Here is a 72,089-nt window from a genome sequence, read left to right as displayed (position 1 = left end):
GTAAGAATTTCTAAACGTTCTCTAAACGTGGGCTATTTTTGTTTACTTACAATATTTGTTAATTTAATTTAAATAAAGTTTGGGCTCGGGATTTTGATTTGATATCTGTAACGGGTTCGAGCCTATTTGCACGGGCGGCACCATGAAGCACGGACACGAGGCGAGGTCTTACGGGAAAAGGATCATTTATTTAGGTAAAATAGGGAAAGAAAGGGTTAAAAGAGGGAGGACGGAAAGAAAGGGGAAGGGATGAAGTGCACATGCAGATCCTGGGGCTGTGCCATGCTGGCATGTGGACACAGCTGGCGAAAGGTGGCGGTGGGCAGAGTGGCAGAACGAAGCACGCGGAGGCAGTGCGCCTGCACAGGGATCGAAGGGCGGAATTCCAGTGTCCTGTTTAAAGTCCCTGGGACGCGTCACATCGCGCCACTCTTTCCTGCTCCACCGTATCATGTACTTCCTGGACTCAACTTTAATTGAAGTTTGCTTTAATTATTTTACAAAATCATAAAGCTTTTTTTTCATTGTGACGCCTAAAATAGATGCAGGATTATTTCATATAGTCTAAATAAAACTGCTTTTCTAAACGTGAGCTATTGTTGTTTATCTCCTCTTCTTTAATTTCCTACAAATTAAAAATTTCCTTCTTTAATTTCCTTCTAATCAGCGCTCAACCGCACGCATAAAGTTTTCCAGAGCACGGAGGAATTTTGTTGTAATATTAAATAATATTTATGCAGTATAATCAGGGGCTCTTATTCCTATTTGTCCTGGGACGTTGTTCTAGTGTTACTGTGTGTGCTTTACAATGGCAGGCAACATTCAAATACTAATTTTTCACCTTCTCCAGGTGTGAATCAGCTGTTCTCACCTATACATTCAGATAAACTGAAATGCGCCTCTCCACACTTTAAGACCTGGATTCTAGATTCTAAAATTCACATTATTACTATTTTACCCGACAAAAGAAATGGAGATTTTCCTCATTATAAAATAAATTGTATTGGTTGTAATCACTCTATACACAATCATTTTCTTTGGTATTTTTATAAAATATTGAAGGTTAATAAACGAAAATGTTAAAAATGAAAATAAAAAAAAACAAAAAAAGTTTCCATTCGTATTTCCAATCTCTAAAAGAGCATAAAAATCACGGGTGGTGTATAGAGTGGTTAAAAACAATACAAGGCATGTTATGATGAGGAAACTTTCTATCTCTTCCATTCTATCGATTAAAAAACGATAACAATGTAAATTTTAGAATCTGCAGGAACTCAGTGGTCCGAGCACAACCTCTCGCGGGTGCGCTTTTCTCTGACTATGCTGTGTTCACGGGGCCGGGGCTAAGAAACACGCATCTCGGTTTATTCATTTTACCCCCTTTTATTTGGGGTAAAGTGACTGATGTGCCTAACTTTTTTCAGGAGTGTTTCTGTTCCACTGAATAATCCACGTCTCAACACACACACACACCAAAACATAAAGAAAGCAGACCAAACATCAGCACGTTCCTCCCCCCTAACAGCGCAGCAATGAGCATTTACCTACATCCAAACTAAGTCGTTTAAATAAATCACTGAATAATAGCTCATGATACATACATTTAAATATTCATACAGATGTACCTGATTCACAGGTTGTTACAGGCTTGTTACTGAATGATTTACCCCGATAAAGAGCCGTATAAGAACAGTGGCAGCTGGCACACCTAAAAATAAATGCAGGATTATTTTTTATGGTCTAAATAAAAATGCTTTTAATTGCTATCTACTTCGAATATTTTTTAATTTAAATTTGGTTTGGGCTCGAGGCGTTGAGCATCGTGATCATGCTCTTTAATTTCCTTTATAGTCTAACCAGCGCTCAACCACACGCATAAAGTTTGAGAGCGCAGCCGCAGAACTAGACTAATGATTATAAATGTGTGCGGGAAAACAGTAGGGAGACTGACTGATCATTTTAATAATTAATTGATAAATTAGTGATTTCTTTGGTTTCAGCTGTGCTGAAGGTGATACCGTCATTTCCACACCAGTGGACAGGCCTATAATTCACTTTTCATACGAATTATATAATCTAAAAATTAGTTTTTCATTTGTTTATATAAAAGCAGACATTTCACTTTTTTATAAGTACATATTTTTTTACGTCTGTGAGGCGAGTACAGTGGTTACTCAATCGGAATGTAGGTCCTACCGTCGCCGCGCTCGGCGGTACCGTTTGGCTTTGTGCGTTTGCTGGCTTTTACCGCTGAGTGGCGCTATATAACTACAGGCTGATGCCTCATGCCTTAGTTCATTCTCTGCTGGATTAATGAGACACGGAGTTTTAGAACTGCACGTAGTAGCGGATAAAATCAAGTAAAACATTGTAGTTAAACAAATTTATAATCACAGAACTAAAAGGACAGTACAAATGTAAAATTCAAATTAAATTAAATCTTATTAGGATCAAATTTAAACAAAATAAATGTTAACACAGTGAGCCTTTAGATTTTATCACGTGTAATTAGAAAAGACGCGTGTAGGGTTTTGTGTCGTCTTATATCTTGTGTTCTTTAAATTTATAGTAGATTTATTAACTAAAATAAATGACCATAAAATTATAACATTGTCTGGACGTTCTACTGCGTCAGCTGATGTTGGTCATTCAGCCCCGCTTGTGTTTGTGCGTTATTATAAGAATGAAATGTAGTAGACTGTTATGATCTGTAACGGATTCGACCCATGTTGCACGGGCCGCACCATAAAGCACGGACACGAGGCGAGGTCTTACGGGGAAAAGGCTAATTTATTTAGGTAAAATGGGGAAGGAAAGTGTTGAAGGAGGAAGATGGAAAGAATGGGATAAAGGTTGTGCATGTGCAGTTCCGGGGGCTGTGCCACACTGGCATGCGGGCACACAGCTGACGGACGATAAGTGTTGGTGCGCGGAGTGGCAGAACTGAGCACGCGGAGGCAGCGCTTCTCCCGCTGTCAATGGCCGGCGCGAGTCCTAGCTTTTCCTCTTCGGCAGTGGAGCTGCGAGGGCGGGCTCGGTGCGGGAGTGAAGATGCCGCGGGAGCTCTCGGCATGTGGATGTTTTTAACAGCAAGACGAAGGAGTTTGTTTCAAAAGAGGCTGATGGCAGCCAAAGAAAACACAGCTAAAAAAGACAAGAGAGTTTGGGAACTTTTACAACGACACAAAGACACCGACAACTTGTTAGCTCGACGACCCACAAGGGTAAGCATCTAAAAAAGCACATCACTAGCTAACTTTTATCACTGTTGCTAAGCATATAATAAACTTAACTGCCAGTTTTACATTAAAATGCAGATTCTGTATATTACAGATCGTGCTCCAGAGTGATGGGATGTGATTGTTCCCGGTTTTACAAACACTCAGTGGCTGGAGAACTTTAGAATGTCTGAAGAAACATTCATCCACTTATGCAACAAACTGCGTCCAGCGATGGAGCGACGGGACACAAACTTCCGTCTGTGTGTACCTTTAAAGAAAGGTGTAAGCATAACAACTGTGTGTCGGTGTGTTCAGGAGTTCTGTGCAGCAGCAGAAACCCTGTTGGCAGTGCCACAGGCTGTAGAGGAGGAGGGCAGGGATGTCTGTGCAGGTCTGATACATTACTTGAGTAACTATTCACGTAGCATGTTCTGTAAAGTGTATTATCAATAAATTTTTAAACACCATTTCAAACTTTACAGTGTATTCCTTTTTTTTTTGGTTTGTATTGTGGCGGCATTAACCATTTTTCTTTATCAGGAGGTACTTTACCTGCTCATACAATAATAAATCTTTAATATAGTCTTGGGCTACACGTATTTGATCAGATTGTTTTTATTGAAGCACAACACAATTTTACAGGTAAAAATATGACCAGAAACACAAAATCTACAAGATGCAAAAAGTAAAAATATAAGTAGTGAAAATATAAACTGTAAACTTTAAACAGTGTGCACATGCACGTAGTGCACAACGGACATACAACAGACAAGTAGAACAAAATAAAATTTAACGTTAACAGAAGAAACTGTTAACAGTGTGCAAACATTATCAAAAAACAAACACCTACACTATGGCATTAGTCAGCAAGAGAGTTCTATTCCCGTCGGCCACACATTGCCTGGACAAGCATCCCCATAACATTGAGGAATGCTTGATTGAAAGCTGAGAGCGTTCCTCTGCCCTCAAGGCCGCTTCCTGCTCCCTCGCTTGTTTGGCCTCTTCCAGTGCCATCTGCAAGTGGCGCTCCCTCTGGGCACGGTTCAGCTCCTGCTGCTCAATGTCTGCCACCTGCATCTCTCTTAATGCAGCAAGATGTTCCTGATGGTGCAGGCTCCGTTTCCTCTTGCCTGGACCAAAGCGTAGAAAATTAGAGTGAAAATGAGAGAAATTATTTTTGAAATTCATTTGATTTTACTCAATTACATTTCAGTATCAATGGTATTGTATAGTACTATTATTTATGGTATTAAACTATTTATGGTAAGCAACAGTAATTCATGAGACACGGTATATAAGGATATATATCCTAAATTGTGATATCCTATTTGTACATATTATGATGTATGAAGTATCAAATGTGTATTATGCCCGTTAACACACGCTGCGGTGTCGTCGTGCAGCTGGAGGGTGATGGTGTTGGCGGGCGTGGTGGAGACCCTGCTAGCACCGCTTGGGAAGAGGAGTCGTCGTCGTTGCATGTAGAAAATGCTAGTGAATCGATCGTGGACAATGAGTCTAAAACGCAAAGTTTGTCTAATCAGTTGGGAATGCACAAATTACTGCAACACACCAAAAAAAAAACATGAACATCATGAACAATAGCACTACCACTGATACATGTTAGCTACTAGGGCTTCGTGCTTCATTAGGCCATGATTTTACAGTCAAATTGCGATATAAAATAAGAATCGACGGTCAATAAAACCAGAAAAGTTAGGATTTCAAGCGTTATAAAAACACAACGTACCATCCTCGATCGTGTTCTCTTGCTCGTTGGTCTGCCTCCGTAGATTGCGTCCATTTGAGCGAACCACTTCCACGACCGCCTGTTTGAACCACTCCGGCTGTTGTGGTCCTTTATACTTCTGTAGTCGCTCTTCATTTTTTTTTAAAAGCTTTTTTACCTTGTCCCTACACTTTTTGTAAGTCCGATGGTAGCCGTGTGCAGCCAAGAGCTTAGCGACCTCCTGAAAAACTTTTTCATTCCGCGTCGCCCCATCAAGCTCTCGCTGGATCCGCTCCTCGGCTACCAACGAGAGGAACGTCTGTACTTCCTCAATAGACCATCAAACAGGCATTTTCTTAAGTTAATATATATAAAAAGGTGCGTCCGATCCTTCGCTGGCTCTGCTAATAATACTAGGGGGTCTGTTGTGTCCGTGTCGCAAGTTCAGTGACGCAGTAATGACGATTTTTTCGGCCAATCAGTGACCAGCAGAGTTTACACGTCACGTTTTGGTAACGGTTCGGCGCGCTTGGAACCTCGGCTGAGGTGGTACTAAAAAAAGGACCAGGTACTAGGTACTGTTCCCAGTGGAAAACCCCCCAAAAGTGAGCTGAACTGAACCGTGCCGTGCCGTACTATGCAGTGGAAAAGCGCCATTAGGCACATCAGTCACTTAACCCCCAATAAAAGGTATTTAGTTGTAATATAACAGATGCGCACTAAATACCAAACCTAAACCAGGCACAAGGATTAATAAAACAAGATAGCCCCCATACCCGTTTTTTTAAATAAAAATACCAAAGAAGATTATTGTGTATAGACTGATTAAAAACAATGCAATTTACGCTATTATAAGGAAAATCTCAAGTTCTTCCATTCCAAGGATTAAAAAGGCAACAATGTTAACTTTAGAATCTAGAATCCAGAAGATTAAAATTACACAAATTTAAATCACTGAAAGTCAGCCTCAGATTCAAGAGGTTTTTAAAGTGGGGAGAAGTGCATTTCAGTTCCCCTGAATGTATAGGTGAAAACAGCCGATTCAAACCTGGGGAGGGTGAATAATTTGTATTTGAATGTTGTCTGGCATTGTAAAGCACTATAGTGACACTAAAAGAACAACCCAGGATTAATAGGAATTATTATACTGCATAAACATTACTTAGCACAAAAAAAATTCCTCGCGCTCTGGAAAACTATGCATGCGGTTGAGCGCCGATTAGACTTTAGTAAATAAAGCGGACAGTTTTTATTTAGACTATAAAAAAAAAATAACCTGCGTCTATTTTTAGGCGTGCCAGCTGCCACTTTTTAGTTAGAAGTTTTCAATACAAATCTTATAATGCCCACATGACATGACGGAATAAAGGCACGGCTTATTATAATCCCGGGCTTGCACCCCGCGCTATAAAATACTTAGGGTTTGTTGGGTTACAGTGGATTTTACTACGCGATGTGAGTGCAATGGCCATTCGTCCGCTCGCGCTGACTCTGCTCTCCGCGGATGGCCGGACCGGCCCCTCCCACCTCTCGCTCCTTTGAAGTCCCTGGGGCGCGTTCCATTTGCCCTGCTTGCATGCCGCACTTCCGCGTTGTTGCACGCGCGTTGCATACACAGAGCGTAGTAAAATCCACTTTAACCCAACAAACCCCGAGCAACGATAGCTCACCAGTCATGTGTAATTCTGCGGTCCCGCTGATTCGCATGTCTGAAGGGAAGGCCGCCTAACTAGTGAGCGAGGAGCGATATTGATTTGGGCGCACGCCGTGACAGGCTGAAAAAACTGTTGTCAGATTAATGTGCAAAAACTATATAATAAAACTATATAAGACTACATGCCTTTATAAGACTTAACTTTTATTTAGGCGCACTCACAATAACGAAAAAACTTAATGATTTTGTAAATGTTTGAAAGCAAATAACGTGCGCTGTTCTGTATTGTTTTTGGTGAACTTAAGCGCGTCAGAAAATGAACTCAAACGTTTTTTTAAATAGTCAGAGTCAGTCTGCTTGCTGTTTTCCCGACGCATCCATAATCAAACTTCATGGAAAACTTCATGAGTGCTGATTTAGACTATGGAGTAAATTAAAGAGGAGAATCACGATGCCGAATCGAAGTCCTGAGCCCAAACCTCATTTAAATTAAATTAAATTAACAAATATTATAAATAAAAAAACAATAGTCCACGTTTAGAAACCGTTTATAAATTCTTTCCGACATGAGTTGGCCCGGTGTTATGCGCAGAGCGCCGGGAGAATTCCTGAAGCTCCGAAATCACTGGGGCATTTTTTTCTAAATAGATTCAAGATTCAAGATTCAAATAACTTTATTACTCCCAGAGGGAAATTGCTTATGCTCGGTTACAGGTGCTCACAGTTGTTAACTAAGAAAGGTAATAAAGAATAAAGGTAATAAATAATAATAATAATAATCTTAAAAAAAAAAAAAAAAAGTTTTAAAACAGTAAGTACCATAAGAATATGACTCAGGGCCACTTGTAAGTATTGCACAGTAATCTAGTATTGTTTATGTAATATTGTATTATTGTGTGTGATCTTGTATTACATATTTTCTCGGGAAGTAGTATTGCAGTAGTTGTATTTTTAATATGGTATGTGATAATGTCCTGTTGTGTAACAGTTAGTGAAAAATCCACATACATGTGTGTATGAGTTACAGGGACTTGTTGTAAATTTTTATGGCTGTTGGGGAAAAAGGATCTTCTGTGGCGCTCTGTGGAACACTTGATAGTAATCAGTCTCTGGCTGAAACTGCTCCTCTGTTCAGCAAAGACACTGTGTAGCGGGTGAGAAGGATTGTTCAAAATGGATTGTACTTTGGATAGAATCCTCCTCTTTGCTACTACATCCACAGAGTCAAGCTCCATGCCTAGCACCGATCCGGCCTTTTTAATTGACTTCTCCAGTTTGTTCTTATCAGACACCCTAATGTTACCACCCCAACAGACCACAGCATAAAAAATGACACTCGCCACAACGGTTTCATAGAACATCTGCAGAATGGTGTTACTGACATTAAAAGACCTGAGCCTTCGAAGAAAATACAACCGACTCTTGTCCTTTCTTGTAGAGTGCCATTGTGTTGAGTGACCAGTCAAGTAGATAGACGCTATCTTTAATAACTGATGGAGGTTTTGAGCTGTATACACACGCATTCCTGCCTAAACAACTCTTAAAACTACACCTGTGACACAATAACAGTAATATTTCGAACATTCTGCAGGCTGATATTTGGAGAAAGGAAAGAATAATGAATAAACCAGTTGTTAAGTCAAAATAACCCAACCAGGTGTTCATTTGTAAACTACATCTCATAGGAGCCAACATGAGCAACCCAACAATGTGTTTAAAGTACCTAAAATAATCCAGAACTTAAATAACAATAAACCGATACAGAGATACGTTGTATAACAGTCACTATTGTATTTACTGCAACGAGCGAAAATGTCACTTTGCGCCACCTGGCGACCATTTTACAAATGACTTTAAAATGCAACTGATTAATTTTGGCCGCTGACGTTTTTACACGGCGGTGAGCGCGACGGTAATAACCATTCCAATTGATCAACTACTGTATATGTCATGAACTGCTAGGTGTTGGACTGTGGACATGAGGTGTGGCAAGGCATAGACACAGAGGGGGATTGGTTTGTTTAGAATTAAATGTCTTTTAATTATAAACAAACCAAACAAGAACAAAGGAAGTTGACTTTACATTGAAGCATACTATAAACAGAACCAATAAATCAACTAATACACAGACAAGGGATTGCACACACTAATACAATACAGACAGGGGATCCAAACCAGACGAGACAAGACAAACTAAACAGACTAGCGGACTAAACACAAGGGACTATACATGCAGGGGGGTAAACACGAAGACAGGCTTGGCTAGGCCTACTAGCTGTTATGCACATTAGCTGCTAAGCTAGCTAGTAGCTAAACAGACTAAGCGCTAAACAGGCTAGTAGCCAGAGGCCTAAGGGATGAACAGACTAGGTAAACAGCAGACTAGGTATGAAACAGACTAAGAACTCTAAAGGTTAGTGGCTAAACAGGTTAGCACCTAAACAGACTATGATCCAAGCAGAAGAGGAGACTAAACAGACTAAGATCCAAGCAGGTTAGTAGTGCACTGGTTAGTATTTATACAGAGGCTAATCCTGCTAGGAGACACAGAGACAAAGGGACATAAACTAAATCAAGACAGATATAAACTTAAAGGTCCTACACATTATATTTTTCATTAAATTTTAATATGATCTTTAGGGTCCTAATGAAAAGTTTGTATTATACGTTAATTAAAAATTCAAAAGGATTGTGTAAAAAAACCACTACTTTTCCCTGGTAAAACTAGCTCTGTTCTCAGCAATCTGTTTCAGTACATGCTAATTTAAATGCTCATGACCTGTGCTAAGCCGCCCCCCCCCCCCCCCCCGTTCTGTGGGGCGTGACACGTGGGGTATAGCGACGGAAGTGTAGTCCAGTGCGGGCAATGCTTTGGACTGCATTACCCACAAAGCATTGCCACAACGCAGTGCTTTGTGGGTAATGCAGTCCAAACTGGAAAACTATTGATTATAGAGCCCGAGCCTGTTTTCTTCAGTCGTTTTTGGTTTGATTTAAGTACGGAACCTACGCGGAAGTTTGTAATATCGCCTGACAACGCAGAAATTAAAAGAATGGACATGCATCGACCCGTTTGTCTTTCTCATCACTGCATGGGCATGAATTAACTGGCTGTTGCGCTGCCGCGAGCAACAACAACATAAAGCGGAGAAACTTAGTGAGAGAGATACGGACGCGATGTGTTTACTGATGTGTTTACATGACTTCTTAATCTTCGACAGACATCGTGATAAACCATCTAACGTAACAAAGGTAAGCATAATATAGTTTTCCGACTACGTACACAGTTTGCAACTAGACAATCACCTTAATGCATTGTTTATTATAAACGTGCGATTAGGGATTATATAGAGACGGATGTACATAGATAAGAAGCCATAACCATGTTCTATTAGAGTGTAAGTTAACTTACACTCCGCATTCATCGTGATTATTAGTAAAGGCGATCTGCAAAGAGTCATAGTAAAATAAATTACACTCACCGAGCCTGGTGAAGATGAAGCAGGAACACGAAGCGTTAGTACAGATCCGATTTTTAGGAGCAGCTTCCTAGTAAAACCTGCTTTATATTGACCCGCGTTTATAAAGCAGTCTGGTGAAAAATGATTATCGCAAACATGAACGCATTTAGGTAAATCGTTAGGACGTTAGCTTTAAAAACTAAATTCAGCCACTGCCTCCTCAGTGGCTCAGATAACTAACCCTAGGTAGGTACCCTAGGTCACTAACCCTAGGTAGTGAATGACAACTGCTGTGTTTGCTATTACACCCAACAACTGTACACAACACTCGCTTAGGCAACATTTTGCTCCAGCGGCGAAAAAACAATGGCCGACAGCTTCTTCTCACTCGGGGCGGGTCTTTGCTAAAACACCAGTGTCAATCAACTTGTGTAGGAACGCCCTCTTGTGGTGTGGCGTCACAAGGCAAGGCTTTTGCGATTGGCCTGATTTCAGAAGGGGGATGTTACTGTAATAAACGAAAAGAAAACCACTGGGCGGCTCTTTATCATCGTAGAGTGGTTGTGTACGCACTCTCCTAACACACAGTTTAGTCCAAACAGCTTAAAATAGTGCATGTAGTGCTGTATGACCCCTTTAACCTAAAGAGCTCCAGAAACCAAATGCCAACTCTACTTAAACAAACTTAAACAGAACATAAGACAAAACAAAACTCACTTAACAGTACTGAAAGTAAAGTTCGACCCAGTTTCCCAGAACAACCAGCTATTTATAATGTGACTAATGAGCTACTCACCCTGAACCCTCACAGTATACACAGAGTTTCTGTTCATTTTTTGACGTGCTTAAGTTCACCGAAAACAACACAGAACCCTGTTTACTTTCTTTATTTATCAAAATCATAATGTTTTTTTCGTCATTGTGAGTGCGCCTAAATAAATAAGAGTTTTATAAAGCCTATGTAGCTTATATACAGTAGTTTAACTATATAGTTTTTGCACAATAATTTGACAATGTTTTAATTTAATGGTAATTTGGTTTCATTTATTTCAGTTAATAAATCTACTACAAATTTAAAGAACACAAAATATAAGATGACACAAGACCCTACACACGTAGCTTTTATAATTACACATAATAAAATCTAAAGGCTCAATGTGAACGTTTAAGTTGCTTAAATTCGATCCTAAAAATATTTTATTTAATTTAGTTAATAAATTTGTACTGTAATGTTACTACTGTGATTATGAATTCATTTAATTACAATGTTTCATCAAATTGTATCTGCAACTACATGCTATGGCTCATTAATCCTGGAGGGAACAAACTAAGGCCTGAGACGTCAATCTATAGTTATACAGCGCCACTCAGTGGTAAAAGCCAACAAATGCACAAACCCAAATGCTGTCGCTGTGCGCCGCAACGGTAAAAGTTCACTACCGCTTGTCCACCTACTGTACACAATCTTTCGCACTATGCCCCTTGACCGATCAGCCACAATAACATGTGGTCATTATTATTGCACATGATTGTTCAAATGAAGTCATGTAATTATTGTTGCTGCGTCTGATTGGTAAAACAGTCATGGGGTAAATCAACTGGCTGCATGTGTAGAATAAATGGTTAGAAAAGTAACAAGTTGAGTGGAGCCGAATAGAGTCAGAGTAGTGTTTCTTCTTCACAAATCTACTCAAGTAAAAGTAAAAAGTAAGGTGCAGTAGAACTACTCATAGAAGTACATCTAAAGTAAAAACAGAGTAAATGTAACTCGTTACTACCCACCTCTGCTTTTAAACACTCTGGTGCACACATCTCTCAGCACACACTTTATCATCAATCAGTACTATTAGAGTTTAGATAGATTAGATATTTTGGCACTAATATAAAACGTTCATTGAATATGACTTGTAAAAACTAAAAAAAAAAAAAAAAGAAGACAGAATGAATTGGACAGGCTGAATACTAAATGTGTTTTTTATTTATTTATTTATTTATTTATTTATTTTTATTTTAAACAAACATATATATCAATCATATTCTTTTCTAACATCATCATTCTTACATTTAAATTTCATTACATCTGTTTGAAAAGGAGTAGGTTAAAGTATAAACTTATATAACCATACCCCTTTCATACATTATTTCACTTACGTTATTCTTACTAATTGTATAATAATACTAATCCGGACATAAAACAAAAAACAAATTGGACAAGACAAAGAACCCATCTTTCAACAAAATCAAAACCAGAAAAGCATGTTCTGTATGTATTTTGTAGTGCACTATATAGGGTGTAAGCAGTAATGATTCACTCCCCTCAGTAGTGTACATGTGTAGGAAGTTTTTTTTAAAAAACTTCCTACATACGCATACGTGAACATACGCAATAATGAAACAAACGGGACTAGAAAAGAGAATTTAAACTGAAAGGAAGATGAGGGAACTAAAGACCAGAAGGTGGCGCTAAAATAACATAGTGAACGCTAAACACGGTGTTACCCCAAATTATAAAAACTCACCTAAAGGATTATTAGGAACACCATACTAATACGGTGTTTGACCCCCTTTTGCCTTTAAAACTGCCTTAATTGTACATGGCATTGATTCAACAAGGTGCTGAAGGCATTCTTTGGAAATGTTGGCTCATATGGATAGGATAGCATCTTGCAGTTGATGGAGATTTGTGGGATGCACATCCAGGGCACGAAGCTCCCGTTCCACCACATCCCAAAGATGCTCTATTGGGTTGAGATCTGGTGACTGTGGGGGCCATTTTAGTACAGTGAACTCATTGTCATGTTCAAGAAACCAATTTGAAATGATTTAAGCTTTGTGACATGGTGCATTATCCTGCTGGAAGTAGCCATCAGAGGATGGGTACATGGTGGTCATAAAGGGATGGACATGGTCAGAAACAATACTCAGGTAGCCTGTGGCATTTAAACGATGCCCAATTTGCACTAAGGGGCCTAAAGTGTGCCAAGAAAACATCCCCCACAGCATTACACCACCACCACCAGCCTGCACAGTGGTAACAAGGCATGATGGATCCATGTTCTCATTGTGTTTACGCCAAATTCTGACTCTACCATTTAAATGTCTTAACAGAAATCGAGACTCATCAGACCAGGCAACATTTTTCCAGTCTTCAACTGTCCAATTTTGGTGAGCTCGTGCAAATTGTAGCCTCTTTTTCCTATTTGTAGTGGAGATGAGTGGTACCCGGTGACCACCGTAACGAGTGGTTATTTCAGTTAAAGTTGCTCTTCTATCAGCTTGAATCAGTTGGCCCATTCTCCTCTGACCTTTAGCATCAACAAGACATTTTCGCCCACAGGACTGAAGCATACTGGATGTTTTTACCTTTTTCACACCATTCTTTGTAAACCCTAGCAATGGTTGTGCGTGAAAATCCCAGTAACTGAGCAGATTGTGAAATACTCAGACCGGCCCATCTGGCACCAACAACCATGCCACGCTCAAAATTGCTTAAATCACCTTTCTTTCCCATTCTGAGGAGATTGTCTTGACCAGGACCACACACCTAAATGCACTGAAGCAACTGCCATGTGATTGGTTGATTAGATACTTTTACGTCTTTATTATGATCAAATATGATATTACTATTATAATGAGCCCTAGTCACGTGACAGCTGTCAACACTAATGAAATATTAGCATGTTAAACGAATCTTTAAACTAAGCATTTATTTTGATCTGATCTCTTTGAACTAAAGTAAAAACTAAAGGTGAATGATTTTTACTCAGTGTTGGTACAATTATTTTGATATGCATTTTGCTCACCTTATAATGTTTTTTTCTTTAATGTTTTTCTTCCTTTTCTTTTTTTCTATTTAAATATATATAAAAAATTATAGATATATGTTATATTTATATATTTATTTATATGTACAGTATTTACATATATTATATTTATACATATAAATATATGCGTAAGGAGTAAGACAGGATTTTAAACCACTACATATTGCTGTAGTAACAACTACAATAACAAAGGGTGACGTGTGTATACATTTTTGGGCCCCTCTGTGTATTAGCATCTTTCTAATCGTATGTTTTGACCTTCACAGCATTCTCATCCTCGTCATCTTCCTTATCATGTTTAATTCTGATCCCCTGCTGAGTTATGAAGAGGCCCTGCATCATCCTTATCCTCAGCAGCAGCAGGTGCAGCAAAACAATGCGCCTCCTCAGGAGGGCAATTATTTTCCAGTGAGGCATGGAGAAGGAGAACCAGAACCAGGTAAACCGTCTGTTACTCCTACTTACATTTCCATAGGAAAGCCTCCCTCCTACCCAGATACAGGGACATTCTCTCTCTCTCTCTCTCTCTCTCTCTCTTTCTCGCTTTCTCAAAACCACACACACACCCACACCATCATCGTGAGGATTTATCTCATGATTCAAACCATCAGGAACTCCTTCAACATCCTTATATAGATGATGTCTTATAGACCACTCCATTCTTCAGGAAATTATTCAGTACTATATATAATTTAATTTATGACAAGGGCCGCTGCTAGAAATTCTGAGCCCCCTTGAATCATCCTTACTAACCCCCTTTACGGCACCTTATGTTCTTATGTTACTATGAACCAATTATTTAGGTGAGTTACTGCTAATAAAACTGAAGATATTACTATGGGTTGATTCATTAAGAAATGATTCAGTGTGACATAAAATTGTGTGCATCAGTACGAATAGATTTTTAATGATGCAGTGAATTTAGTGAAATTTAATATATCGCCTCTTTAATAAATCGACTCTTTAGGAATGACTCAGTGCTTCATGAAACTGAACATATCACTTTCATAATAAAAAAAAATGTTGGACACACTCACATACTCACTCATCTGTACCCCTATATCCTACATACAGGGTCAAGGGGGCTGTATATAGGCTATAGCGGTACAGATAAGTGAGTAAGTGAGTGTGTGCGTAATTCTTTTAATTAACAGAGAACATACATACATACATACATACACACATACATGCACATTTATACACTTTCTGGACATTCCCATTTATTCCTACTTTTATTTCAGTTTAAATTTGATATCTTGTCTTTTGTACAGATAGGGTTTTAATGTTTCTTATATATACTTTTTTTTTTTTTACATTTTTATATTTTGTTCTATTTTCTTTTTAGCTATTTTAATATTCAGTTTCAGCTATTTATTAATTATTTCTTGTTAATTGTTTTTACATTTTTAAGGTCACAGGCGGTCGTATAAGCATTTCACTGCATAGCGTACTGTGTATGTATGTATGTGTATGTGACAAATAAATCCCAGGAGAGCCAATCCATCGCAGAGCACACACACATGCAGTACACACACTGATACACTCATTCACACACTACAGGCAATTTGGGAACGCCAGTTAGTCTAATCTGCATGTATTTAAACGGTGGGAGGAAACCGGAGTCCTCAAAAGAAACCCAGAAAGCACAGGGAGAACATGCAACCAGGGTGGTAATCGAACCTGGACCCTGGAGGATAAAGCAACAAAAAGACATTAATTAAAGGTAACAACTGCACTATTTGTTTTTGTCTTAGACGTCACAGAGCCCAGTGACCCAGAAGAATTCTGCGAAAATAAAAGTGTCAGATATGAGTTTATGGGAAAGGTGAGACATTCTGAAGTTAGGTTTGGACTATAAATACTAAAGAGGATTAAATGTTTGATGTAACAGAAGCAGTGTGTAAGTTCAAGCAAAAGGAAACACTGTGTGTGTGTGTGTGTGTGTGTGTGTCATCTTTTGTTGCAGGTTTTTTTAATTTTGTCGGCCCAGATATTATTCATGATGTCCATCGTAGCTGTGTTCATGTTCATGTAAGTATCATTAAATAACAGACTGATAACACAACACGTCATTGCTGTTACACAGACAACACATGTCTTTATTTTCCTCAGAGATCCTGTGCGTCTTTTTGTCAGCCAGAATACTGTTTTTTTTCTGCCATCCCTGTGAGTCCTGGTTATTTATCTGTATTGATCACATACACAAAGTAAAAAAAGGTCCTGATGCTGTTGATGATGAAATTTCTGTATTTTGTGACAGTGTTTTTTTTTTTTCTCTGCAGCGTGTTTTTTTTTTTCACATACATCCTGATCCTGTTTTGTGATAAAGCAAGGTGAGTTTACTCAGTGAATATAAAAAGTCTACACACCCCTGTTAAAATGGCAGGTTTTTGTAACGAAAAAATTAGACTAATATAAATCATTCCAGAAGTTTTTCCACCTTTAATGTGACCTATGATCTGTACAACTCAAAATATAAATGATATACTAAACTGATAATGACAATATAAACTGATAAAGATAAACATGAGCGTCTTATTTGGCGGGGGGGCGGGGGGGGGGGTATGAAAAACTAAAATATTGTGATTGCATAAATATGCACACCCTTAAACTAATACTTTGTTAAAGCACCTTTTGATTGTATTATAGCACTCAGCCTGTCTGGGTACACAAAAAAAATGTATTGTTGAATGAACGTAATTTAATCATAGCACCCATTATGCATCCACTTAAATCAAGTAAACTTGAACTGCTTTCAATATGTTATATAAACACAATACAGTGAAACCTTGGATTGCGAGTAACACGGTTTGCAAGTGTTCTGCAAGACAAGCAAAGATTTTTAATAATTTTTGACTTTAAAAAAATGAAGTCTTGGTTTACGAGTACTGAGTATCATGTATCTTGTATCTTCTTGTTTTGCCGCTAAGCGTCACATGATCACAACTGAGCCAACGTTTTTTCTCTCTCTTGTGCTTGGAATTGTGGGTAATCGTCTCCCCTGCTGGGTCTTAGTGCTCGTCTTGTACTGGTATAATCAACATCCGTGCACACGTACTGTTTACTATAACACTGTGACTACATGTGTGTGTAGAACATGTGTGTACTGTTTCTTATAACACGTGTGTGTGCATGTAAAGCAAAAGAAAGTCTCATTACAGAGGTTAAAAATCCATTTTCTCTCTTAGCCCGTCGTGCGTGCGCGGGCGTAATTTGACACCGTGTGGGTTCACACACACACACACACACACACACACACACACTCTCTCTCTCTCTCTCTCTCTCTCGCCTTTAGTGTGGGGAGAGGAGGGGGTGCTTTACAAACACACAAATGCGCACACACTAAAAGCGAGAAAGAGAGAGAGAGAGTGTGTGTGAACCAGCACGGTGTCACTCTGCTCTACACAGAAACTCTGCTCGTGGTTCTTTTTAAAGGTAAAGTGCAGGTTCATTTGTTTGTTTGTGTGTGTTTTACTTTACAGAAGTGATTCCGTTAGTATGCGTTCATGCGAGTGTCATTAGCGATGTTCCTTGCTAATTTTTCCGACTAAACAGTCTTTCGATTAATATCTGCGTATGTGTGTGTGTAAGGAGCCAGGTTAACTGTGTAAGATGAGAAGGGGGAGGAGACAGGAGGGGCTAAAAGTAAGAGTCTCCTCTCACGTTAGCTTCACACACATACACGAGCACACACACACACACACACACAGCGCCTGCGTGCAAACACGGAAACACTTATCTGTTGGGATTTATTTAAACTTTTTTTAAAGGGTAAAGTGCAGGTTAATTTGTTTTATTTTTACTTTATATTTTGTATTAATTATTTTTATGTATCTATTTTTTGGGGGCTGTGGATTGAATAATTTGAATTTATATTATTTCTTATGGGAAATGTTTATTTGGTTTACGAGTGTTTTGGAATACAAGCCTGCTTCCGGAATGAATTATGCTCGTAATCCAAGGTTCCACTGTATATATTTGTAGATTAAACATGGTTTAATATGTCAGTGTAACTTCTTTGCAAATAAATGAATCAAAATGATTGTATTGTGTAAGTCTAATCAAATGTATTCTTATTAACAATGTCGGTAAAGCACTTCAATTCAACAAAATTCTGACTTGTTACATCAACTAGTTTATGTCTTATTTATGTATGGTTTGGGTATTTTAATTAATATCTAACGTGGAGTTTTTATTACATTTATTTTAGATGACTAAGAAGCATGACATTACCAAAACTTTAGTAATCTACAAAAAAAAAGCACAGAAAACATACAAACAATTTAAATATTTATTTCTTCATCAGGCTTTAACATGCACCAATTAAATTAAGTTTAAACTGCTTTCTTTACTCTTTATCCTCACAAGTCTCCTACACATTTGAGGGTTTGTAACAAAAGGTATAAGAAACATTTAACATTTAACAAAATCTCGGCTTTTGAAAAAAAAACTGCTCCCGCTTGTGAGACTTTGCAATGCTTGTGGAACTTTAATGCCCTTTTGGTCTTAAAACGTCTAAACGAGTGAAACCTTGGCCTTACACAACCAAAAAAACTTAAACATAAACAGGAAGAGACATATATTTAAAACATAAAACAAACATTTTTGAGGGTAACAATTTGAGCTGTAAAACAATCAAAAGTCTGATGCAATACTACATATAAAAAAAAAAAAACTTGCAGCAGCTTGCTGTGATATCACATAAAAATTTTGATTATTCTAAATTACCAGTGTAGCTATGTTGCTTCACATCTAAAAACTCACAACCTACAGTAGGTACTCAATTGGAATGTTGGTTTCACCGCCGCGCCTCACGGCGACAGCATTTGGGTTTGTGGCTTTTACAACTGAGTGGCGCTATATAACTATAGAAGGACGCCTCAGGCATCAGTTCATTCTCTCCAGGATTATTAAGCTGCAGCTCGTTTAGAGCTGCACGTAGTAGCGGAAAAAAATATAGTAAAACATTGTAGTTAAATGAATTCATATTCACTGTACTTAAATTACCGTACACATGTAAAATTCAAATTCAAATTTTTTTTTTTACCATCAAATTTAAGCAAAATAAACGTCAACACAGTGAGCCTTTAGATTTTATCATGTTCCAATTAGAAAAGCTACGGGTGTAGGGTGTTGTGTCATCTTATATTTTGTGTTCTTTAAATTTGTAGTAGATTTATTAACTGAAATAAATAAAACTAAATTACCATAAAATTTAAACATTGTCACAACGTTCTTGTCACGAGCTAGTCTGATCAACCCAGCACATCTAAGTCATAACTCCTGCTAATACTCTGCGCCATTGGCAAGAGCACACCTGTTACCAATTTGGCAATCAGCCAGGGACTTTAAAATTAATGCAGAGAGCTCCTCACCTTGCCGATGTATCTTACTGCGTGCCTCTTGTCTTGTTCATTTGTGAAATTTCCTAGTGTCCTGGATTTGTGTTTTCGACCGTGCATGTTTTGGATTTCGCTTTCGTGCTTCGCCCTCCGGATTTGCTCGCTTCGGATTCGTCTATGTGTATGAGTTTTATCAACACGAGCGGGGATTCACTTTCTGCCAGACACAAGCTCCTAAAGCACCAAACACTGCAGTTACACACACAAATTCTCATCCTCCACCCACGCATCACAAAAGACTCCCGGTTCACCTTCGACTTCTGGACTGTGGGGTTTTCCCCCCTACGTCATCGACCCGCCTCCTTTCGCGTCACAGGAGATTCCCCATTCATCCTGTTCTCTCACAAGCACCTTATTCTCCCCATCTCCTATCTCTTCTATATGTTGAAACTCCCTTGTGCTTTTCAATAAAGCAATAAACACTATTAGTCTGCTATTGGGTTTACCCTTCTTCAGTTCCACGCCTGACAGTTCTACTGTGTCCGCAAATGTTGATGTCATTCATCCCTGCTTGTGTTTTTGCGTTATTATAAGAATGTAATGCAATAGGCTGTTATGATCATCATAATTCTTTAATAAATAATGCCCCCCATTGCGCTGTACCACTACTGACAAAACCTTATGAAATACAAGTGAAACATTAAACTAATTTACAAATCACAGTACTAAAATTACAGATTTAGAATTTAAATTAAATATAGGAGTTTCTTATTTGCAAATTTAAGCAAAGTAAATGTATACCTTTATATCTAGCCTTTAGATTATACCATGTGCATCAGAAAAAGTTATTGCCAGATTAATATTCGAAAATGGTATAGTAAAACTATATAAGCTACATAGCCTTTATAAGACTCTACTTTTATTTAAATGCACGCAACAACTTTATGATTTTGTGAAATAATCAAAGAAAACCAGGTGCACTATTCTGTATTGTTTTTGGTGAACTTGAGCGCGTCAGAAAATGAATCCAAACTCCTTGTATACTCGCCTCACAGACGTGAAAAATATACACTTATAGAAAGCGAAATGTCTGCTTTTTATATAAACTAATGGAAAACAATTTTAGACGTCTCATTTTAGACGATGTAATCCGTAATTCGAAAAGTGAATTATAGGCAGTCTATCATAAGGAAAATCTCAATTTCTTTCATTCCAGGGATTAAAAACGGTAACAATGTCAACTTTAGTATCCAGAAGATGAAATTTACACAAATTTAAGAAGAGGTCTGAATCAATGCAGGTCTTCAGAAGAGCCTCAGGTCACAAGAGGGTCTTAAAGTGGGAAGGGGTGCATTTCAATTCGATTCAATTTTATTTGTATAGCGCTTTTAACGATTTACATCATCACAAAGCAGCTTTACACAATCAAAAGAATTAAGTTTGTATGAAATGTGAATGTGTATGAATCAAAATTATATGATTGTCCCTAATGAGCAAGCCTAGGACGACGGCGACAGTGGCAAGGAAAAACTCCCTGAGATGGTGATAGGAAGAAACCTTGAGAGGAACCAGACTCAACAGGGAACCTATCCTCATCTGGGTGAAAACAGATAGCAGGGAATTGATGTGCATAATAATATGCGAGACTGGAAGTTAAAGGCTCAGGTAGACTGTGAGAAATTCCAGTCCTGAACTATTGAGCGACTGAAGTCACAGGTCCTCAGAGAACAGCTGTCTGCATCATTCGAGGACAGGACCACCTTCATGGAAAAGTGGAACCAACCCCAGTCACCACGCGCATTCCAGGCAGACCACACGGGGCATCCATGTGATGAGATCTCCAACCAGAAGCAGGACTCCAGGATGAGTTAGACAGGTCCAACGGGCAGAGGAGGTCTGGATTACTGGCAGCTCAGAAGCGACATGTATAGCTCGACAGAGAGATAGGTAGAGGAAAAAGGAGAGACGGAGAGAGAGAGAGGATAGAGCAGAAAATGAGAGAGCAAAAGAGATGGAGAAATAACAGTTAGGTATGGTCACAGTCGAACAATGTATAAGGTGAATGTATATTTGGTGCAGAGTGAAAGTAGGGACTCCGGCAGGACTAACTATGACAGCATAACTAAAAAGGGAGAGCCAGAAGGAACACAGACATGAGGGCTTCCAGAGATGTAAAGCAACCAATCACCTCACCGTCAACAAACCTGAGTGATCAATGAGAGTGGGGAAGACAGCATCTAAACATACCAGTTCACCATAATACTTTACATCCATGAGTCCCCCAGATCTGCTCATTTACCTAAGGCTGATCTATTTATAAAAATGCTTGGCTAAATAAATAGGTTTTTAGCCTGGACTTAAACACTGAGACTGTGTCTGAGTCCCGAACACTATTTGGAAGACTATTCCATAACTTTGGGGCTTTGTAAGAAAAAGCTCTGCCCCCTGCTGTAGTTTTTATAATACGCGGTACTGACCAGCAGCCTGCATCCTTTGATCGAAGTAGGCGTGGCGGATTGTAAGACACTAGCAGTTCACTCAGATACTGCGGCGCGAGACCATTTAATGCTTTATACGTCAAGAGTAGTATTTTAAAATCGATGCAAAATTTCACAGGAAGCCAATGCAATGTGGATAAGATAGGGGTGATGTGCTCATATCTTCTGGTTCGAGTGAGGACTCTTGCTGCTGCATTGTGGACTAATTAGAGTTTGTTTAAGCACCTAGTTGAACAACCAGACAGTAAGGCGCTACAATAATCCAACCTAGACGTGATAAAAGCATGAACTAGTTTTTCTGCATTATTTGGTGACAATATATTTCTTATCCTGGTAATATTATCTATATGTGCTTCAAATGAAAGGCTTGAATCTATAATCACACCGAGGTCTTTTACTGTTGCACTTGATGGAACAGAAAAGCCATTTAAAATCACAGTGTGATCAGAAAGCTTACTTCTAGCTGCTTGTGGTTCTATGAGTAGAACTTCTGTTTTATAAGGATTAAGCAAAAGGAAGTTACTTAGCATCCAATCTTTTATGTCCTGCACACATTGCTCAAATTTAGTAAGCTGGTTTTTCTCATCTGGTTAACGGAAGGACTGTTTTATCAGAAAAAAAGCAAGGAACATCGCTAATGACACCAATGACTGCAATGCTAATGAGTGCATACTAACGAAATGACGGCTGTAAAGTAAAACCAAAACAAAACAAATGAACCTGCACTTTACCTTTGAAATGAATCGCGACAGAGCAGAGTTTTTGTGTAGGGCAAAAAGTGTGCATCTGTATGTGTGTGGACAGCCGAGAGGAGGAGGGGGTAGGAGGGGGCAAGTAAAGGCGAGAAAGAAAAAAAAAATGTATCTTTAACCTGTAATGAGACCTTCTATTGCTTTATTGATGTACAGTGGAACCTTGGATTAAGAGCATAATTCATTCTGGAAGTGGGTTCGTATTCCAAAACACTTATAAACCAAATTTAATTTTCCCATAAGAAATAATGGAAACTCAAATAATTTGTTCCGAGGCCCCCAAAAATAAAAACATAAAAATAATTAATACAAAATATAAAGCAAAAATGAACTGTACCTTTAAAAAAAGTAAAAATAAATCCAGACAGATAAGTGTTTCCATTTGTGCGCGCAGGCATACACACACACATACACACACACACACAGAAATTAACGGAAAGACTGTTTCGGCGGAAAAATTAGCAAGGAACATCGCTAATGACTCGTGTGAGCACTAACTAACAAAATCACTGGTGTAAAGTAAAACAAACAAATGAACCTGCACTTTACCTTTGAAAAGAATCGTGACAGAGCAGAGTTTCTGTGCAAAGCAGTGTGTGCACGCGAGACAGAAACACCCTCTCTCTCTCTCTCTCTCGTCTTTTAATGTGTGTGTGTTTGTGCTGCTTCCCCCTCTTGGTTGGCGACAATTGACGTCAATCCCCACACAATCCGGCCCAACAGTATAGACCCGCCCCTGACGCTGGTCTCTATGTAACGTGTTGGAAATGCATTTGCAAATGGTTTAGCGATTGCGTTTGAATTTTGGCCGGCTTGACGCGCGATGCAGAGAAAATAAAGAAGCAAACGTGGTTATTGATTTTGCTATTTATATATGACAGGCTAATGACTTGTAAGACATGGGGAATACAAATGCAAATGGACTTTTCTTTTTTTATTCGAAATTTGCCAGACAGTGTGCATTCACGAAGGCGAAACAGCAAATGGTAATGCAAAGTTTGCAATTGCATTTGAATTATGTCACAGTTTGTGCGTCCACATATGGGAAACATAATTGCAAATGCAATTTGCAATTCCTTTTAAATATTGTCCAGGATATCACTCCATACAACCCAATATATGTCTTAAAATGTGGATTTTTTTAACATAATAACAATAAACAAAGCTATGCTGAATATAACAGTTAATTTTTTGTACAAATAAAACTGTTAGCTAGTAAACTTGATCGTCTGTCTAAACAACATTTAATTAAGTTTTTTTTTTAGTTTTTACTCATTATTGTACAGTAAATGTCAAAAGCTCTGGTCCTGATTTTTATGTTTATTGTACAAAGTACTAGGATGTGGAAATCACTGTAGTTTTTCTTTAATACAACATATTGTTATGACTTTTTTATTATTTAATCTCTAATTGTATTTAAACTGCAGAGAATAAAACTTTGGTTTACCCCACCTGGTGGTCATTTCACGAATGACTTTAAAATACGACTGATTTATTTTGCCCGCTGACACTAACAGAAACAGTGCTCTATCACAAAAATTCTTTAACAAGGAACATCTCTAATGACACTTGAGTGCGCGCACACATTAACAGAATCACTGCTCTAAAGTAAAAATAAAACATATTAGCCTGCACATTACCTTTAAAAATAATCGTAACTGAGCAGTGTTTCTGTTACCCATATTTTTGCAGCGCAAGAGAAATTCAATTTAATTTCAATTCAATTTTATTTATATAGCTCTTTTAACAATGGTCAGATGGGGTCTGGGTCACTGGAAGCACAGGAGCAGGATGTGTAGCTCCAGCCATCATAAAGCAGAATCCAACTGGAGCTGGTCCTTCTCTGGATGCCTCAGAAACCTCGCAGGGTTGGCCTTTGTCTACTAAAGCTGGCACAATCTCCAGATGCCTTGGGATGGGTAGAAAAATACAGAAAAGATAGAGAATTAGCGTAGTTCCCATTCAGGATAGGTGTACTGGAGTATGAGGTTATGGGATGAGTTACGCGTATGCCAGATCAAAGAGATGCGTCTTGAGTCTACTTTTGAATTGGGAAACCGTGTCTGCTCCCCGAACACTGTCTGGAAGGCTATTCCAAAGTTTTGGAGCTAAATATGAAAAAGCCCTGCCCCCTTTTGTAGATTTTAAAATTCTGGGAATTACCAGAAGTCCGGAGTTTTGTGATCTTAAGGAACGTGGTGGATTATAGCGTTTCAGAAGACTGGTTAGGTACAGTATGTGGGAGCTAAACCATTTAAAGCCTTGTATGTAAGTAGTACTATTTTGTAATTAATTCTAAACTGAACAGGTAGCCAGTGCAGGGATGATAATATTGGGGTTATATGATCATATTTTCTGGATCTAGTGAGAACCCTGGCGGCTGCATTTTGGACTAACAGAAGCTTGTTTATTGAGAATGCAGGACAACCACCTAGTAATGCATTACAATAGTCCAGTCTGGAGGTCATGAATGCATAAACTAGCTTTTCTGCATCAGATACGGATAGGATACTCCTAAGTTTGGCAATATTTCTAAGATGAAAAAGGCTGTTTTTGTGATATTGGAAATATGATTTTCAAAAGACAAGTTACTGTCTAATATCACGCCCAGGTCTTTTACTGTTGAACTGGTAGTAACAGTACATCCTTCTAAACGCAGGCTGAATTGTGAAAGCTGTTGTGTACTGGTATTTGGGTCGATGAGTAATATCTCTGTCTAATCTGAATTTATTAAAATAAAGTTATTGGTCATCCAATCTTTTATGTCCTGGACACACCAGGTTAATCTAGACAACTCGGGTATTTCTTTTTTTTTTGGTTGAGATATATAATTGGGTATCATCAGCATAACAATGGAAACTAGTCCCATGCCTTCTAATGATGTTTCCCAAGGGAAGCATGTATATTGAGAACAGCAGAGGTCCTAAAACTGACCTTTGTGGGACCCCATATTTCACTGGCATTATATCAAACAGTACTCCATTTAGATCTTAAAAAATGGTATCGATCAGACAGGTATGATCTAAACCATTTTAATGCCTGCCCCTGATTACCTATATGATTTTGTAGGCGATCTATGAGAATATTATGATCTATGGTGTCGAATGCAGCACTAAGATCAAGTAGGACTAGTATTGAGATGCAGCCTTGGTCCGAAGCTAAAAACAAGTCGTTCGCAATCTTAACTAGTGCAGTTTCTGTACTATGATGGGGCCTGAAACCTGACTGGAATTCTTCTAGGATGTTGTTTTCCTGCAAGAATGTGCATATTTGAGCTGATACTACTTTTTAAAATATTTTTGATATGAACGGAAGGTTTAAAATCGGTCTGTAATTTGTTATTTCATTCGCGTCCAAATTAGATTTTTTAAGAAGCGGCTTAATAACTGCCAACTTGTAAGGTTTAGGGACGTGACCTAGACATAATGAAGAATTATTAATGTTTAAAAGTGGCTCTCCAACCGTATGCATCACTTCTTTTAATAATCTGGCTGGTATTGGGTCTAACAGGCATGTTGTTGATTTAGCTGAGGTGATAAGTTTATACAGCTCTTCCTGTCCTATACCTGTAAAGCACTGAAAATCTAAATGTGAAGCTATAGGCTGAACTTGATCGTGAGATACTATTAGAAGTTGAACCTCCGTTATTTTCTTCCTGATACTATTGATTTTTTCATTAAAGAAGTCCATAAAGTCTTCACTTCTAAACTGTGATGGGATACTCTCTGCGGGCATCTTAGGTTTTGTTAGGCGAGCCACTGTACTAAATAAGAACCTGGGATTGTTTTGGTTTCTTGCTATCAGTTGGCTAAGATGCTCGGTCCTAGCAGTTTTTAGGGCCTGTCTATAGCTGCACATACTGCCTTTATATGCAATTCGAAAAACTTCTAATTTAGTTTTTCTCCATTTTCGCTCGAGGTTACGGGTTGCTCTCTTTAGGGCGCGAGTATGACTGTTGTACCATGGTGCAAGTGTTTTATCTCTGACTTTTTTTAATTTGACGGGAGCAACAGTGTCTAATGTACTGGTAAAAAAAGTGGCCATGCTGCTAGTTACCTCATCTAGATCGTCTGCATTTAGGGGTCTAATAAGAATTTGGGACAGATCCGGCAGATTACTTGTGAATCTGTCTTTAGTAGTCAGATTCATATTTCTAACAAATTGATAACGTGGGGAGACAAAGCTAATCTGTTCTATGGGGAGAGTATATATCAGGAGGTGATGATCTGTGATATCATCACTTTGAGGTAAGATCTCTATATTAGAGACATCTATACCATGGGATATAATCTAGCGTATGATTAAAGCGGTGAGTTGCTCCATTTATATTTTGTTTAACCCCGAAGGAATTTAGTAAATCCATAAATGCGAGTGCTAAAGCGTCATTAGCATCATCTACATGAATTTTAAAGTCTCCTACTTTGTCAGAGTTAACCAGTAGGTCTGATAGCAGATGTCCAAATTCTTTAAGAAAATCGACATATGACCCCAGGGGTCTGTACACGGTGGCCAGAGTAAAATATAGCGCGGGTTTATTATGTATTTTACTGAGTGCAATATTAATGATGAGCACTTCAAATGAGTTAAACCTGGGCCTTATTTTCTGAGTAACAGTGAGTACATCATTGTAGATAGTGGCGACACCACCACCACGACCAGTTAGACGGGGCTCGTGCTTATAAAAATATCCTGACGGAGTAGACTCATTTAGACCAATATATATTTATTTGGTTTAAGTCAGGTTTCAGTGAGGCAGAGTGCATCAGGGCAATAATCCGAGATCATTTCATTAACAATAAGTGCTTTAGGCGCAAGGGATCTAATGTTGAGAAGTCCAAATTTTAGAGGTAGATTTTGATTACTTATTTGGCCTTTTTCTGGTTTCGGGCAAATTTAACAAATTTATTCTTTTTTCTTACTATTCTGGGAACAGACACAATTTCTATAGGACAAGAAGAACCCTTGGCTCAGTTGTGATCATGTGACAATTGCCGTCAAAATAAAAAGCGCATGCTTGCTACATGGTACTAGATGATACTTGGTACTTGTATATCAAGACTTGCTCATTTATCAAGTCAAAATTTTAAAAAGATTCAAGGTTCCAATCCAAGGTTCCACGGTATGTGGAACTGTTCATCATCACTCCACCTTGACTAAGGTGCCAGTTCCAGCTGAAGAAAAACAGTCCCAAGCATGATGCTGCCACCATCATGCTTTACTGCAAATCTCACGCACACACGCACACACCACATGCACACGCCATACACCCATGTGGCAGGTGCAAACGTTTTATAGTACTATGTCTTGTAGTTGCCCACAGTCCTCCACATTTACGCCCGAGACACAGAGTTTAAGTCATGTTATTGGAGCTAATGGGGGGTCAAAACTTTCCTGCATCTCTCTTTTAAGGGTTGATGGTATTTAACCTTATATAGAAATGTGTACTGTATTTCTCTTTCTGTTACAGGAGACAGTTTCCTTGGAATTTGATCTTTCTGTTCACATTGGTAAGTGTTTAAGTGATACTAAAGTTTAGGTTGTAAGACGCCAGAATGTCTGAATGTTTTAGATAAAATATTTTTTTACACAGATGTCTGCATTCTTCTTCTATTCTCTGGTAGAAATGTGCAGGTGTAGAAATGTGCCAGGCTAAATCTGTTTTACTCTCCCACAGACGCTCGCCATGTCCTTCTTGACAGGATTAACCTCAAGGTTAGACACACAAACACACACACGCACGCACGCACACACACACACATACACATTATATTCTCACCTGAATTCTGTTATCATTTTTAAACATTAGACCATACCCTCACCTCTGATTGTGTTCCTGAGTGCATTCAGTCTAAATTGAAAGTAATTCTGTCTCTTGTGATTTATTTCATAAGCATTTTATAGATTTAACAATCACGCTTAATGTATAGTGAATAGATAGATAGATAGATAGATAGATAGATAGATAGATAGATAGATAGATAGATAGATAACTTTATTAATCCTAAAGGGAAATAGTATAAATTATAAAATATAATGCATTTTGTTGCTGCACTTAATATTACTGCATCCTGTGCTCAGTTTCCTGACTGTACTCTCAAGTACTAGATGGTCCCTCAATCCTCATCCTCAGTTGTAGCTCTCCTTCATAACAGACTCACTGTTTACAGTCATATTTATCTACTCATCAAGTAGTGATGCGCGGGCCGTCTGGTAACCCGCGGACCCTGCAGGTAACCCGTAGGTCGGGTTGGGGTGGGTAAAGAAATTGTCACTTTATTTGCGGGGTGGGTTGGGGCAGGTCATTAAAAACAAAATTAAGTTAAAAATCCATGTATGTTGCGTGCAATTCCCTATAGCCTATATTAAATATTTGGGAATATTTATTTTCATATTTTATTAAGTTCTTTGATAAGGTTACGTCACGTTCTTTTTTCTCCCAGGTGCACCATTCTTATTCCAGGATTGATTACTTTTTTATTGACAGAACTCTTAATTCGTGTGTTAATACTTCTGACTATTCTGCTATTGTAATATCTGATCATTCATGGATATTCAACTTTCTACCTATAAACTTAGCCCACCACTTTGGAGATTTAACTCTCTTCTTCTGGCAGATAAGGAATTTTGTGAATTCATTTCAAGTTCTAATGAGGTGTTCTTGTCCTTCATTCAGTCTCATATTCTCTGCTATGGGAGACACTTAAATGCTAAATGAGAGGTCAAATTATTTCTTATTCTGTTTTTGCTAATAAAAAGATTAATGCCAGGCTTAAAGAACTTACATCTGCGATTAGTAACCTTGATCAAAGTTATGCACTCAACCCTTCTCCAGAATTACTGAAGCAGCGTCTTGATTTGCAAGCAGAATTTAATCTAATGTCAACTAAAGAGGCAGAGGGCTTGTTACTACGCAGTCGTGGCTCATATTATGAATATGGCGACAACGCAAGTCGCTTGTTGGCATATCAGCTACGACGACAAGCCACTTCGCGTTTAATACCTAGTATTAAAAACACTTATGACACGATTACCACAGATCCCTTGGAAATTAATTCTACCTTTAAAGCGTTTTACGCTTCGTTATGTAAGTCAGAATTTCCTACGGACAAAGCTAAAATGAACGAATTTCTTCATAATCTTTCAAACCCTGTTAGTGATACTAATATTGCCGGGCAATTGGACTCCCCATTTTCCGTTGAAGGAGTATCAAATGCTGTTACAGCTATGCAGTCTAATAAAGCCCTAGGCCCTGATGGGTTTCCAATTGAATTTTATAAAACATTTATTGGTAAACTGGCACCATTGCTTTTATCTGTGTTTAATGAATCCTTGGAAAGGGGTTCATTACCACCAACTTTCACACAAGCCACTATAGCACTCCTTCTCAAAAATGACAAAAATCCAACCGCCTGTGGTTCCTACAGGCCTTTATCTCTGCTTAATGCCGATGCAAAGGTGTTGGCTAAAGTAATTGCATCTCGCCTAGAGGATGTGCTTTCTGGTATTATATCTGAAGAGCAAAATGGCTTTATAAAGGGACGTCAATTGTTTTTTAATACTCGTACACTCTTTAATGTTATTTACTCAAAGCATCTATCTGAACTTGTGAAACCGAATTTGTGATTTTTTTGGATGCTGAAATGGCTTTCGATAGGGTGGAGTGGGAGTACTTGTTTGCAGTTTTAAAGAAATTTGGATTTGGCGATAAATTTATTTCTTGGATTCTGCTTCTTTATTCGTCCCCTAATGCCAGTGTTCATACTAATGATGTTTATTCTGATTATTTTGCTCTGGGTCGTGGATGTCGTCAAGGTTGCCCTTTGTCACCTTTACTCTTTGCCATCGTCATTGAGCCTCTGTCCATCACATTGAGATCTTCCTCTGTATTTAATGGAATCATTCGTAATGGAATTGAACATAAATTATCATTGTATGCAGATGATTTGTTGTTATATATAATCGATACTGCACTCTCCATCCCTGCTGTTTTAGGTATTCTGGAGAATTTTAGCTCGTTTTCTGGTTATAAATTAAATTTGGGGAAAATTGAGTGTTTTCCCATTAATACGTCAGCATGTCATCTTCAACAGTCCGATCTACCCTTTCATCTTAGTCCATCCGGGTTTAAATACTTGGGGATTAATGTGACTCGTTCTCTATCTGGCCTTAAATCAGCTAATTTTACTCCCCTTATATCAAGGGTTACATCTGATATTCAAAGATGGGGTAATCTCACCCTTTCATTAATCGGTAAGATTAATGTTCTTAAAATGAATATCTTACCAAATTTTTTTTTTGTTTTAGTCGATTCCATTATTTTTTGTGTCTCACTGGATAAAATTATTGGTTCTTTCATTTGGGGAGGGAAGCCAACTAGGGTTCGTAAAACTTTACTGCAGAGATGCAAATTCAGTGGAGGACTTGCATTACCTAATTTTCTAGCTTACTACTGGGCTGCTCACATCCATAAACTTTTCTACTGGTTAAAATCTTCTGGATCCTCTTGGTGTTAATTGGAGCTATCATCATGTAAGGGATCTTCTATACTGGTTCTCCTCTGTTCCTCTTTACCCATAAAACCCTCTATGTATACTGATAATCAGGTGGTTTTTAACACACTCAAGATCTGGTTTCAGTTTAGACGGCACTATAAATTTGTAAGGGCATCTTCCTCGGGTCCTCTGAACGACAACCATTTGTTTTCCCCATCACTCTTGGACTCGACATTCTCAGTGTGGAGTGACAAGGGTATAAAACCATTTAAATATTTATATGTGGATGGTGTCTTTAAAAGTTTTGCCGATTTGTCATCTCGTTATGGTCTCCCTATTACCCACCTGTTTCGCTATTTTCAAATTCAAAATTTTGTTGCCAAGTGTTTCCCTAATTTCCCCTCTTTACCTCCAGAACAGCAGTGGGAAACTATGCTATCATTTATTCCTCATTATAGAGGAACCATTTCTAAACTCTATGATTTTATCCTGTCTCTTAGTATCCACTCAAATTTAATTTAAGGTCATAAACAGGGTAAATTTCTCTTAGTCTAGACTTTCTGAAATGTATCCGGATGTGGAAAACAAATGTGATAAATGTCATGGCTCTCCTTGTCACCTTAGCCACATGTTTTTTCTATGCCCTGAGCTAGAAGATTTCTGGACAGGTTATTTTGCTATTATGTCAACTGTTCTTGGGGTAACTCTCCAACCTTGTCCTCTGATTGGTAGATTTGAGATTCCTGATCGCTCACTTACACTTAATTCTACACAAATGGATATCATAGCTTACACATCCTTATTAGCGTGACGTCTATTATTGTTGCACTGAAAGTCTGCTAAACATCCTACTATCTCCCAGTGGCTTCAGGATGTCCTGGTTTTTTTGAAACTTGAAAAAATTATATATACGTTAAGAGGATGTACAGCCAAATTTTACCACAATTGGCAACCTTTTATTTCTTATTTTACTAGTCTGGAGGTATTTCCTGATTAAATGTATACCTGTTACTGTCATATTTATGTAATATGTTTGGTGGTTGTGTTGAGCCGTGTGGGACGGTGTGGGACGGGAGGGGACGGGGTGTGTTCTTTGTTTTTTGAGTGTTTTTGTTTAGTTGTTTTTTTATAATTATATAAATATATTTATTTAGAAAAATGAAGGAAGGTAAATTGTATGTCTGTAACTGCAAATACTGAATTGTTTTCCTTTTTTCAATAAAAATATTTGCAAAAAAAAATGTAAAAGAAAAAAAGGTCAGGCTGCTAAACCTAATGTTTTAGCATTCTTTTTTTGCACAGCGAATATAAAAACGCTTAGTTAACATTTCCATGTGTAAATAGAAAAAAAATGTCAGTGGTTATTTAGCGTAGGCTGTAAACTGTAGGCCTGCGCTATACAAATCGTTCATATTCATAATCATATGTTGTTGCCGGTTTACAGGGCGATGTTTCCGTGCACTTTCAGGCTAAAATAAAGGCTGTTTACATTTAAATTACAATGCCAAGTATGTCTATTTAATGGTCGCGGGTGCGGGGCGGGGCGGGGCGGGACGGGGCGGGTTGTAAAAATAGATACAGTGGTGCGGGGCGGGCTGGGGTGGGCCAAATAATTTTATAAAAGCGGGACCCGCGGGTTGGAAAAATACCCGACCCGCGCATCACTATCATCAAGTACCCTAATCGACCTAAATTACCTAGGTCTTGTAATACGTCTCATTTTGCACCATTCTGTCCACTGAATATTCATCCTGAGTTATCTACATCTACATCTAATTCATCTCCTTATTTACATGTATTTATATATGTTTTTTAGATATAATTTTCTGTTTCTCTCTTGATCATTTCTATAGAAGCATGGGTCATCTCCCACATGTGTACTTTATTATTTTTTGACTGTATACTCTACATGATTGACGGTTTCTATCTATCTATCTATCTATCTATCTATCTATCTATCTATCTATCTATCTATCTATCTATCTATCTATCCTTGTTTTTTCTAGTTGTTTAGACACAAAGGCATTTTTCTTTGTTCTGGGAATATTAGCGGTGGAGTGTTTTATCACTGCCATCACCTTCAGAGTTAAGTCCCAGGTAAAGATCAGACACACACACACACACACACTCTCTCTCTCTCTCTCTCTCTCTCTCTCTCTCTCTCTGAAAACCCAGTTTTGGTTTAGCCATGTCTAATGAAACCATTGTCTCTCCTTACAATGGACATCTGTCCCTCTTAAAGATTTATGTCCTGCTGGTATAACCGACCCAGACCGTTCCCTGACGCAGAACCCAGAGTCTCCCTGCCTCTATATTTTACCCCAATACTACACTAATATAATATTTATTCTCTAATAACAGTGTTTGTAAGAGTTTACTCAGTGTGGATAATCCTAATGAACTTTTTCTCCCAGCATAAACTCAGTGCCGTCTTTGTTCAGGAGACACAATGTGGGAAACTGATTCTGACTAAAGAACCATGTGTATGTGTGTTCAGGTGAACTTCACCTCCTGTACCATTGTGCTCTATGCTCTGGGCGTTGTGCTTCTTATCACAGGTTTCACCACAGCCATCGCTCTCTTCATTCCGTATGTAAGTGCTACTGCTCACTGTAACACACACACACACACACACACACACACACACACACACACACACACACACACACACACATTAACACAAACACATACCCTACTGCTCAAAAGTTTGGGATCACTTGCAAATGTCTTTGTTTTTATTTAGTGATTTTTTTCTATATTCTACAACAATATTTGAAGATTTTCATTAGGTTATTATACACTTACCAAAAATATAAACGCAACACCTTTGTTTCTGGTTTCTGCTCCGAATTTTCATGAGCTGGACTTAAAGATCTAAAATTCAATTCAATTCAATTCAATAAAATTTTATTTATATAGCGCTTTTAACAATGGTCATTGTCTCAAAGCAGCTTCACAAAGATGAAAGAAATTCATTTAAAAAAAAAGAAATATATATATTATTATTATTATTATTTATATATATATATATATATATATATATATATATATATATATATATAATAAAATAATAATAAAATATTATTAATAATAATAATAATAATAAATTGTGTTTGTGTGAGAAAAATGTGTCTAGATAATAACGAGATGAATGAATGAAATGTCTCTGATGAGCAAGCCAAGGGTGACGGCGACAGTGGCAAGGAAAAACTCCCTGATATGGTTATAGGAAGAAACCTTGAGAGGAACCAGACTTAGCAGGGAACCCATCCTCATTTGGGTGATAACAGATAGAGATGATATAACACCATGTGTGTTATGCAGCTGAAAGTACAATATAACAGAAATTCTTTAAATTAACATGAAGTCCAGTTCAACATAGGGATGTGACAGTAGGTGCAGAGGGCAGATGGGATCTGGATCACTGGGAGCACAGGAGCAGGATGTGTAGCTCCAACCATAATAAAGCAGAATTCAGCTGGAGCTGGTCCTTCTCTGGATGCCTCAGGATCCTCGCAGGGTTGGCCTTTGTCTACTGAAGCTGGTACAATCTCCAGATGCCTCGGGATGGGTAGAAAAGTTTTGTGATCTTAAGGAGCGTGGTGGATTATAGCGTTTCAGAAGACTGGTTAGGTACAGTATGTGGGAGCTAAACCATTTAAAGCCTTGTATGTAAGTAGTACTATTTTGTAATTAATTCTAAACTGAACAGGTAGCCAGTGCAGGGATGATAATATTGGGGTTATATAATCATATTTTCTGGATCTAGTGAGAACCCTGGCGGCTGCATTTTGGACTAACTGAAGCTTGTTTATTGAGGATGCAGGACAACCACCTAGTAATGCATTACAATAGTCTAGTCTGGAGGTCATAAATGCATGAACTAGCTTTTCTGCATCAGATACGAATAAGATGCTCCTAAGTTTGGCGATATTTCTAAGATGGAAAAAGGCTGTTTTTGTGATATTGGAAATATGATTTTCAAAGGACAAGTTACTGTCTAATATTACGCCCAGGTCTTTTACTGTTGAGCTAGTAGTAACAGTACATCCTTTTAAACGCAGGCTGAATTGTGAAAGCTGTTGTGTGCTGGTTTTTGGGCCGATGAGTAATATCTCTGTCTTGTCTGAGTTTAGTAAAAGAAAGTTATTGGTCATCCAATCTTTTATGTCCTGGACACACTTGGTTAATCTAGACAATTTGGGTATTTCGTCTGGTTTTGTTTAGATATATTGTAGCGTTTTTATCGCCGGAAAGGATGGTGGAGAGACGAGTGAGCTTATTTGCTGCCCAATGCAATGGCTGGGAGTACTTTATTTAGCACACACGCAGTCTAACGAACAGCATGAACAGCACATTCACCCGAGAACCTATCTCCCATTCAGCCTGAGCATGAACCGGAGCACATTTCACACGTCACACACACCCACACACACAAACAGGGCCGAAACCACTAACCCAAACACCCTTCCCCAACATGGTGAACACACCGACATCCCCGCACGGCATGCTGGTCGTCAGCCGCCGCCCCGCATACGCCACACTGCCCCCACCCGAGCTGTGACCGTCCCTGTTCACCATGACTAACTTTGTTTAGGAGGCGTGGAGGCGGCGTCCTTTGGCAGGTGAGGGATGAGCGCGAACATTGTCCTGAGGCGGTCCGGCCTCCACAGAGTTCGATGTTTCCTCGGCGTGCGGCTGGTAAGGTGCAAGACGGTCCCGGTGGAGCAAAACTCGTGCCCGCCCCGCCAACCGCACCCGGTAGATGACATCGGAGAGCCGAGCAATTACCGTACAGGGGCCCACCCCGTGGGACATAAACTTGGCCGAAAGCCCCCTTTTCCTTCTGGAGGAACACACCCATACCTGCTCTCCCGCAGCAAAATCTCGCCCCTGGCTGTGAGTGTCCACGCCCATCCGCCCCATAGGTGCCCCCACCCGAAAGTCTTGCAGCGGTGCCCGTGAGCGCTGGGTGGGGCCCTTCTCTTTGGCGATGAGTGGGTCACGGTTCAGCCGTGACACTGGCGTAACGACTGCGGGTGGCGCAGTAACTCGGCTGCACGCTGGCTCGGATGGCTGATCACCGCTGGAGAGCCTGGAGGACTGCACGTGGAGAATGTTCAGCATCGAGGGTTCTACGTCGCCACGGCGCTCCATTCGCCCACAGTACGGACCACACGCTTTGCTGCCTGGCCGGCGAGGTAAAACGCTGGTGTTAGCGCATAGGTTTTCCCCTCGGTCTGCTACCGGAAGCTCCGCCCCCCGGGTGTGTGCTACTAACCTGTCCGGCTGTGGTTTGGGTCCTAGCAACCTGGCTACCCCGAAGTTACCACGCAGAGTTCCACTAGACAAATTTAGCACCGCACCCCATCTCTCCAGAATGTCCAACCCCAAAACGCAGTCCTCCTCGACATTCCCCACAACGAACCCGTGGGAATTTAATTCAATTCAATTCAATTTTATTTGTATAGCGCTTTTAGCAATTTTCATTGCCGCAAAGCAGCTTTACAAAGTCAAAAGAATTATTTAAGTTTGTATGAAATGTGAATTTGTATGAATCAAAATGGTCAGTTTGTCCCTGGTGAGCAAGCCGAGGGCGATAGTGGCAAGGAAAAACTCCCTGAGATGGTAATAGGAAGAAACCTTGAGAGGAACCAGACTCAACAGGGAACCCATCCTCATTTGGGTGAAACAGAAAGCAGTAAATGATCTGCATTTATACAGTGTGTAGGGTGGGAGGCAGTTCAGCTATAATAGCTGATGTTAATTGATGTTAATATGGAGTCCAGGTAGTTATTGAAGACCCAGGTAGACTTGTAAGAAGTTCCAGTTATGAACTATCGAACTGTCAAGTCCCCAGAGAAACAGTTGCCAACACCAGTCAAGGCCAGAACCATTTTCTAGGTAGAGAGAATCATTCCCAGACACCAGACGCATCCCAGAGAGACACACGGGGCATCCATGTGACGAGATCTTCAGCCAGAAGCGGGGCACCAGGATGGGTCAGACAGGTCCGGAGGGCAGAGGGAGTCTGGATCACTGGCAGCTCAGGAACGACATGTGTAGCTCGACAGAGAGAGAGAGAAAGAGTGAAAGGGGGTGACAGGAGGAGAGAGGAAAAAGAAAGAGGGGGGAAAGAGAAGAAGAGGAGAGATGGCAGTTAGGTATGGTCACAGTCACACAATGTATAATGTGAATGTATATTAACTGTAGAGTGCAAGCAGAGACTCCGGCAGGACTAACTATGACAGCATAACTAAAAGGGAGAGCCAGAAGGAAACACAAACATGAGGGCTTCCTGACATGTAAAGCAAACAATCACCTCACCGTCAGCAAACCTGAGTGATCAATGAGAGTGAGGAAGACAGCATCCAAACATACCAGTTCACCATAATACTCTACGTCCATGAGTCCCCCAGATCTGCTCCTTTACCTAAGGCTAATCTATTTATAAAAATGCTTGGCTAAATAAATAGGTTTTTAGCCTGGACTTAAACACTGAGACTGTGTCTGAGTCCCGAACACTATTTGGAAGACTATTCCATAACTTTGGGGCTTTGTAAGAAAAAGCTCTGCCCCCAGCTGTATTTTTCATAATACGCGGTACTGACAAGCAGCCTGCATCCTTTGATCGAAGTAGGCGTGGCGGATCGTAAGACACTAGCAGTTCGCTCAGGAATACGTTCGACCACCCACCTAAACTCGCGCTGTGCGACAGACACAGGTACTGTACGTACCTTCACGTAGCCCCCAGCAACGGTGCAGATGTTGAAAGCAGGATCAGGCCGTCGGCAAACACGCTTGCTTTGCCCCAGTACTCCAGAGCGCAGCAGCGAAACAGTGGAGCCGGTGTCCACGAGCGCCCGCAGTAAGACGCCGTCCAGCACACAGTCGACGTAAAGCCCAGCGCGGCTTCCCAAGCGTCCTCCCGGCGCTAGTTTAGCGGCTGCTGGTGTACGCTGTTCCTCCGGCCTGAAAACGTTGCAGTCCCGAGGTCCCGGGCCTCGCCGCGAAACGTCGGAGACTTGCTCGTTGCCTAGCCGCGACGGGTAGCCCTGTCCCCGGCTAGGTTCACGAACCGAGCGCCACTGAGCTGCGGGCGGTCGCTCGGCTCTTCCGCCGTAATGTACCGCCAATATGGGCTCAGCGCGCTCGGCCTCGCTCAGCGGCAGGTCGCCGTGCCGGCTAACGACGCACGCAGCTGTATCTTGCTTTTTGCTTGGATTTTCTTTTCGCCGCTCCGCGTTGGTTGACGTTTCTTCCTGAGCAGTCGCTCCGCTACTCGTTACCAACCCATTACTCTCCATCCCACTTCTGACACCAATGTAGCGTTTTTATCACCGGAAAGGATGGTGGAGAGACGAGTGAGCTTATTTGCTGCCCAATGCAATGGCTGGAAGTACTTTATTTAGCACACACGCAGTCTAACGAACAGCATGAACAGCACATTCACCCGAGAACCTATCTCCCATTCAGCCTGAGCATGAACCGGAGCACATTTCACACGTCACACACACCCACACACACAAAGAGGGCCGAAGCCACTAACCCAAACACCCTTCCCCAACATGGTGAACACACCGACATCCCCGCACGGCATGCTGGTTGTCAGCCGCCGCCCCGCCCACGCCACAATATAATTGGGTATCATCAGCATAATAATGGAAACTAATCCCATGTCTTCTAATGATGTTACCCAAGGGAAGCATGTATATTGAGAACAGCAGAGGTCTGCTGACCCTTGTGGGACCCCATATTTTACTGGCATTACACCAGACAGTTCTCCATTTAGATCTACAAAATGGTATCAATTAGACAGGTATTATCTAAACCATTTTAATGCCTGACTCTGAATACCTATGTGATTTTATAAGCAATCTATGAGAATGTTATGATCTATAGTGTCGAATGCAGCACTAAGATCAAGCAAGACTAGAATTGAGGTGCAGCCTTGGTCCGAAGCTAAAAACAAGTCGTTTGCAATCTTAACTAGTGCAGTTTCTGTACTATGATGGGGCCTGAAACCTGATTGAAATTCTTCAAGGATGTTGTTTTCCTGCAAAATGTGCATATTTGAGCTGATACTACTTTTTCTAATATTTTTTATATAAAGGGGAGGTTTGAAATCGGTCTATAATTTGTTATTTCATTTGCGTCCAAATTAGATTTTTTAAGAAGCGGCTTAATAACTGCCAACTTGAAAGGTTTAGGGACGTGACCTAGATAAAATGAAGAATTAATAATGTTTAAAAGTGGCTTTCCAACTGTATGCATCACTTCTTTTAAAAATCTAGTTGGGATTGGGTCTAACAGGCATGTTGCTGAAACTTTAGGCTGAACTTGATCATGAGATGCTATTAGAGGTTGGACTTCCGTTATTTTCTTCCTTATGCTATCGATTTTTTCATTTAGGAAGTCCATAAAATCTTTACTACTAAAATGTTGTGGAGTACTCTCTGCAGGCATCTTAGGTTTTGTTAGGCGGGCTATTGTACTAAATAAGAACTTGGGATTGTTTTGGTTTCTTGCTATCAGTTGGCTAAGATGCTTGGTCCTAGCATTTTTTAGAGCCTGTCTATAGCTGCACATACTGTCTTAAAACGCAATTCTAAAAACTTCTAATTTAGTTTTTCTTTATTTTCGCTCAAGGTTACAGGTTGCTCTCTTTAGGGCGCGAGTATGACTGTTGTACCATGGTGCAAGTGTTTTATCTCTGACTTCTTTTAAACTGATGGGAGCAACAGTGTCTAATGTACTGGTAAAAATAGTACCCATGCTGCTAGTCATTTCATCCAGATCGTCTACATTTAGGGGTCTAATAAGAATTTGGGACAGATCCGGCAGATTACTTGTGAATCTGTCTTTAGTAGTCGGATTCATATTTCTAACAAATCGATAACGTGGGGAGACACAGCTAATCTGTTCTACGGGTAGAGTATATATCAGGAGGTGATGATCTGTGATATCATTACTTTGAGGTAAATCTATACCATGAGATATAATTAAATCTAGCGTATGATTACAGCGGTGAGTTGATCCCTTTATATTTTGTTTAACCCCAAAGGAATTTAGTAAGTCCATAAATGCGAGGGCTAAAGTGTCGTTAGCATTATCTACATGAATGTTAAAGTCTCCTACTATCAACACTTTGTCAGATTTAACAATTAGGTCTGATAACAGATGTCCAAATTCTTTAAGAAAATCGGCATATGGCCCTGGGGGTCTGTACACGGTGGCCATTGAAAATATAGCGCGGGTTTATTATGTAATTCATTAAGTGCAACATTAATGACGAGCACTTCAAATGAGTTAAACCTAGGCCTTATTTTCTGAGTAACAGTGAGTACATCATTGTAGATAGTGGTGACACCACTACCGCGACCAGTTAGACGGGGCTCGTGCTTATAAAAATATCCTGACGGAGTAGACTCATTCAGACCAATATATTCATTTGGTTTAAGCCAGGTTTCGGTGAGGCAGAGTGCGTCAAGGCAATAATCTGATATTAATTATAAAATTGAAACGGGTGACATGTCCGGTGAGTATGCTGGCCATGCAAGAACTGGGACATTTTCAGCTTCCAAGAACTGTCTACAGATCCTTGCAACATGGGGCCGTGCATTATCTTCCTGAAACATGAGGTGATATTCATGGATGTATGGCACAACAATGGGCCTCAGGATCTCATCACGGTATCTCTGTGCATTCAAAATGCCATTAATAAAATGTACCTGTGTTCTTCATCCATAACAGATGCCTGCCCATACCATAACCCCACCACCACCATGGGCCACTCGATCCACAACATTGACATCAGCAAAGCGCTCATCCACACGACGCCACACACGCTGTCTGACATCTGCCCTGAACAATGTAAACCGAGATTCATCCGTGAAGAGAACACCTCTCCAATGTGCCAGACGCCATCGAATGTGAGCATTTGCCCACTCAAGTCTGTTACGGCGACGAGCTGGAGTCAGGTCAAGACCCCGATGAGGACGATGAGCATGCAGTTGAGCTTCCCTGAGACGGTTTCTGACAGTTTGTGCAGAAATTGTTTGGTTATGCAAACCAATTGTTTCAGCAGCTGTCTGAGTGGCTGGTCTCAGACGATCTTGGAGGTGAACCTGCTGGATGTGGAGGTCCTGGGCTGGTGTGGTTACACGTGGTCCGCAGTTGTGAGGCCGGTTGGATGTACTGCCATATTCCCTGAAACGCCTTTGGAGACGGCTTATGGTGGAGAAATGAACATTCAATGCACGAGCAACAGATCTGGTTGACATTCCCGCTGTCAGCATGCCAATTACACGCTCCCTCAATGCTTGTGGCATCTGTGGCATTTTGCTGAGAGACAAAACTGCACATTACAGGGTGGCCTTTTATTGTGGGCAGTATAAGGTACATCTGTGCACTACTCATGATGTCAGATCAGCATCTTGATGTGGCACACCTGTGAGGTGGGATGGATTATCTCAGCAAAGCAGAAGTGCTCACTATCACACATTTAGACTGATTTGTGAACAATGTTTGAGAGAAATGGTAATATTCTGTATCTGGAATGAATTTTAGATCTTTAAGTCCATCTCATGAAAAATCGGAGCAGAAACAAAGGTGTTGCATTTATATTTTTGTTGAGTGTATAACAATTATGTGTGTAATTATGTAACAATGACAATAACGTCAGCAATCAGTTGTTATTTTAAGACATGAAGGTCAGCCTTTCTGGAACAGTTTTTGCAAGAATAGTATTGTCAAGTGCATTTGCAAAGCCCATCAAGCACCATGATGAAACTGTCTCTCCTGAAGACCTTCACAGAAAAGCAAGACCAACATTTACCTCTGCTGCAGAAGAGAAGTTCATTTAGAGTTACCAGCCTCAGAAATCATTTATTAATGAACAGCACTTCAGATTAAAGCCGTTATGAAGACTTTACAGATCATAAGTAGCAGATATACATCTCAATATCAACTGTTCAATGGAGAGTATCGTATAATTTTGGATGAACACCTTCAGCATTGTTTTACAATGTAAAAAGAAATAAAAATCGGGAATGACCATGTATTCAGAAAGTGATCTCAAACTCTTGAGCGGTAGTGTGTAACACACAAATACACATATACGGTAACACACACCATATCACGTGTACACAAACGCTATAAAACACACTGTAACATCTACAAACTGTAACATGTGTATACACACACACAAACTAACACATGCATAAACATGGTAACACACATAAACTCTGCAACACACATACTGTACTGTGCAAAAGTCTTAGGCAGGGGCAAATAACAGCTGTAGAGCAAAGATATCTTGAAAAAAAGTATATATGGAGCTTCTCCATACCGTAACTCTCCCAGATGACAGTGAAGGTAGACTGATCAGAAAACACTACATGTTTCACATTGTCCACAGCCCAAGATTTTTGCTGCTGTTACTATTGAAACCGATTTGATTATAGCAGCCGGGCCATGTACACTGACCCTGTGGTGCTCCTTATAAACAGTTTTGGTGGAAACAAGAGAGTTGAGGTGCACCATTAATTCTGCAATGAGTTGGACAGCTGTGGCTTGGATACAAATCCCTTTCAGACAGCTTACTCTTTTGTCCACAGTTACTCCTGTTGGATGTGGTTCGTCCTTCTTGGTGGTATGCTGACATTACCCTGGATACCGTGGCTCTTGATACATCACAAAGACTTGTTGTATTGGTCATAGATGCGCTAGCGAGACGCACACCAACAATTCTGTTCCCTTTTAAACTTAATATGTCACCCATATTGTTGTGTGCACTGCAATATTTTAAGCAAAATTGTGCTATTACTCTGCTATTTAAACCTTCATACTCTGCTCTTCGTGGAATGTGCAATCAATGAAGAATTGATTGCACATTCCATGAAATTTAGCCATGAGACCACCAACACTAAATTGACCAGTGTTTAAGTTTTAAAAGCTTTTCTGACCCACACTTATTTTTTTGTACGATTTGATTGTGTTTTCACCTGACTGTAACCCTGTTCCCTGAAAAAGCGGGAACGAGATGCTGCGTGAAAACTCTATTGAGAACACTCTTTGTTCAACCAATTGTTTAAGCATGTGTGTCAAACATGCCAAATTTTGGCTCATATAACCTCGGTCAGGTGACATATTTAATTAGGTGCACCTGGACGTTATAAATAGGCATGAACCGGAAACATCCTCAGGTCAATTTTGTCTGAAAGGACATCCAGTCACGCCTACAGTGCGGCATTGGAGCACAGCATCTTGTTTCCGCTTTTTCGGGGAACAAAGTAACCCGAGACGTTCACTTTCAAAAGCCACTTGTGATGCAAGCCCCCTAGTTGAATGGGCCCTCACTCCTGGAGGTGAAGTGTAAGCATGTGCCTTATAGGCTAGGGCAGGAAAGGCTTCACTTACTGGACGCTTTAGTGGGTGGCCCCAACTGTTTAGCTCCTCGAGTAAAACGGGCAACTAAAGGGTTGAATTATTATTGATTTTGAAGTATTATTCAATATATTATTGAAGAATTAATTATTTTCAACAGGGGTTCTGTTATTGCTGGTACTATCTGTTTAGGAAAATGAGTTGGTACAGGATCTAATATACAGGTTGATAAATTTGCAGAAGAGATGAGTGAAATTAGTTCATTCTCTTCAAGAGGAGTCAAGTATTCTACAGTAGGTTCCGATCTGACTAGTTTAACATCTACATAACTTACATTGTTTGGTTTAAAAGCCTCAATTTTATGCCTAATATTTACAATTTTATTATTTAAAAAGTTCATGAGGTCCTCACTATTACATGATGTTGTTGTGGAGATTTCTGCAGTGGTCTCATTTCTGGTTAATTTAGCTACAGTATTAAATAAAAATCTAGGATTGTTTTTGTTATTTTCTATAAGAGTGGAGAGATATGTTGATCTAGCTACACTAAGAGTTTTCTATAGTTCAGGATACTCTCCTTCCATGCTATTTGAAATACTAACAATTTATCTCAATGACGCCATTCACGTTCTTATATCCGATCGGTCTGTTTTAAAGAGCGTGTATGATCGTTATACCAGGGAGCGAGTTTCTTATCTCTAATAATTTTTCTTTTAACTAGAGCTACATTATCCAAGGTATAACGGAATGTCAACTCTAAATATTTAGTCGCCTGATCGAGTTCTGTGGGGTCAGACAGTGATCTAATCAAAGTTGATAGTTGATGTGAATGTACGTTCAGTACGGTAGCGTGGCGCTATGCATACTTCATTACTATGACACACTGGAATTGAGACAGGATAGTGATTTGATATAACTTCAGACAATGGACTTGTAAATAAATTTCTTATACTTAATCCGAAGAATATTAATAAATCTAAAGTGTGACCTGCTTTATGAGTGGGTCCTACTACACACTAATTTACTCCTACTGAGTCCAGTATGGAAATAAATGCGCTATGCACAGGGTCATCTGGATTCTCAAAATGAATATTAAAATCTCCAGCAATTAACGCCTTGTGTACAGACTAGGTTTGAGAGGAAATCTGCAAATTCACTAAGAAATTCAGAGTACGGCCCTGAAGGTCTGTAAATGATGATTAGTGAAATCGACTGAGCTGACTTAATATTTGTAGCTACACTTATGTTACTATAGAGAATTTCAAATGAATTAAATTTGTGTCCGTGTTTTTGTATAATAGTCAAATTATTATTGTGAATAAGTGCAACGCCTCCTCCTCTACCAGTTAACCGAGGCTGGTGTATGTAGCTGTATCCAGGAGGACTAGCTTCATTTAAAGCTACATACTCGTCCTGTTTAATCCAGGTTTCTGTTAAACAGAGTATATTAAATTCCTGATCTGTGATAATTTCATTAACTATAACTGCTCTAGATGCAAGAGATCTAATATTTAACAGTCCTAGCTTTAGATCAGAGGTTGCCAGCTGCGCATTCATTGTGGTATCCATGTTAATTAAATCTCTAAAACAGACTTTTTGGGTCTTTTTGCATTTGTGTTTAGTTCGAGGAACAAACACAGTCTTAATATGATGAACCCTGAGTGATGACTCTTTGCAGCTAGCAGACGGTTGGTTTAGACTGTCTGTCTGCTCCCTGGCCTGGGCTCTGGATTGTCACCGATTAACTAGGCCTCTTCTGAGACTATACTACAAGAAATAAGAGCAGCACCTTCCCGAGTGGGATGGACACCGTCCCGCCCTAACAGGCCAGTTTTGCCCTTAAAGGTCTTCCAATTATCTATGAAGCCCACATTATTTTCGGAGCACCACCTGGACATCCAGCGGTTCAGTGACCATAACCAAAAACTAGTTGCTATTAATATTATTATTGTATAAACAAAAAAGCAATATAATTAAACACTGATACAAACGCGAAATTTTTGCGGCAACGATACGAAAACAGGAAGTTACGTCACCAACGCTCAACCCCCAATCTAGCAGTGGACTGGGTCTACATGGTTTACCATACACCAACTTTCAAAACCATTCCACCTGAGGGCATACGTTCTTCTAGTAGAGGGAGCCCTAGCACTTAGAATAGTTTCTATTACATTGGCTGGAAGACCAGCATCTCTTAATTGGTCCCCCTCAGGGGCCAGACGTGAAGGTTCCAGAGCTCAGGCCTGGGGTGAAATATTGCCTCTAGCGAACCTCAGGAACCTCCTTTGTTGTGGCAATATTTCTATATGAAAATATGCGTCCTTCAATCGACTGTCACAAACCAATCTTCTGGTTGGATTTGAGAAACAATCATCTTGACTGTCAACATTTTGAACTCATAGCGCTTTGCCTCCCGAAACCTAGTGGTGACAGTGTTGGCCGGAAGGGGCATCAAGGAGGAAAGTACGATCTTTATCCTTGATGCGTGTTAGGTTAAGCCACAGATGTCTCGGAGAGACAAATCCGTGGCTCGGCGCAGCTCTGAAAACACCCCTTCGTCGATGGACCCGCCAGTGCTTAAATCCTTAAGCCGGTCAGCCTGGTATGCCTGCAGAACTGCTATGGTGTGCTGGGCAGCACCAGTCTGACCCGCTGCTTGAAAAGCCTTCCGCACCAGCAAAGATGTTAGTCTGCACAGCTTAGTGGTAAAAGTGGGCTTTTTCAATGATGATGAGCTCCCAGGAGAGAGATAGCCCGCAAGGGTCTCTTCAATCTGGGGCATCTTCATATAACCCCGTGCCTTAGCGTCAACGATAGTTAAATAAATCGACGTCAATGGCATAAAGACACAGGAGGAATAAGGTTTACTTCATTACCGAGTCACCTCGTCATGGAGGTCACCAAAGAAGGGGAGAGACCGTGGCTAAGGTCCCTCCCCCGGCCACTGGACAGAAACCTGTCATCTAGATTTGAGCGTTTGAAGATCTCTTGCTCCTGTTTTGGCCTGTTTGATCACCCTAGTTACCACCCCAAGTAACTCCTCGTATGCTTGTTCGTCACAAGAGGAGCATTCTGAGGTGGCAATTTCCATCTCAGCAGAAGCAAGAGAAGAGGTCTCTACCGACCGACTAAAAAGAAACGCAGAAGTGCGCTTGAGAAGCAAACACAAGAGTCTCCCGATCTCAGAGCGCGAGAAAAAAGGGCGTACCCATCTCACATGCCTTTGCCAGATCGACACGCAATCCCCAGGAGGGAGCTGCAGCTCACGATTTTCCCCTTAAAAAACGCTAGCCAGGCACGAAGCACTCTGACCGAGAGGAGATCACAGTACTCGCATTCTCCCTCGAGTCCGAGTGCTTCCTAACCCGAGGATAGCATGCTCTTCCTCCAAACACTCAACGCAGAAAGCATGGCGATCATTATCATCATGAAGTCCCTTGCATGAAGGTAAACATCTCTTTACTAACGCCATTTCACGTTTTGCTTTTTTTTTTCTTGACTGCTGCACAGTATTTCAAAAGAAAAACACTTGCACACAATGCGATCCTTGAAGACAAAAAGACCTAAGGATGTTTCCGGTTCATGCCTATTTATAACCTCCAGGTGCACCTAATCAAATGACGTCACCTGACCGAGGTTATATAAGCCAACCTTTGACGTGTTTGACACACATACTTCAACAACCGGTCAAACAAAGAGTGTTCTCAGTAGCGTTTTCACGCAGCATTGAGTGTAGCTTTTGAAAGTGAACATGGGGTGCCTATAACTTTTTTGCACAGAACTGTATATTGTAACACACACACATGCTGTAACACACACTATGACACACATGTACACACACTAACACATAAATATGGTAACACACACTGTAACACACATATACACACACATGTTAACAAAAAAACACACACACTGTAACAAAAACACACACATTCTATAACACACATACACACACACCTGGTAACATACATATACACATGGTAACAAAAATGTAACACATAACACACACACACACATGATGTACAAACAAAACACACACATGATTTGCAAACAAAACACACACACACACATGATGTAACACAAACGCACACACACACTAACACACACAGATATATTGTAACACACATACACACTGTAATACACACATACACACACTGTAACTGTAACACATACCCTGTAATACACATGTACATACTGTAACACACATACATGCACATGCATGTTCAATCGGTTTTCCTCTTGCGGCCAAGTCCAGGGAGGTTGGCTACAGTCCTGTGGACCTTCAGCTTCTAAATAATCTGTGCAACTGTGGTCACTGGAACATCAAGCTGCTCGGAGAGTTCTTGTAGCCTTTACTTTTAATGTTTATGTATAATTTTATTTCTAAACTCCTGAGACAACTTCCCTTAGCTTTCTGTGGTCCTTGTTCAGTGTGGTCATTTCAGTGGTCATTGTGGGTTTTTATTTCTTTAATAGAAGGGTACCAACAATTTTGTATTTGTGTGTATTGTGCTGAAAATTAACTTATTAACTAAGACATTGTTTTTGAATTGTGGTTCAACAGAAGCATTTTAAAAAACAAACTAATGAAACTATAGAATGTATAGTATAGAATCATACACTATAGAATGGGAAAATAGTCAACACCCCAAACATGCACACAAATACTCACTAAAATACACACGGTGTAACACACACACACCTTTGTGTTGAAGCCACGCTTCCTGATTGCGGGCACACACACACTGAGGCGGCTTATTGCTGGACCGCTAATCTCAATGTGAATTACCAAACGCCAGGCAACGTGCCATGCTGAGGGTTTTGTGAACAGGTTTTGATGGCGGTGGCGCGCACAGATGCAGCAGCCCGGTGCTCTTTTTGTTGCCATAGTTTTTTTCATTTTGTTAGTGCTACTGAGTGTTACGGCGTATTGTTACCTTATCGAGGTTATTCGGTACAGCCGGGATGAACTCCTCAGCATTAGCGGTGCTGTACATCACCTCGGCCCCAATGTTTTTATCCCTTCGAGATTGCTAGATTACCTTCGGGGATTCCTGCAGCAGTGAACCAGAGGAGGAGACGTTTTGAGCGGAGGCGAAAGAGAGGCAAGCAGGCAGGTGTGAAGGTTAGGCTAAAGGCTAACCCCTTCAAACCACCGCTTTCATCCATATTTCTCTCCATTGTCAGGTTGATCCGCTACAAAATGGATGAAATACAATTGGGGTTGGTGACAAACTGTTGATGAGGTTTCTGGCAAACTGTTGCAGCATGATTTTCACCAAGACCTGGCTGGATAGCACCGTCCCAGATGCGGCTGTTGGGCTGACCGGCTTCACCGTGCACCGAGCTGACAGGACGGCAGAAGACCGGCGGGGGACTGTGCATTTATATTAACAACTCCTGGTGCACACAGACCTTGGTAATGGACAGACTTTGTTGTCAGGACGTGGAATTCATGCTGCTAAAATGTAAACCGTTTTATCTTCCTCTCGAATTTGCATCTGTTTACATCTGTGCTATGTACATACCACCTGATGCTAATGCTAAGCTAGCACTAGCACAGTTACATGATGGCATAAACAACAACCTGGCTGCACATCCAGACAGTATCTTAATAGCAGCGATAGATTTCAATCATGCTGACTTTGAGAGCATCCTTCACAAAATTCATCACAACGTGAAATGCGCAACCAGGGAAGATAAAACATGTATCAGGTACACTAATGTGTAGCAGATGCATATAGGGTTTGTCCTGATTTTGGCCTGTCTGACCATCTGCCACTTTTGCTACATGCAAAGAACTGTATACTACAAGGAATAAAACTGCTGGATTCAGTGTAAGGACTTAAAGTTCATGGCCTGAGGATACTATCCCTAGGCTTCAGGACTGCTTCTTTTCCACAGACTGGGAGATATTCAAAGACCACGGACCCATCACACGTGAGTCTCTGAATGAATACACCTCATCAGTTTTAGACTACATCAATTACTATGTGTATAATGTGACATTCTGGAAGCAAGTGCGTGTGTCTCTCAATAAGAATTCTTAGATGACACATGAGGTCCAACTTCTGATTACCTAAGTGCCAGGACGGCACTTAGGAGGGCATAAAATCAGCCAAATTTCAACACAAACGGCGGATTGAGGCCCATTTTTACAATTCCACCTACTCCCGGCAGGTGTGGGAGGGAATTAGGGTGATAACGGACTATAAGAGAACAACAACTGTCTTTTAACAGCTGTGACACCCTAGCAGAGAAGTTGCTATGACAAAGGCAATAGAGAATCACCCTTACCCACCCTCCATCTAGTGATGCCGCCCCAGTCCTGAGCAGTCAAGAGACAGTGTTTTTGTAACATCAATCCAAGGAAGGCTGCCGGACCTGTTGGGGTGCCTGGTCGGGTGCTTAAGTATTGTGCAGCTGAACTGGCGGAAGTCTTCACAACCATCTTTATTCTGTCACTGTCCACAATATGAGTGCCAGCATGCTTCAAAAGAACTACAGTAACTCCTATCCCCAAAAAACCTAACATTACCTGTTTAAATGATTACAGACCAGTTGCACTCACACCCATACCTGCAAAATGGATCCAGTGGCTATTGTGCTCCATCATATGTTGGAACATCTGGAGCACAAAAATATGTATGCTAGGCTTTTCTTTGTGGACTTTAGTTAGGCATTTAACATCATTTTGCCAAATAAGCTCCAATACACTATACACGCATGGCTGCTGCGCCTCCCATCCTTCTAATTAAATTCGCTGATGACATCACGGTGTTAGGCCTGATCACTGACAATGATGAGTCCTCATGTAAGATAACATCACCTCTGCCACAGGGAAGGCTCAGCAGCGCTTCTTCTACCTAAAGAAAACTGAGAAGAACTAATTTTTCTCAGCAGCTTATGGTGAACTTTTATCTTTGTGCTATAGAGAGTGTGTTGACATATAGACTCTTGGTGTGGTTTTCCAGCTGCACGGGGACGGAACAATAGGCAATACAGCGGGTGATGAAAGCAGCTGGGAAAAAAATCGGGACTAGACTTCCAGAGATAAGTACTATCTACACTACACGCTGCCTTCGTCGAGTGCACAACATCCTGCGGGATCAGCATCACCCTGCACATCACCTGTTCCAGCTACTGACCTCAGATAGAAAGTACAGGTCCATACAGGCCAGAACCACCAGACTGTCCCACAGCCTTTTTCCTACTGCTGTGAGGCTGCTGAATGATTAGTCATCTCCCTCTTGTTCCTTGCGCCCATCTATGCTTGCATATCACACATAATTACATGCACACACGATATATACATACAAAATCGTGGTTTGTGATTCTCCCCACCCCCCCTTTCTATATCCTCTATATCCTACCTCACATCCTAGCTGTTATGGTTATTGTATTGCTTCACTTTTGTTGCACTTTATTACATGCCAGGAGATGTTGCCAAATGATATCCTGTTGTTATTTATACTTGTTATTTTTAACAATGACAATAAAATTGAATTAAATTGACAATAAATATTGAATTGTGTACTGTATGGCGAATTGGACCGTACCGTAATTCTTTGGGTCTAGTTATCGGCTTTATGGTGCCATGGCCGTGTGATAATGCCTACTGTAACATACACACACACACACATATTTACACTAATACTCATACTCACATGCTGTACACTGTGTGCTGAGTGAAACCCTTCTAAATCCTGCAATAATAACTGAAACTAAAGTGTGTTTTCCTCTTTTCTGTGTTTAGATTCAGTGGATAGACGTGATATGCACTGTTTATGGGGTATTGTTCTACTTTATGGTGAGTACATCTTCAATAACCTGCACTGTCTGTGTGTGTGTTACACCATTACTAATATTAACAGTTAAAGTTAAAAAAAAGTAAATGTAAGTTTTGAGCTGATGTAATCACTTACACATTGTGTGTTTTAGTTCCTAGCTGGCAGCACTTCAATGCTGCAGGACCTAGCTTCTGTCAGCCTGAGGCCGAACGAGTATGTGTTTGGAACTCTGGCCATCTACATCATCTGTCCCTTACTGTGTCTTAACCTCACTAACACAACCGCACCCCAAGCAATTTGGGGTTGGCATGTAACGCTTAACAAGGAAATACCACGGTATGAAAAAAACTAACAAAGTCCATGTGATGGACTGATTGAGAATGTCATGTCTTGTCAGCTCAACCCACTGTTAAAGCCACAGTTACTATTAAGAGATAAATGTACGGGAAGAATATTTAAAAGTATTTTACAATAATTGTAAAATAGTCATACTGGTGTTAAACCAGTGTAAATTTTCATCCATTTATTACAGGGTGTGATTGCTGTTAAAACTCATTTGACAAATCAAACCTTGATCATTTATAATAAATAAATAAATATAGGTATGTGCTTTATTGTTGTTGTTATGCGTTGCTGCTGCTGCAATGGGCACTAAGGTGCACAAAAGAAGCCAGGAGACTGAATTGCAGTGACAAAACTGAGGTCTTTATTTTTTGCATAATTGGCAGTTGGCATTAAATGAGGCAGGGGACAGACTAGGAACCTCTCTCATTTAGAAGTATAAGATGGGGAGGTAGGGGGCTAGTCACCTGCCGGAAAAAACACACACAAGATAACTATCTACAGTATGTACCGTACATTTAGTAAAATCCCTAACACTACAAAATGCCAACAAACAAACCAATCATTCATAATACTGTAGAATAGATACAGTATTGTACAGATTCACAGAAATATTTTATTCTACTGTTTTGTGTGAAATCGTTCAGAAAATAAATAATTCTTTTCTCTTACTTGGGTTCATCAAAACAACAAAAAAAGAGAAGGAAATTGATTTTCGGTTTGTATCACAATACACAATTTATTAAATATTGTAATAATATATGTGTTTATGTAATTAATTCATTCCATTCAATAATTAATCGGTTTTAATTGTAATAAGTATCATTAAGTTAATTTCATAACAGTGGCTATATTTACATTTTTTTGTTAATAAAATCTATCACACACATCAGGTATAGATTTTGTTTAACAAATAATATCATACACTGTTTAGTTACAAGTAAAATTTAATACACAATGTTTAGTAACAAGTTGCACAGCTTTTTTAGTCTTACCCAACATTTAGAGAAATTTGCTGGCCATACTGTAATTCACATTGCTGTTTAGTTGACACAACATGTACCCAGTTAAAAATCTAATGTTGACTCAACTTGTAATTTAAATATTTACGTAAGTTCAAGTAGTATTGGTTGTGGTTTCAATTAATTATATATCTCTAGGGTTGACTTAGTCCAACTTTTTATATACTTAAAAAGGTCATTTGTTTCCCATAGCTGCCCATTGATGTAGTTGGCTGTATGAGCTGCTTCTTCCAGTTCCTGTCCAGAATGTTGAATCCAGACCAGAAAAACAATCAATATGCTTGATTAAATATTAGCGCACTCAATTTTATTTATCCGCACACACGGTTTATTAATTAACATGCTCAGTAGTCTAACTACTGGAGAAACAGATGTGTCTAAAGTCGTCGTTCAAAATCTCTGCTGTACGGACATCTAGAGGAAGTTCATTCCACCACCTAGGTGCCAGAACGGAAAAGAGCCTGGATGAATGCTGCCCTAGATCCTTGAGAGATGGTGGGATGAGGCGAGCAGTGCTGGAGGATCAGAGGGAATGTGGTGCAGTGCGTGGTGTGATTAGAGCAGAGATGTAAGTGGGTGCTGGGCCATTTTTAGCTTTGTAGGCAAGCATCAGCTTTTTGAATTTGATGCGGGCAGCTACAGAAAGCCAGTGCAGGGAGATGAGGAGTGGTGTGGTGTGGGAGAACTTGGGAAGGTTAAAAACAAGATGTGCTGCTACATTCTGGATCAGTTGCAGAGGACGAATTGTGGACAGAGGCAGGCCTGCCAGGAGTGAGTTGTCCAGTGCAGTAGTCCAGTCTTGAAATAACAAGGGACTGAACTAACACCTGAGTAGCCTGTGAAGAAAGAAATTAGCGAATTCTTCTGATATTGTAAAGAAGGAATCTACAAGAGCGAGTAAGGTTAGCGATGTGTGGGGAAAATGACAGATGATTGTCCATGGTTACCCCAAGATTGCGGGCAGTGGTTGAAGGAGTGATTTAATTGTTGTCCAGGGATATCACAAGGTCTTGGAAGCTTCTTGAAAGCTTCTTGGAAGATGGTGCCGGTGAGGTCGGCTGCCGTCACGACTGCTCCGACCACCTTTTCTTTGTTTTTGTTTCGTTTTAAAACCAGTCAAATTACCACCATGGAGTACATTAGTTATGATAGAGACACTCTTGTTTCTATTGGTCTACAATGTACTCACAATTCGACGTTTTTAACCCCGGATCCGAGCTGGCCGAGTGAGATCCTGAGGGAAAACAAAGGACGCGACGGGAAGCGGCGGCCCCGAGGGAAACGAGCCGGCGTCAGGAACAGGCTGAGAACCCGTGCACACCGCACACCTCTGCCTAGCATCCTGTTTGCCAACGTCCAGTCACTGGAAAACAAGCTCGATGACCTCAGGGCCAGGATAAAGTTCCAGAGAGACATTCGGGACTGCAATCTTCTCTGCTTTACCGAGACATGGCTGAACCCAGCGGTGCCGAACTACGCCATCCAGCCGGTCGAGGTTCTCTCGGTTCACCGCATGGACAGGACACGGGACTCGGGGAAGTCAAGGGGAGGCGGCGTGTGTTTAATGGTGAACAGCAGCTGTTGCAACAGCGCGAGCATTGTTCCTCCATCATGTGTCGTCCTTTTTATCTACCTCGGGAGTTTACATCGGTCATAATCAGCGCCATTTATATTCCACCACAAGCAGACACGGACACTGCCTTATGCGAGCTGCATGAGGCACTCACACAGCACCAAACACAACACCGGGACGCCAAACTTTTATCAGCATATCACTTGCCCCACCAGGGGCGAAAGGACACTGGACCACTGCTATACAACTGTCAAGGACGGCTACAAGGCACAATCTCGTCCACCGTTTAGTAAATCTGCCCACGCCGCCATCTTCCTCATGCAAAATACAAACAAAGGCTGAAACAGGAAGTTCCGGTTCAGAGGGAGGTCGCGTGCTGGACGGACCAATCGGTGGCCGCGTTACAGGACGCACTCGATGACGCAGACTGGGACATGTTCAGAAACAGCTCCGATGATGACGTCAGCGTGTTTACGGAAGCGGTTGTGGGATTCATCGGGAAACTAGCGGATGATACCGTGGAAAAAAATACTATTAAAACATTTCCCAACCAGAAGCCGTGGGTGGATAAAACCATCCGCGACGCTCTGAAATCTCGCACCGCTGCCTACAACACGGGACTCGCGTCGGGGGACATGGAACCGTACAAGGCTGCGTCATACAGCGTCCAGAAGGCGGTGAAAGGGGCGAAGCAGCGCTATGGGAGGAAACTAGAGACAGAGTGACTCTAGGAGCCTGTGGCAGGGATTAAGGACAATTACGGACTATAAAACACCAACAACCGGTATGACAAACGCGGACGTGACTCTGGCAGATGAGCTGAACACTTTCTATGCTCGCTTCGAGGCTGCAGCTAAAGACGCTAGCGATGCTAATGCTAACGGCTGCAGGCAGGAAGTCACTGCCAGCACCGGAAGCGCGTTCATTATCACCGAGCATGACGTGAGGAGAGCCTTCAAGAGAGTGAACACCAGGAAAGCAGCAGGACCAGATGGCATCTCAGGCCGTATTCTCAGAGCCTGCGCAGACCAGCTAGCACCTATGTTCACTGAGATATTCAACATCTCTTTATCTCACATGCTTCAAAGAGTCCATCATTGTTCCTGTCCCGAAGAAACCTCAACCTGCTTCTTTCAATGATTATCGCCCTGTAGCCCTCACCTCAGTAGTGATGAAGTGCTTTGAACGCCTGGTCAGAGACTTCATCATTTCTTCACTACCGGACACACTGGACCCCCTACAGTTCGCTTACCGTCCAAATCGTTCCACAGACGATGCCATCTCTCATCTACTCCACACATCACTTACTCACTTGAATACTAGGGGGAATTATGTTAAAATGCTCTTCATCGACTACAGCTCTGCATTCAATACCATAATTCATCAGAGACTTCGACTATCTTTAAACGACGACTCAAGACGCATCTGTTTTTCCAGTACTTGGACTAACCACCCCCGAGAAAAAAAAAAAAAAAAACTCAGATGTGTTGGACTAATGGTACTTAGTTATTAACCTAGTTAACCCAGTGTAAGTATGTATCCAATGTTGTAAACATTAAAGCACTTTTTGTAAGTCGCTCTGGATAAGAGCGTCTGCCAAATGCCTAAATGTAAATGTAAATGTAATTCCCTCCACACTCACCACCAAGCTGGAGCACCTGGGACTCAGCTCATCTATGTATCAGTGGATCTCCAACTTCCTAACTGGCAGACCACAGGCAGTAAGGATGGGCGGACATGTCTCAGCCTCCATCACTCTCAGCACTGGAGCCCCCCAGGGGTGTGTTCTGAGCCCCCTGCTGTACTTTTTGTACACATATGACTGTGTGGCCACTACCAGCTCCACCACCATCATTAAGTTTGCTGACGACACCGTCGTGGTGGGCCTGATCTCTGATAACAACGAGACGGCCTACCTGAAGGAGATTAGGAATCTGGAGAACTGGTGCCAGAGGAACAACCTTCTTCTAAACGTTAGTAAGACAAAGAAGTTGATAGTGGACTTCAGCACTAAGCAGGAGAGGAACTACCAGACCCCCGTCATCAACAAAGCCCAGTGGAAAGAGTGGACAGCTTCAAATACCTCAGTGTTCACATCACGCAGGACCTGTTATGGTCCTGTCACGTCAACACCGTGGTAAAAAAGGCCCGACAGCGTCTCTACCACCTCAGACGCTTGAGAGACTTCCGACTGTTCAAGTAGGCTTTATTGTCACTTCAACCATATACAGTTAGTACACAGTGAAACGAAACAACGTTTCTCCAGGACCAAGATGCTACTGTACATGCAACATAATAGGCCTAGTTAGCTGGCTAGCGGAGACAAGACAGATTGACCTGACAACATAAAATTTTAACAACATAAATTTAACAACATAAACTAACAAAGACTAACTAGCTAACCCAGAGAGGAGGCCTATTTTTTTTATTTTCCTTTTTACAGACAACATAAAGTGCACGTGCAAATGTGCAAACAAGAGCAGACGACACGCAAATCTACTTACCTTTTAAGAAAAATGATGGTGTGGCCATGACTACTTTGTTATCCTGTTTAGATGAAGTTAAATCTTGGAATCTATCTCATAAATTTTTATTCCTTAATGAAAAGAAAACTGGGGTGATAGTCTTGAGCCCTTCGGAACACATGAAGGCCCCTGATCTTGATCTGGGTCCTCTATCAGCCTTTAGATCCTCTCAGGTTCGGTATTTAGGTTTCCTGTTAGATGATACACTAAAACTTGATGAACAAATCTCTACTTTGATTGAATCTAGTTTTTATCAGCTCCATACGCTCTCAAAAATTAAACCTTTTCTCACTGATAAGACTCTAGAGATGGCCATTCATGCTTTCATTACAACCCGCCTTGACTATTGCAACTCTCTTTTTTTTATGGTATTTCTAAATCTCCAGTCTGGGTTGTTTTTAACCCAGCTGCTGGGTAAATATTGGACTAACTACATGCTGGGTCAATTTAACCCAGCAAAATGGGTTATTTGTTTAACCCAGCAAGATAGGTTAAATATTCAACCCAAATGCTAGGTCATATTTAACCATAATGCTGGGTTAATTTAACCCAGCAAAATGGGTTATTTGTTTATAGTGAATGTGTAAAAAAAAACAAAAAAAAAAACATGTGTATTAAACAGTTAAATTACTTTGATATACTGGTCTCTTACAAAAAAACTTTCAAGTTTGGCAAACCATACATATATGCAATAAACAACATCCTATTAAATATTCTTCGAAAAAATATTTATTTTTCAAAAGCATGAGAACAGATAATCAACAGCGACATCATTACCATACTATTACTCACAACGGCAGAATGGAGTATTTGCACAAATAGGCTGAGGCAGCTTCTACAGAGCAGGATCTCTCTGTGACATTAGATATCCTTTCTGCAGAACAAAACTATCCAGCCCTGGTCTCATTTTAACATATAAACACTGTCTATGACTTTTCAAGTAGGCCTCGCTATTTCATAGCAACATTACAAAAAGTCCTATACAGGAGCACACTGCTTTGGATAGTTAATGTCAAAAATATAAAATGCCTTGAAGCACACATCAACCGCCCCAAGTAGTGTGTATTGCTCCAGAGCATGTCCCACCAGAATGACGAATGCCTGAGCGCAGCGCTGGTCATTATCTCCCAACGTCAGGATGTAGGGGTTTGGCCTTGACACTTCCACCATGTTGGTTCCAACCTTAGAAACAAAAAAATGAAAGAAAGTAAAAATTTTGTTGAATAGCAAAGATTAAACTGAATAAGACTATTAATTTAGTGTGTAATAGGATTGATACTAAATAAAAAATGACAAAGCTGTCCATTAAGATAGGGTATAGGTAACCTGAAACAAACACATAGAGACAGCTATTACCAAAAATAAAAGAGCAAAATAAGCATGGCTTTTAGGATACAGCTCTTTATGTCAGACTAGTTGATCTTGTGGTCTGAGTTGATTTTAAGATAATTACCGAAAAAATGTCATAGCTGGGGTCATACTGGAACATTACAATCACCAAAATATTAATACTTCCATCTAGTAGTTACCTGTTTAGTGGTGGTACTTTTTTTCTGTGGTTGGCACGTTGACTGATAGTTAATTTAGCCTGAGTCACAAGCAACTTTGGTTAAAGAGGGCTATCTGGTTAGTTTACATGCAATTACTGGTGATAAATTTGCATACTTGCCAAATGGGGAAAGGTGTAAAATATTGGTTTAACTCGGGAGAAACATGGAAGAAATTTGACCGCGGAGTAAATTACTAGCTAGTAAAAAACGGGAGGGTTAGCAGGTCTGCATATTTTTGAGAAGATCAGTGTTTTGTAACACCCCAGCATTTTATTGTCTCAAGCAGTGAGATTAATGAAGTTTTAAAGGGGTCATACGGGCCTACATGCACTTTTTCAAGCTGTTTGGACTGAAATGTGTGTTAGGAGAGTGTGTACACAACCACTCTACAATGAGAGCTGCCCAGTGATTTTCTTTTCATTTATTAAAATAACATGCCCCTTTTAAAATCAGGCCAATCTCAAATGCCTGTCAATATGACGCCACACCGACAGAGGCCTCTCCTACTATAGTTGATTGACACTGGTGTTTTAGCAAAGACCTGCCCCGAGTGGGAAAAAAGCTATCGGCTTGTTTTTCGCCGCTGGAGCAAAATGTCGCTTAAGCGAGTGTGGTGTACAGTTGTTGGGTGTAATAGCGAACACAGCAGTCGTCATTCAAATGCCTGCGTCATGCTAGCACTACAGGTAACAGTTAAGCGTTCATTCATCACTTCACCATCTTCGTCACTCTGCAAACATTTTACAAAGAAAGCTTAAAAGCTCAGACATCTTATCTGTTTCTTTCACACACAGGTGGGGTTCTTTGGCTAACTAGCAGCTATTGTCAGCTAAATAATCTTACCTCAGACCAGCCTGAAAGTTTAAGTGTAACCTTAACACGGTACCAGTGATAAATGTTACATATAGTGATAATTTTTCAGTCATATCTGACTTAGGTGAGTGAACATGTGTATACAGACCTTGTATTTAACGTCATTTTCCCTTAAATGAACCGTCATCAGCGGTGTGGGAGCTCAAGAGACACACAAAGCTGACTGACAGCCGCTGAATACACTGGTGAACTTTGGGGGAGGGGCCAAGCAAACTTCAACCCAGCAGTTTTATTACTAAATAACCCAGAAAATGACCCAACAGAGGCAACCCAGCGTTTGGGTAGAAAATACAACCCGTGCATACACTCCTGAACATCCACAGTTCCTTTAAAGTGCACTTGTTCCGGAATCCACAGGTCGTCTTCTGCTTGGTAAAACTTTTTGCCCACGAGGTGAACAGAATGCTCCAAAGAGTTATTTCCTACCGCAATGAGGCTTTGGTACACTTTTAATTTGATACAGGGTTTCCCATGCTTTTTCCATGGGTAGGCAGTTTTATTTAAACAGAGTAAAATGAACAAGATTATTGCTTATTGTGTGTGTGCACTTTTGCACAATTGTCAGGGATTACGTAAAAAAAAATATGTTAAGGAAAAAATGCACATTGTCTTGTGTTCTTAACAAATTTAGGTTAATTTCTAACTTTGATATATTTATGTAAACGTACAAACTTGATTATTTATTGTTGATTACACAGATTTAATCATGCTACATTTACAACATCTCAGATTTATTTTTTTCAGTGTATGTATTCCTTTACTGCCCCAAACTGAGTGTCTGCACGGCCTGTGTTTTTCTCTGATGCAAAAGAAGAACAGACGGCCTGCTCTTTCAGAGGTCTTCTGGGTATTGGACATTAAAACTTTTTTAAACAAGACATTGGCTTACTTAGAGTATATATTATAGAGCTTACTAAATCCCTAAAATATAATTGAAATTTAATACAATTTCCCACAGCGCCCAGTCAAAATGATCCAAACAGCACAACAAATGCTCATCAATGAGGTAAAGAAATGACCCAGAGTGACAGCCAGAGATTTGATGGCATTATCTGAACTGGTTAACATCCGTGTTAATGAGTCTACAGCAGTGGTTTCCAACCTTTTTGCACCAAGGACCGATTTTATGCCAGACCGTTTTCCGCGGACTGGCCAGCACGCTCTCATAACAAAGAATCTGTGTAAGCTCTGAACTTGTTTTTCTGTGATGAGGTGTTCCCATCCAGAAGTGATGGGGGTACAGTAATGGATCCAAGATGGCGCCGAGTATGGCTGCCTCGTCGCGAGCTCCCTCAAGCAATAGTTCAATTCAATTCAATTCAATTTTATTTGTATAGCGCTTTTAGCAATTTTCATTGCCGCAAAGCAGCTTTACACAGTCAAAAAAATTATTAAAGTTTGTATGAAATGTGAATTTGTATGAATCAAAATGGTCAGTTTGTCCCTGGTGAGCAAGCCGAGGGCGACAGTGGCAAGGAAAAACTCCCTGAGACGGTAATAGGAAGAAACCTTGAGAGGAACCAGACTCAACAGGGAACCCATCCTCATTTGGGTGAAACAGAAAGCAGTAAATGATCTGCATTTATACAGTGTGTAGGGTGGGAGGCAGTTCAGCTATAATAGCTGCTGTTAATTGATGTTAATATGGAGTCCAGGTAGTTATTGAAGACCCAGGTAGACTTGTAAGAAGTTCCAGTCATGAACTATCGAACTGTCAAGTCCCCAGAGAAACAGGTGCCAACACCAGTCAAGGCCAGAACCGTCTTCTAGGTAGAGAGAACCATCCCCAGACACCAGACGCATCCCAGAGAGACACACGGGCATCCATGTGACGAGATCTTCAGCCAGAAGCGGGGCACCAGAATGGGTCAGACAGGTCCGGAGGGCAGAGGGAGTCTGGATCACTGGCAGCTCAGGAACGACATGTGTAGCTCGACAGAGAGAGAGAGAGTGAAAAGGGGAGACAGGAGGAGAGAAGAAAGAGGGGGGGAAGAGAAGAAGAGGAGAGATGGCAGTTAGGTATGGTCACAGTCACACAATGTATAATGTGAATGTATATTAACTGTAGAGTGCAAGCAGAGACTCCGGCAGGACTAACTATGACAGCATAACTAAAAGGGAGAGCCAGAAGGAAACACAGACATGAGGGCTTCCTGACATGTAAAGCAAACAATCACCTTACCGTCAGCAAACCTGAGTGATCAATGAGAGTGAGGAAGACAGCATCCAAACATACCAGTTCACCATAATACTCTACGTCCATTAGTCCCCCAGATCTGCTCCTTTACCTATGGCAAATCTATTTATAAAAATGCTTGGCTAAATAAATAGGTTTTTAGCCTGGACTTAAACACTGAGACTGTGTCTGAGTCCCAAACACTATTTGGAAGACTATTCCATAATTTTGGGGCTTTATAAGAAAAAGCTCTGCCCCCAGCTGTATTTTTTATAATACGCGGTACTGACAAGCAGCCTGCATCCTTTGATCGAAGTAGGCGTGGCGGATCGTAAGACACTAGCAGTTCGCTCAGGTACTGCGGCGCGAGACCATTTAATGCTTTATATGTCAAGAGTAGTATTTTAAAATCAATGCGAAATTTCACAGGGAGCCAATGGAGTGAAGATAAGATAGGGGTGATGTGCTCATATCTTCTGGTTCTAGTGAGGACTCTCGCTGCTGCATTCTGGACTAGCTGAAGCTTATTTATGCATCTAGATGAACAACCAGACAGTAAGGATTACAATAGTCCAACCTAGAGGTGATTAAAGCATGAACTAGTTTTTCTGCGTCGTTTAGCGACAATAAATTTCTTATCCTGGCAATATTTCTGAGGTGAAAGAATGCTATCCTGGTAATATTATCTACATGTGCTTCAAATGAAAGGCTGGAATCAATGATCACACCAAGGTCTTTCACTGTTGCATTTGATGGAACAGAAAGGCCATCTAAAGTTACGGTGTGATCTAAAATTTTACTCCTAGCTGTATGCGGTCCTATGACTAGAACTTCTGTCTTATCCGGATTTAGCAGAAGGAAGTTAATTAGCATCCAATTTCTTATGTCCTGCACACATTGCTCAACTTTAGTAAGCTGTTTTTTCTCATCAGGCTTTGCTGAGACATATAACTGTGTATCGTCAGCATAACAATGAAAACTAATACCATGCTTACGGATTATGTTGCCCAGAGGAAGCATGTAAAGGGAAAAAAGCAGTGGACCTAAAACCGAACCCTGCGGAACGCCAAACTCCACTAGAGAACATGCAGAATAATCACCATTTAAGTCTACATAATGATAACGATGGGTCAGATAGGATCTGAGCCAGGAGAGGGCTGTACCCTTAATTCCTACTACATTTTCTAATCTGTGAAGAAGAATAGCGTGATCAACGGTGTCAAAAGCTGCACTGAGGTCAAGTATTACAAGCATAGTTACACAACCCTGATCAGAGGCCAATAGAATGTCATTTACTACTTTAACGAGTGCTGTCTCTGTACTGTGATGAGGCCTAAATCCTGACTGATACAGTTCATGTATGCCATTTCTATGTATATATGAGCATAGCTGCTCCGCTACTATCTTTTCCAGAATCTTAGAGATAAAGGGGAGGTTTGATATCGGCCTGTAACTGGACAGCTGACAGGGGTCGAGGTCAGGTTTCTTAATTATTGGTTTGATAACTGCTAATTTAAAAGATTTTGGAACATAACCAATGCTGAGTGAAGAATTAATTATTCTCAACAGGGGTTCTGTTATTGCTGGTACTATCTGTTTAAGAAAATGTGTCGGTACAGGATCTAATATACAGGTTGATGAATTTGCAGAAGAGATGAGTGAAATTAGTTCATTCCCTGCAAGGGGAGTAAATAGTGGTTTTTGGTATCTAATTCTATTTTTATTTTATTTTATTACTAGTAACACGTTATGTCTTTTTGTTTACGATCGCCAAACATTACTGGATATAAGAGCAGGACTTTCTTACCGTTTTCCGGAGTTCAAGTTTTGGAACACAGATCCTCCATTCACAAATCCCCCATTCATCTCGTCCGAGACGCCTTTGTCCTGGATCCCTGGAACCTGCAAACGCCGGCATAGAGGTAGAAGATCCGGCGTTTTGGTTCGAATAAGACAGCGCAGTAACAGACCACCGCTCCCCAGCTTATTACTAGCAAACGTACAGTCTCTGGAGAACAAGCTTTGTGAACTTTGGGCACGAATCTCCTTCCAGCGGGAGACGCGGGACTGCTGCGTGATCTGCCTTACAGAAACCTGGTTGCCGGACAAGATACCGGACTCCGCGAGCCCTCCCCCGCGCCCCTTTCGGCCAATCAGATCATCGCTCCATTCTGCTTCTGCCTGCCTATAGGCAGAAGCTGAAACAGGAAGCTCCAACCCTAAGGACGGTGCACTGTTGGTCGGACCATTCAGATTCCATGTTACAGGACTGTTTTGATCACGTGGACTGGGAAATGTTTCAAATGGCTGCAGACAGCATTTAAGGAAATGTGTAGATGACGTTGTTCCATCCAAAACAGTAAAAATTTATCCAAACCAGAAACCATGGATAAACAGTGATGTTCGCACGGCACTGGCAGCACCAAACTCTGCCTTTGCCTCTGCTAACACATTGGAATATAAACACGCCACCTATCAACTTCGGAAGACTATTAAGTCTGCGAAACGTGAGTACAGGGACAAAGTGGAACAACAATTTGATGATCCTAGAAGAATGTGGCAGGGACTGAATACAATTATGGACTTCAGAGAGAAAACCAGCACACCGCAGACCACGGGCTCTATGTGTGAGGATCTAAACGTATTTTACGCTAGATTCGACACAGGAAACAACACGAGACTGCACAGCGAACGCATCATGGATGACGTCAGTGCGCACACGGTGTCTGAAGAGGATGTAAGGAAGTGCTTCAGACAGGTGAACGCATGCAAAGCCGCTGGTCCTGACGGAATCCCCGGCTGTGTCCTTAAATCATGCGGCTCAGCTGGCTGGAGTGTTCATGAACATCTTCAACCTCTCCCTCTCTCTGTCTGTAGTCCCAGCCTGCTTCAAGATGGCCACCATCGTCCCTGTACCCAAATTCTCCACCATCACATCCCTGAACGACTGGCGACCAGTAGCCCTGACCCCCATCGTGAGCAAATGCTTTGAAAGGCTGTTCAGGAACTTCATCTGCTCTGCGCTGCCGGACTCACTGAACCCTCTACAATTTGCATACCGCCACAATAGGTCCACTGATGACGCCATAGCCCTGACTTTACATACTGCCCTCACCCACCTGGAGAAGAAAGATTCGTATGTGAAAATGCTGCTAGTAGATTATAGCTCTGCATTCAACACCATCATTCCCTCAAAGCTGGACAGGAAACTACAAGATCTAGGATTAAGCAGCTCTCTCTGCAGCTGGATTCTCAACTTACTGTCCGACAGACGCCAGATGGTCAGACTGGGCAGTATCACCTCATCCCCTGTCAAAATAAACACAGGTGCTCCACAAGGGTGTGTACTGAGCCCTCTACTGTACTTACTCTACACATACGACTGCACGGCCACTAGCAGCTCCAACATCGTTGTGAAGTTTGCGGACGACACAACAGTGGTGGGTCTTATCACCAACGGTGATGAGACGGCATACAGGGAGGAGGTCAGTGCCCTGACACATTGGTGCCAGGAGAATCATCTCTTCCTCAATGTCGGGAAGACCAAAGAGTTGATAGTGGACTTCCGGAGGTGTAGGGGTGCACATTCCCCCATCATCATCAACGGCGCTGCTGGGGAGAGAGTGAGCAGCTTCCGCTTCCTGGGTGTCCAAATAGCAGAGGATCTCACATGGTCAGTTCATACTGACAAAACAGTAAAGAAGGCGCAGCAGCGACTCTTCTTTCTCAGGAGAGTAAAGAGATTTGGCATGAGCCCCCGCATACTTAGGTCCTTCTACCGCTGTGCCCTCGAGAGCATCCTCACTGGATCCATCACGACCTGGTACGGAAACAGCACCGCCTACAACCGCAAAGCTCTGCAGAGAGTGGTGCGGTGTTCCGAAAGGATAATTGGAGGTGAGCTTCCCTCCCTCCAGGACATCTACAGGAAGCGGTGCCTGAGGAAAGTGAGGAGGATCATCAAAGACTCCAGTCACCCCAGTAACCACCTATTCAAACTGCTCCCCTCAGGCAGGAGGTATGGAAGCATCAGCTTTTATCATCAGGCCATCAGACTACTGAACACTGACCAATAGGTCTCCACTGACACTACACTGTCACTTTCACACTGTCACTTTATAGTCACTAAGCCACTTTATGCACTCCATACTGCACATAATTGCCTTTTTGCACAACATTCATTGCGGACATTCCTTATACATTATACACAAGTAGACACACTCCCACAATCGTGTGTGTATGGGTATATACATGTATGCATATGTGTGTATGTGCATATGTAGATATATTTGTATATATATATAGACGTGTATATGTGTGTATATTCTGTATGTGTATATGTGTATACTTATGCTCCCTTTTTTCTTTTTTAAATTTTATATATATATATATATATATATATATATATATATATATATATATATATATATATATAATAACACTTGCACAATATTTTACTACTGTATTATCCAAATGTATATTTATTCTTATAATTGTATACCACTATTGCTTGTGTAGCTTGCACATAAGAATTTCACTCACGTGTAAGGTACCAGTGTACCAGTAACGTTGTCAGGGTGAACTAACCTGGGCGACCAGATGACTTAGCTTTAGCGATTAGCCCAATGTAGCGAATAGGCAAGATAGCCACGCGATTTAGTTTAAGGACTCTCACAAAAGGGGAGCAAGGGAAAAACACAAATTTAACCCGCGTCCTATAAACACACACTCAAAATCAGAAAGCAAAACCCAATAAAGTGAGTACTCACGAATTGATGGATGGAAAGCCAGAACCGACATGGGCTGAACTCAATGACTGAGCAAGATGCTATGGTTTGTTTACTCCTTTTATACTTCCGCGTTCCGAGTGTGCATGACAAACGTGATGTGACAATAAAAGCGACTTGACTTGGGTATTCCTTATGTCCAGTCTGCCCCAAAATTTTGTTTTTGTTGCTGTCATTGCAGACGACCCTGTCTCACAAAGATAGATTATTGAAATTTTGAGGGTTTTTGTTGAAGATTTCATAATATTCTGCCTTGATTTTATTCCAGAACATCAGAAGAGTTGAAGTAGCTTCAAACACACTTTTAAGGCCACATTTATTATACAGAATGGGCTTGGAGAACGTTAATCACATGCGATGAGCAGACAGAAGCTAACGGGAGACCATCTGTTCATTTTTCAAAACCACTCTGTAGAGTCTGATAATCAATAAAATGCACTCCATGCAGCTCCATACTAAATAATTAAGGTTGATCATATTCGTTGATCCTTAGACACAACTTAATATGATTTACAGATCCCTATGAATATTTTTTTTATTAATACGAAGGTAAGTCAAAAATGATCTGCACTGTGGTCATATTAAAACTTCTGTCAGCTGCTCTGTCTTATCAGTGCTTTCCATTAAAGGCTAGTTTCTCCCTAGTCACTGCTGTGCAGGTGTGAACATGTTATGTCTGTTCATTTGTAACTGTGGTGCAAGAAAAAATGGACATCTCACTTTTGATTTGCATAAAAGAAGAGCAGCGGGCAGCAACTTGTGTTTTTGTGGTCTGAGGGTGTACCTGGTGCCAAAATGACTCATGAACGAGCATAAACTAAAGAATTTGGAAATCTGCAATCAAAATTTGTAGAAGGTAAAAGTTTCTTCAAGAGAATTATTACTGATGCACCTGATGGTCCATCAGCCATAGAGTAAACCGCAGAGTATGGAACAGAAACATTATCAATGGCTGACTAAGAAAATGTTCGAAAGTCAGCAATCAGCTGAAAAATTGATGTTTACTTACTTAGTTTCCTGGGATTCTTAAGGGCCAGTATTGGAATATTATCAGGAAAAAGGAAGAACAATTAACAGTGCTTGTTACAGTGAGACGTTTATTGTCGACACTGCAAAAAGAGTACTAATCTCGCTTTATAGGACTTACATATGTTTGGTCCCCTAAATGCAGCCCTGCAACGATGAAGATTTACTTCTGCGGTGCATTAGTGCCTTGCAGCCCAGCCTAAAACATTTTTAATGAGAGAATACAAAATCTTGTTGACCGATTGACAGTGTATTGAAAAGCAAGGAGATTGGTTTAAAAAAGAGGGAATAAAAATAAATTATACAGGCACTGTGTATATAATTTTCAACTCACTTGTATATAGTTTTAGAATTATATAACATACTTACGTACTATTAGGGATTACAAGCACATCTTTTTATTTGATTTTAAATCAATGCACAAGAGAAACATGTACAACCTGAGCATAGATGATTGGTCTCTCATTCCAGCCAAACAAAACACTTGCCTGCATTCATTTAACAAAGGGATAAAGTAGTATTCAGTTCATTTAAAATATTTATATTGTTAATCATGTGGTTCCTGTTAGATGGAATTATTAATATACAACTATTTATCCTTGAGTGAGAATGCAAGCTATATCACAAGAAATCTGTGATGAAAAAAGCTGAAACACTGCAGGCCTTGGTAAATAAATTGCAGAAAAGACTCAGTAATATACTCAAGAAGCAGGTCAGAAGCATGAGAAAAGCTGTGCCGTAATGTAATGTAAATATTAATAGATTGATTTGATGTGAAAAAGTATGAGATTGATTCACAGAACTTTATTTAATTTACTTCCAGAGGGAAATTGCTTTGTCTTGGTGATACAGTTGCTTTGATTAATTTACCGGGAAGAAAGGAAATAATTAGATTAGACAGGAAAAAATAAAATTGAAGAAATAAAATTTTAAGTGCCACTATTATGCTTTTTCAAATATGATCTTTCATGCAGTGTGTCATGTAGCTGTATGTGAACATAAACTATCTGTGACGCTGACAGTGCACAAGAAATTAAGTTTTTGTCATTTAAAAAAAAAAGAGTCTGCTCAGATTCGCCTAAACGAGTCGTTAGCAAATCTGTTTTTTCTCTGTTATGGATCCATGTCACATATTTGCATAATGTCTGCCTAGTAGTAATGGTGGGCCAGGGCTGTCATTATTTGTTTAGACGAGAGAAGGAGAGATTGCTGTAGATCATTTCCTTTCAAAGATTTTTTCTGATAACACACATACAATAAACACAGACTTCTGACATGTTCCACTTACTCGCGTTCATATACACATACTGTTTATTATATATAGTTTGTAAATATTGTTTATATCTTTGTTTGGTTGTGGTGCACGTTTTTCGTTTACCTTATTTAGTTTTGTATAATACATGTTTGCTTTATCTAATTGTTTGTGTTTGTCCTTTCTGCTCACCGGCCTTTTAACGCAACACCGACACAAAGATAAAAGACGTCTCGATTTTTGTAGCCACAGTTAATATAAAATTAGCTGGTCGGTACACGTTATAACCGATGCCATTTTTTCTATGTATTGACGGGTCTCCAGAGCTGTCATTCAGTTATATTAATGGGCGTTTCGTTTTCCGACACACGCTGTAGCGTGTTTTCCGACACACGCTGTAGCGGTTGACCAGTCATAGATCATAAATCATCTGATCAATCACAGCAGTGATGGTTCACGGAAAGGAGGGGTTTAGACAGAATCTCAGACTGAATCTTCGAATTGCTTCACACAAGTTGTTTACGAATCATTTAAAAATGGTGTAAAATTAAATCTATTTTGGAGAAAACTAGTGTTTTTTGACCTTGCATACATGTAAACCTGTTTTAAAAAACTCATATTAAGCAATAGTAGCAACCTTTAAAATGGCATAATAGGGGCACTTATTAAAAAAATAACAATAATTAGAAATAGAATAGAATTAAATATAGCACTCAATTAAGTTACATATTGCACTTGAAATGCAGTGTAAATGAAAAGAAATAATTGCACAAATGTATTTTAATCAGATATTGCAAGATAATGGAACTTGGGTTGTGGGAACAGTAGTGTCATAAAATATTATTGAACAGAAATTATTGACAGTCCCTGTCCCATAGTTAAAACGTTACAGAGAAGAGTTATATAATTTTATGGCCATTGAGAAAAAAGATCTTCTGTGGCGCTTTGTAAAACACCTGGTCATGATCAGTCTCTGGCTGAAATTGCTCCTTTGGTCGGAGAGAACTCTGTATAGCGGGTGAGAAGAATTGTTCAAGATTGTGTGTATTTTGGACAGAATGCTCCTCCTTGCCACAACATCAACAGAGTTTAGATCCAAGCTCAGGACAGAACCGGCCCTTTTAATGACCTTACCCAGTCTGTTTCTGTCTGCTACTTTTATATTACAACCAATGAAGGATTTAATTATTATTAATTGGTAATTGGGAAAAGCTTTAATAACAATGTATAGGTACACATATAAAGAGTTTTTTTTTTTACCTGTCTTTCAGGGGTTTCTGCAAGAGAAACAGGATCACAGCATCCCAATGGAGAAATCTGATGAGCTGGAGCAAGAAGGAAAGGAGAGAGAGTTGAGTTGCCACAAATCAGCTTTCTTGCACAGTCCTTAACTACTCTCAGGAATCCTTTTTTTTTTTGGTAGTCTTTAAAAGTGTCTGAGCATGTAGAAGTGAATTGTAAATAATTTGCAGAGTATTAATACCTTTGTCCTTCGCCAATTTCGTGCACACAGAGTACTCTTAATCTGCAAGGCTCAGTGAAGATTTTGCATGGACTGCTCCCTGGGACTGTCATGTGTGAGGACAAATGTATGCAGATAAAGATTTAAGATAAAACTATAAGACTATTTAGAGGCGCACAAAAGAAAGGATTTTTTTTTACATAATTGTTTGTGCAAATTATAATCAGCTGTCACTGTAAAATGTCTGCAATGAACTTTAAGCCCTCAAGTCTAAACTGGACCACTTCCTTTATGGTTGTGTTTTAGGAGCTGAAGCAGGAGCAACAGGATGACCTCTTCACCTTTGTCCTAGAAGACAAGTAAAAGAAGATTCTATGAAAGAAATGCCAGAAACAAAGACTGTGCTCTTGGCACATAGCCGTTAGCATTAGCATGAAACATACCAGATTTAAACCAGAGACACTGTGTTACTGTATCTGTACTGTTGGGGCACATTACAGGGGAAGATATTGTGTTGTTCCACTATGGAGGCATCTTAGAGGTCACTTTATCGTGTTTGCTCCACTATGAGAGCATCTGAGAGGGCACTTTATTGGGTTTGCCCCATTATGCAGACGCTGTACAGTACACTCAGTCACATTTGCTTTAATGTTGTGGCAAATTGGAAGGTGCATTAATGTATTTATACAATATCTCTGGATACGAGCGTCTGCCAAAATGCCTAAATGTTGTATCTGCTGTACAGTGGGGGCAACTTATTGAGGGGAACTTCATTATGTTTTCTCCACTGCTGTACTCTATCATGCTTGCTGTATGTCCTGTTGACTTTTAACAACATCTGCTGATCCAAGAAAGCACAGCAGCACCTCCACTAAGTACAGAGGCTGAAGAGAGCCAAACTGCCAGATGAAGGCAAGGGTGCAACACACCCTGTTTTTTGTTTATTTATTTTCCAACACACTGTTGTGTGTTTTGTATTTTGTGTGTTAGACAGTGGTCCTGGAGAAACATCATTTTATTCCAACGTATACAAGCTGTTTAGAAGATGGGATGATGGTAAGAAGATGTAAATCACAGTGGGAATGCAATACAAATACTAGACACTAAATGAATTGAAGTTTAAACAAACAAATAAATACAAAAATGAATGATGAATGTAATCAGCTTGTCCGTGCAGTTCAGAACCTGCAGAGAAACAACACACACCAACCAACTCACAGCATGATATCTCTCACACACACATACAGTACACACAGTGTTGTGTATATTATGCTGTGTTACCTCACTGGTCTGTTCTCCACAATGCAGCTGTAGTTCACTGACTGTTTCCTGTTCGCCTGTCTCTCACACACACACACACACCACTTAATTGTTCATTTCTCTTAGGCAGGTGTGTGTAATGTTAGTACTGATGTGCAAAACTACAGTTTATTCCTTATAATATTTAGGCTACATATCATAGCTTAATATTAGTGTAACTATTATTCTGGCCAACTGCAGTGATTGTTTAAGATTTAGTGTGTTTGTCGGTGGTAAAGCACAATAGGCAAAATTTACATAAAGTCCACCACAAACTTTAAAATCCTTCAGCTGCCATATACAGCTGTGGCATATATATTAGTGATGGGTTGTTCATGAACGATTCGTTCTTTTTAACCGAATCTTTAAGATGACTCAGATGAACGAGTCATCCCGGAGAGTGATTTGTTCATTTTCTATAGGGCGCGCATGCACAAAGCATCGCAAAACCTCCATATCTTATATACAGGAAACAGAAATCGGTCGTTAACGTTGAGTCTTTTCGGTCCTGGGTCATTGACTCCCATAGACGCTATGCGGTGCAATAGATTCAAAAGAACGAACGACTCCGAGTGCAAGATCTGAGAGGTGAGCTACTCATTCTGCTTATTATAATATGACCTTAGTTGCATTGTAATATTTCCATAACTGGAACTATAGCGAGAATTTGTGTATATAGACGTATTGGGGGTATTTATTTATTTTTTTTATCAAAAACGCAATATTTAATTTTATTTCCGATCAAAAGCACGCAATGAACTAAATGACTCAAAAAAAGATTCGTTCATTTGGATGAACGAGATTCAAAGAACCGAGTCACTAAAATGATTCTAACTTTCCATCACTACTATATATGCCGTATATAGACAGGTCGGTTAATACAATTTTAAACATGCGCATGCGCACAACGGTTTAACGGTTGCATTTCATTAATACCACAGAGGCGAGAGCATCAGTTCAGTAAGTCTACACTATTTACACTGAATCGCCTTAAATTAACCACTTTTACACACTCTACAGCACAGAGATCTCTCAACACACACTTTATCACGA

General features: G+C 40.4%; 1 protein-coding gene and 2 long non-coding RNA genes across 3 annotated transcripts; 2 read left to right on the top strand and 1 right to left on the bottom strand.

Moving 5' to 3' along the window:
- The first annotated feature begins 14,257 nt into the window (after window positions 1-14,257).
- LOC128523940 (uncharacterized) lies at window positions 14,258-15,920 on the top strand. Its single transcript, XR_008360476.1, has 3 exons — window positions 14,258-14,328; window positions 15,644-15,714; window positions 15,856-15,920. It is a non-coding gene; the product is annotated as an uncharacterized LOC128523940 (long non-coding RNA).
- An 87-nt stretch (window positions 15,921-16,007) lies between these two features.
- LOC128523852 (protein lifeguard 3-like) lies at window positions 16,008-51,616 on the top strand. The gene is made up of 8 exons (XM_053496001.1): window positions 16,008-16,055; window positions 16,172-16,222; window positions 27,949-27,988; window positions 28,156-28,193; window positions 32,980-33,070; window positions 33,471-33,566; window positions 51,116-51,169; window positions 51,301-51,616. Exons 4-8 carry the CDS (start codon window positions 28,165-28,167, stop codon window positions 51,499-51,501), a joined length of 471 nt encoding a protein of 156 aa, XP_053351976.1. The 5' UTR covers window positions 16,008-16,055; window positions 16,172-16,222; window positions 27,949-27,988; window positions 28,156-28,164; the 3' UTR covers window positions 51,502-51,616.
- A 5,922-nt stretch (window positions 51,617-57,538) lies between these two features.
- On the bottom strand, window positions 57,539-69,840 carry LOC128524578 (uncharacterized). The gene is made up of 3 exons (XR_008360543.1): window positions 69,759-69,840; window positions 69,536-69,600; window positions 57,539-57,793 (listed from the first exon to the last, which is right to left on the bottom strand). It is a non-coding gene; the product is annotated as an uncharacterized LOC128524578 (long non-coding RNA).
- Window positions 69,841-72,089: the final 2,249 nt, after the last annotated feature.

Source organism: Clarias gariepinus, chromosome 5, assembly GCF_024256425.1.
Source record: "Clarias gariepinus isolate MV-2021 ecotype Netherlands chromosome 5, CGAR_prim_01v2, whole genome shotgun sequence".
Lineage (NCBI taxonomy): Eukaryota > Metazoa > Chordata > Actinopteri > Siluriformes > Clariidae > Clarias > Clarias gariepinus.
The sequence above is the reverse complement of the archived record's forward strand: the minus strand, read 5'-3'. Positions and strand labels throughout refer to the sequence as shown.

Bases quoted from the DNA above. Each gene is read 5' to 3' on its own strand.
- LOC128523852 (XM_053496001.1), top strand. From the start codon at position 28,165: ATGTCCTTCTTGACAGGATTAACCTCAAG. The intron at 28,194-32,979 runs GTTAGACACACA...TGTTTTTTCTAG, and splicing joins TTGACAGGATTAACCTCAAG to TTGTTTAGACACAAAGGCAT. The intron at 33,567-51,115 runs GTAAGTGCTACT...TTCTGTGTTTAG, and splicing joins TCGCTCTCTTCATTCCGTAT to ATTCAGTGGATAGACGTGAT.